Source organism: Myxocyprinus asiaticus, chromosome 17, assembly GCF_019703515.2.
Source record: "Myxocyprinus asiaticus isolate MX2 ecotype Aquarium Trade chromosome 17, UBuf_Myxa_2, whole genome shotgun sequence".
In the NCBI taxonomy this organism is placed as follows: Eukaryota; Metazoa; Chordata; class Actinopteri; order Cypriniformes; family Catostomidae; genus Myxocyprinus; species Myxocyprinus asiaticus.
Window position 1 is genome coordinate 3089554 of NC_059360.1, and position 62670 is coordinate 3152223.

The 62670-nt window shown below is 37.1% G+C and overlaps 1 protein-coding gene across 2 annotated transcripts; it reads left to right on the forward strand.

Annotated features, from left to right (window-relative positions):
- The first annotated feature begins 25568 nt into the window (after positions 1-25568).
- Positions 25569-58806, forward strand: ddhd1a (DDHD domain containing 1a). 2 transcript variants are annotated; one of them, XM_051723192.1, is made up of 14 exons: positions 25569-27035; positions 33646-33822; positions 39977-40075; positions 41682-41810; positions 45886-46033; positions 48579-48688; positions 48987-49093; positions 51985-52247; positions 54605-54680; positions 54775-54924; positions 55027-55091; positions 55283-55455; positions 56040-56210; positions 56893-58806. In XM_051723192.1, the coding sequence occupies exons 1-14, from the start codon at positions 26252-26254 to the stop codon at positions 57036-57038; spliced, it is 2598 nt and encodes an 865-aa protein (XP_051579152.1). In that variant the 5' UTR covers positions 25569-26251; the 3' UTR covers positions 57039-58806. The 2 variants fall into 2 exon arrangements, with proteins under 2 accessions (XP_051579152.1, XP_051579153.1); XM_051723193.1 differs by lacking the exon at positions 39977-40075.
- The last annotated feature ends 3864 nt before the right edge of the window (positions 58807-62670 follow it).

Sequence of the window (62670 nt, forward strand, 5' to 3'; positions counted from 1 at the left end):
TATATATATATATATATATATATATATATATATATATATATACATATATATATATAATTTATTGCATTTTACAAGTGGATTTTACAGACATGAGAGACAAATAAACAATACTGTAAAATGTGAACTGCTTTTTTAAAGAATTGTATTGTTTTATTATTTATGAAATATTTAATCGCAGATAGTCCATTTAGAATTGTTTTTCAGATTATTCACTTATTACAACAAAACTAAATTTGTATTTTAAACTACATGTTGTCATATGAATGACCAGTAAGTAACTCTCATGAGCCTTAAGTACACATGACACAGTAACATTTCTTGGTTTATTTAGAGTGTCAATTAATTCAGTCAGATCCAACTACTTCATAAGTCTTTTTGATTCACTTAAAAGAGCTGGCTCATAGATTTACTGCTAACTAGGGATGTCCTCATACCATTTTTTGGGGGAAAACGTGTAACGATACTTCCTTTTCATTGCTCGCCGATATAGATACCTGTTTTTTTTGTATTTATTATTTTTTTTCTGAAATCCATAGCGACAGTTTATTTCAACTGTATCATCAAATTTGTGTCTAAATAAATGAATATAGTTAAAAATTTAATCAAATGAAAATAAAACAATTAATTGTAAACATAATATTGCATTATTTTTATTGTATTTTTATTCAGAATTGCTTAAATATTATACAATTACTATTGATTTATTATTAGTAGTAGTAGTAGTATTACAGTGATATTACTTAACTATACAGTAGTGATATATTTCTGTGGTACATTTATCCATTTAAATCGAGCTTTTATTTTAAATATGTAGTTTGTATGAAGTGAATTAGTGCACTGCTCACGGTCATTTGCTTCAAACAGAGTGCGTGAGTGTGAGCAAGGACCTCACAACACCGGCTCCACACATAGAAGTACATGAGTGTGGTATCCCTACTGCTAACTGAGACTTTCGATGAGCAGCCGGACTAGCTAATGAGAGCTGTTCCTGCACCTGACTGAAGACCTACAGAACCCCTTTGATGACAAAACTGGAACATGTTATATTATTTTACAAGCTGACACAAACTGACAAAAAAGCGCCCGCCAAAGTGCCATATGACACCGCAAAATTCACCAGCCAAATAGAAAATGTACCTGCATTTGGCCCTTGGCGGGTGTTAACTTCGGACCCTGTCTGTGATCATATTTTCAAAAGACATGGCAAGGTGTGCAGTCCACCAATAATGTTAAAGCGACAGCAGTAGGAACGCCCAGTGCCTTGAACAACTAAAAAAAAGCACTTCCGTTGCATTTGCAAAAATCGTTCAGTCGCTGTAGCAGGCTCTTGTGGTCTCGTCAAGTGACTAAATGAGTTTGTTCTCACACAGAAGAACTGTCATGCTCTGATCTGAATGTTTTCATCAGCGAACGCACTTGGAAACATATCACAAATGCAGATTGTAATCCATGGTGATTGTCAGCAACTGTTTTGGGGTTCCCATACACCAAAATGACTAATAACATCAGAAAGTGATGGCAGAACAGTCTGTGTTTATTGGACATAAAATCTTTTCACACTGAAGCTGCGTATGGACATAGGGCAGTCCCCGTATGGATAAATACACAATCACACACATTTACAGGGTGAAGTTACTCTATGAATCGCAATCTTATTCAGTCGACTAAAAGTTTTGTGTTCACGTGGTACTCCTGTTGTTATTTCGATGTGCTTCACGTGACAGGAAATCAGAGAAAAAGTCAGAAATGAAATTACCATAATTTTCATTGTCTTTAATCGTACTGTACATTTGATTAGGCTCTGTTTTCTCAGCTCTGAGAACTAAATTGAAGCCCTTTGGAGAGGTGAAAGAAGAACAGTTGACAATAACCTGTGGACAACACTTTGATATGGTAATAACACACAACATATACTGAGACTGTACACAATCATGCATACAGTGCATCCATGACTATATAAAAAGGAACATCTAAGTATTTGTTTTGTAATTTCCAGAGTTCTCGTCCTGTTTACTATGTTAGTACACAGAAAAAAATGATTTGATATCATAAACAGGCCCAGTGTTTGCTTTCATAATGTGTTTGATATGTTTCTCCAGTCAACACAGAAGAATATTGTGCAACACAAAGTCGAAAAAATGTAAGGTGAAGAGACAGGGGACCCTCAATGTCCTGCCAGCTTTAGACAAGTGATGTTTTACTCTGATATGTTGAATGCCAGAGTTTTTTTGTACACAGCGTGTGGGCCAGACAATTTCTAAAGAAAAACTGGATTTCAAGGCCAGGTGCAGTACTGACTCTGTGTAGGGAAATATTTCCTGTTGTTGTAACTTTATGCCCTTCCATCGCAGATTAGCAACAGCTGGAAATAGGTACATCAAACCTTGGTGCTGGAGACAGACTTAAAATATGAATACTAAAGCTTTAGTTAAGAGGAAATGTCTTCTACATTACAAGATGCAGTGCTGTGAAAAAGTATTTGATTTCTTCTGTTTTTGTGTATATCTCAAACTAAACTGTTTCAAATATTCAAACAAAATCTAACATAAAAAAGGGAAACTGAGTAAACACAAAATACAGTTTTTAAATGATAATGTTATTTATTGAAGCAAAAAAGTTATCTAATACCAACTTTAGTTACTAAATCTCCAAATCTATGAAACTGCATTCATAATGGGGTTCAGTTGGACTAGACACACCCAGACCTGATTACTGCCAGCCCTGTTCAATCAAATCAACACCAAAATAGAACTTTTTCAGCAGCATGAATTTGGCTAAAAGGTCTCACCCAGTAGCACACTAAACCAAGGGCGAAAGAAATTCCAGAAATGATGAGGAAAAAGGTGATTGAAATACATCAGTCTGGGAAGGGTTAAAAAGCTATTTCAAAGGCTCTGGGACTCCAAAGAACCACAGCGAGAGCCATTATCTCCAAATGGAGAACACTTGGCACAGTAGTGAACCTTCCCAGAAGTTCCTCCAAGAGCACAGCGACGACTCATCCAGGAAGTCACAAAAAAGCCAAGGACAACATCCAAGGAACTGCAGGGAATAAAGGTCACTGTTCATGACTCCACTATCAGAAAGACACTGGCCAAAAATGCCATCCATGGAAGAGTGGTGAGGCGGAAACCACTGCTAACCCAGAAGAACATTAAGGCTCATCTGAATTTTGCCAAAACACACCTTGATGATCCTCAAACCTTTTGGGAGAATGTTCTATGGACTGATGAGTTTGGAAGACAGGAGTCCCATTACATCTGGTGTAAATCAAACACAGAATTACACAAGAAGAACATCATAACTACGGTCAAGCATGGTGGTGGTAGTGTGATGGTGTGGGGATGCTTTTCTGCTTCAGGGCCAGGGTGACTTGCAATAATTGAGGGAAACATGAACTCTGCTGTCTACCAGAAAAACCTAAAGTCAAGTCATTTTTATTTGTATAGCGCTTTTCACAACACACATCATTTCAAAGCAGCTTTACAGAAGATCATGCATTAACAGAAAGTCTTAGAGTTATCATTATGTAGATCATCACTCATCACTCAGCGACACGTAGCAGTGGAGTCCAACACCAAGCAGGAACGGAGCTAGATCTGGCCGGCTCTGGTAACCTAGGGATATGAATGGTTGAGACAAGGAAACAAATAGAAAAATATTAGCATAGATGCCATTAAATTTATTGCAGAGTTATAAAAAAAAATTCCGGCAGACCTAACTAAAGCAGCCTAATTGTGAGTTGAATGGATAAATTAGGTGTATGCCTGGCTAAATAGATGAGTCTTTAGTCTAGACTTAAACTGAGTGAGTGTGTCTGCATCTCGAACAGTGTTAGGGAGACTATTCCATAGTTTAGGAGCCAAATAGGAAAAGGATCTACCTCCTTTTGTGGATTTTGATATTCTAGGATCTATTAACAGGCCAGAGTTTTGAGATCGTAATGAACGTGATGGAATATAGCGTGGTAGAAGGTCACTTAAATACTGCGGAGCTAGACCATTCAAAGCTTTGTACGTAGTTAAATTTTTTTTAAATGAATACAAAATTTAAGAGGTAGCCAATGTAACAATGATAAAATTGGGCTAATATGATCATATTTCTTGGTTCTAATCAGCGCTCTGTCAGCTGCATTTTGAACCAGTTGAAGTTTATTTATTGAACTTGCAGTAATGCATTACAATAATCTAGTCTTGAGATCATGAACGCATGAATTACTTTTTCGGCATCAGCAACAGAGAGCATGTGTTGTAATTTAGCAATATTTCTTAGGTGGAAGAATGCTGTTCTACAAACATTGGAAATTTGATTTTCAAAGGACAGATTGGTATCAGATATAACACCTAAGTTCTTCACTGTTGAAGACAATGTAACAGTACATTCATCAGGAGTCAAATGATATATTATAGCGGCTTATTTTTAGAGGTTTTTGGTCCAATAGTTAGTACCTCTGTTTTGTCGGAATTGAGTAGAAGGAAATTTCTGGCCATCCAATCTTTGATTTCATTGATACACTAATTTGGAGAATTGTGAAATTTCATCAGGTTTAGAAGAAATATAAAAATGGGTATCGTCTGCATAACAGTGGAAACAGTGTATTTTATTGTATACAGTCTTCTTATTTTGTGTATACTGTATATTGTATATTATTTTTATTGTATACAGTCTTATTTTGTGTATACTGTATATTGTATATTATTTTTATTGTATACAGTCTTCTTATTTTGTGTATACTGTATATTGTGTTGTGTAACAAGATGTGTAAACTGTGTTATGTGTAAATCAGATGTTTATTGTAATTGTCATACTGCTATGTTGCTTGGAACTGCACACAAGTCTTTCACCCACTGTTGCACTTGTGTATATGCTTGAGTGAAAATAAAGGGATTTGATTTGGTTTGATCTGATTTGAAACTAATTCCACGATTCTGATAATATCTCCCAGGGGAAGCATATATAAAGAGAAAAGCAGAGGCCCTAAAAACTGATCCCTGTGGCACTCCATACTTAACTTTTGTTTGGTTTGACAATTCCTCATTTACATAGACAAAGTAGTAGCGGTCTGCTAAATAGGACCTAAACCATTCTAATGCAAGTCCACTAATACCAACATAATTCTCCAGCCTATTCAAGAGAATGTCGTGATCTATCGTGTTGAATGCAGCATTAAGATCTAAAAGCACTAGAAGTGAAATGCAGCCGCGATCAGATGATAAGAGCAAGTCATTTGTAACTCTGATAAGTGCAGTCTCTGTACTGTGATGGGGCCTAAATCCTGACTGAAATTGTTCATATATACCATTTCTCTGTAGAAATTAACATAATTGGGAGGATACTCCATTTTCTAGTATTTTCTACATAAATGGGAGATTTGAAATCGGTCTATAATTAGTCAATTCTCCAGGATCAAGTTGTGGCTTTTTAATAAGCGGTTTGATAACTGCCATTTTAAAGTTTCTTGGGACATGTCCTAAGGATAGCGAGGAGTTAATAATATTAAGAAGAGGTTCTGAGATTACAGGGAATACCTCTTTTAAGAGCTTAGTTGGTATTGGATCTAACATACATGTTGTGGCTTTTGATTTTTTTATAAGTTTTGTTAGCTCTTCATGACCTATGACAGCGAAGGATTGAAGTTGCTCGTGAGGAAAATTACGAGACACTGTTTTCTGAGGTGCTGTGACAGATGATTGCATAATTCCAATTTTATTTCTGATTATTTCAATTTTATCAGTAAAGAAATTCATGAAGTTATAACTCTTGTGCTGTGATGGAATATCTGGTTCAGTCAAGGCTTTATTCCTAACTAATTTAGTCACTGTACTGAATAAACACCTAGGATTGTTGTGGTTATTTTCTGGGAGTTTGCTAAAATATGCAGACCTGGTAGCTTTTAGTGCCTGTCTGTAGCTACAGACACTATCCTTCCATGCAGTTAATTTTTTCTAATTTTGTATTCTTCCACTTGCGCTCCATTTTCCGAGCTGTTCTCTTGAGATCATGAGTGTGATCACTGTCCCATGGTGTGGGGCTTTTTTCTTTAATTTTATTTAATCGAAGGGGGGCAACACTATCAAGAGTGCTAGAGAGACTTTTTGGCTTACGGAGTATGTGAGACAATTCTGGAAGATTATTAGTGAAGCTATCTTTAGTGGCCGAAAAAATAGTTCTACCTGAATGATAGCATGGTGTAGATTGAGTGACATTAGCTAATCGCAGCATACAAGAGACGAGGTAATGATCTGAAATGTCATCGCTCTGCTTCAGAATTTCTATAGTATCAACATCACCTCCATATGACAGAATTAAATCTAGCGTATGATTATGGTGATGAGTTGGTCCTGTCACATTTTGTCTGACTCCAAGTGAGTTGAGAATATCAATAAATGATAATCCCAGTGTGTCATTTTCATTATCTATGTGAATGTTTAAGTCACCAACAATTAAAGCTCTATCTACAGTAACTACTAGATCTGATAGAAAATGTGCAAATTCACTAAGAAAATCAGAATACGGCCCGGGTGATCTATATACTGTAGCAAGGACAAAAGAAGACACAGATTTTTTATTTGTATCTGACGGTGTCACATTAAGCATTATTACTTCAAAAGACTTAAACTTATATCCTGTCCTCTGAGTAACACCAAAAACATTACTGTAAATTGTAGCAACACCTCTTCCTCGACCCTTCAGACGAGGCTCATGCTTATAACAATAACCTGGGGGAGTAGATTCATTTAAACTAATATATTCATCCGGTTTAAGCCAGGTTTCAGTCAAACAGAGCGCATCCACACTATGATCTGTAATAATTTTATTTACAATTAGTGCTTTGTTTAAAAGAGATTTAATGTTTAGTAGCCCTACCTTTATGTGATGTTTATCTTCAATTATTTATTTTTTTCAAGTTTGACCTTAATCAGATTTTTTCTAAATGATTTAGTAAGGGGTTTGTGTTTGGTGTTCGGGAAACAGACACAGTCTCTATATTATATATAGGTGATACAGTCTCTATGTGTTGTAGTTTATGTGAGCTGTGTGACATCTCAAGGCAGCTGGCAAATGTTCGGATTAAACAGTTTGTCTGCTTCCTGACCTGGGCCCCAGTTAGTCCAATACTATCACTATTAAGACTATGAGCCAAATTACTAAAGAGAAGAGCGACACCTTACCTGGAGGGATGGAGTCCGTCTCTCTTTAGCAGGTCAAGTCTACCCCAAAACTCTTCCAATTGTCTATAAATTCTATGCTATTCTTCGGACATCACTCAGACACTCAGCCATTCAGTGACACTAATCTACTATAAGCCTCGTCACCACGACAAGCAGGGAGTGGGCCATAGTATATTACAGTGTCTGACATTGTTTTTGCAAGTTCACACACCTCTTTAACATTATCTTTAGTGATCTCCAACTGGCGAAGCCGGACATCGTTAGTGCCAACATGAATAACAATTTTAGAAAATTTACATTTGACATTAGCCTGCACTTGTAATTTTGATCTGATGTCAGACACCCGAGCCCCCGAAATGCATTTAACAATAGTGGCTTGAGTCTCTATTTCTACGTTCCTTACAATAGAATCCCCTATAGCCAGGGCTCTTTCAACATGATTCTCAGTGGGTGCATCATTGAGTGGGGAGAATCGATTGGAAACTCTAACAGGAATGGGAGAGTGGTGTCGCTTTGCCCTACGAGTATGCTGCCGAGACGTCACCCAAACGCCCTGCTGCGGGGGCTCTACAGCCGGAACCAAAATGTGTGTTTTGCTCGCTGTACTACCCGCATCCGATACAGTATCTACCGGCTTCTCTTTCTCACTGACCTCCACTAGCATTCAGATGCATGTCTGTAACTCATTAACCTTCTCCGTCAGCCTGACTAATTCCTTACATTTATCACATGTGAATCCCTCACTGCTGATGGAAGAAGCTATAGTAAAAATGTGGCATGCAATGCAGGAAGAAATAACATGAGCTGATGCCATGACTTACCGCTATTGTTTGTTGTTGTTGTTGTTATGGTTGTTCTTGAGTGGCAAGAGTTTGAGATCGATGTGGTTCGATGTGGTTCCTGATCAGCAGATGTTTGAGACTGATGCAATAATCCATTTAAAACACAGAGGAGAAAACGTATACACGCAGCTGAGATGCAAGATTTAGACAAGCAGAAAAAAGAAAAGAAGAAAGAGAGAAACGGGTGCGCGCGGCAAAATACACGCAGTTGAAACAGTAGAAAAGCTAAAAAAACTAAACACGCAGTAAAATGGCAAAGGATAAAACAATGAACGGATAAGAAAGGAGAACGTCCGGTCATCAGTCCGTGAGTTGAAGCTCAAGTGCAACTAGATTATGCAGCAAGACAATGATCCAAAGCATAGGAGTAAGTCCCCCTCTGAATGGCTCAAAAGAAGCAAAATTTAAGTTTTTGAGTGGCCTAATCAAAGTCCTGACTTGAACCCAATTGAGATGCCGTGGAAGGACCTTAAACGGGCAGTTCATGCTCGAAAACCCTCCAATGTGGCTGAACTAAAGTAGTTCTGCAAAGAAAAGTGGGCCACAATTCCCCCACAGCATTGTGAAAGACGGATCTCCAGTTATCGGAAGCATTTGATTGCAGTTGTTGCTGCTAAAGGTGGCACAACCAGCTATTAAGTTTAAGGGGTCAGTTCGTTTTTCACATGGGTGATATACACTGGCGGTCAAAAGTTTGGAATAATGTACAGATTTTGCTCTTATGGAAAGAAATTGGTACTTTTATTCACCAAAGTGGTATTCAACTGATCACAATGTATAGTCAGGACATTAATAACATGAAAAATTACAATTTCAATTTGAAAGAAATGTTCAGAACTTCTTAAACTACTTCAAAGTGTTCTCATCAAAAAATCCTCCACGTGCAACAATGACATCTTTGCAGATTCTTGACATTCTAGCTGTCAGTTTGTCCAGATACTCAGGTGACATTTCACCCCACACTTCCTGTAGCACTTGCCATAGATGTGGCTGTCTTGTCGGGCACTTCTCACGCACCTTACAGTCTAGCTGATCCCACAAAAGCTCAACGGGGCTAAGATCCATAACACTCTTTTCCAATTATCTGTTGTCCAATGTCTGTGATTCTTTGCCCACTCTAACCTTTTCTTTTTGTTTTTCTGTTTCAAAAGTGGCTTTTTCTTTGCAATTCTTCCCATAAGGCCTGCACCCCTGAGTCTTCTCTTTACTGTTGTACATGAAACTGGTGTTGAGCAGGTAGAATTCAATGAAGCTGTCAGCTGAGGACATGTGAGGTGTCTATTTATCAAACTAGAGACTCTGATGCACTTATCCTCTTGTTTAGTTGTACATCTGGTCTTCCACATCTCTTTCTGTTCTTGTTAGAGACAGTTGTCCTTTGTCTTTGAAGACTGTAGTGTACACCTTTGTATGAAATCTTCAGTTTTTTGGCAATTTCAAGCATTGTATAGCCTTCATTCCTCAAAGCAATGATTGACTGGCATGTTTCTAGAGAAAGCTGTTTCTTTTTTGCCATTGTTGACCTAACATTGACCTTAAGACATGCCAGTCTATTGCATACTGTGGCAACTCAAATAGAACCAAATAGCTTTCAGCTGTGTTTGATATAATGGCAAGTGATTTTCTAGTCCCAAATTAGCAATTTAGTGTAATTACTCAAGGATAAGGTGTTGGAGTGATGGCTGCTGGAAATGGGGCCTGTCTAGATTTAATCAAAAATGACTTGTTTGATGATTTTGTTTGAAGAAAAATAATGGTAGGAAAAATACACAAAACAGAAGAAATCAGGATGGGGCAAATACATTTCCACAGCACTGTATATTGAATTGAATTTTTACTAGGTCTGTCAATTTAACATGTTAATTTATTGCAGTTAATAAAACTGTTAATAAAGCAATTTATGCATTTAGTTAATTTTGCACTTTGTTAAAACACTAGCAAACACTAATTAGCAAACACAAACAACAGTATTACATTCAAAGGTGTTCAGAATCCTTTTGACTTTCCTCTTTGGCTAACTCTTTCAAAATGAGGTCATATTCTGTAAACGACACATAATCTTTACATCTGTACACAAACATCTGAAGGAATGTTACTAATTCCAAGACAAATGTGAGGATTGCTTTAAGCGAGTCTCATCACATCGAATGGACTTGGACAAAGAGAGTCTAAGGTGAACGTCTCAACACAAGAACAGCTTTCTTTCTCCTCTGTTGAGCCAGTGAAATCTCCTCTGGACATATGAGGACAGAGTGAATCAATTGTAAATCAATTTCAGAATATCAGAGTCAAGGCGTCTGGGGCCTTATAAATATAGAGAAAAAAATAGAATCCAGTCTAAGAGAAAGAAAGTAAGAGAGAGAGGGCGAATAGGGATCAAAGTTAACGTAAGAGTAAATTTCATTAGATTGATTGAATCAGAGGAGCGTCAGATTGGAGCGTCCATGTCAAAACAAATATGCATACCTTGCAATGTAGAACCCAAAATTATATCAGAACACAGGGTCACATGATGGCATAAAAATGCACAATCATTTTACAATGTAACTGGGAGTAAAAATAAAGTAGGACTGTGTTGAAACAAAACTGATGAATGCGTTTAACAGTTTAACAGCTGCAGTAATAGTAAGAGATCCGGAATGTGCTGCAACAAACTCTGTGCAAAAAGTAATCCATAAAGCGAGAGAAATGTTGATTATAAATAAAGCCTAATTAATTCAATACCGGAAACTATGAATCATCTACTACTTTACGCGATATTTGTGTGTGCTTTGTATTTTTATGCTAATTGGGACGTTGTGCAGATTCCAGAAAGGTGCTCAGTTTTGTACCTGACAGACTAATCGATAGTTTAGCAACATGCGAACACCTAAGTTCTTTTGGAATCAATTATGAACACTTATCGAATGCCTTATAATGTCTTAAGCCCAACGTATACCAGTCAAACGCTCACCTTTCAAAGTACACTTCATTTGACTTTGCGCGCATTCACAGGCAGTTGGCGCATGCACACTACGACTGCTATGAGTGACTGGACTATTCATCTTCAGGAGTTTAGACCCATTAAGATGTCTTTATATTCCTTCCGACTCGAGTTATACAAATGCAGGTACTGTATCTCCTGACCACCTTACACGAAAGCGTTCTTGATGTGCACATCCACTGTTGTTGTTTTCACGTTCGTCTCCTGTGTTTAGCAGCGATTACGTCTTCTTCTAGTGCTTCTTAGTGTAAGCAATGGCTCAATTGTGAGTGTTGCCACCTTGTGGAGCCACTAATTAGTGCAAATAATTACAGCATCCGCATACTGCGCATTCAGAGGTTAGAAAAATTGGGCTGCACGCATTCTGTGCTCGAGCACTCTGCTGAAGAATAAATTTGCGTTAAATGTCCTGTGCGCAAACGCCTAGTGTTCTCATCTAATCTATTTATACTTTGGGCTTTAGCAACCAGCCAGCACACCTTATTTTTTCATGACGAACTGTCGCATTCTAGTTAATAACTGAATGTGAAGTTGGATTTTGTCCTTTTGTTGTGGACCGCCATACTGTGTATGATTATGATATATAATTAAACAATATTAAATTGTTATAAATAATAAAATATATATCACAAGTGTCCAGTTATTCTAAGGTCATCGCTGTAGTATATTTTCCATCATCTGTCACTGTAAATTTTGGATGTAAGCTTCTCCATCTTCCCCCTCACACCTCTTACTGAGGGGCATTTCCTCACACCCCCTTGTCTACACACAACAACAAAAAAGCTTTTACTCAGTAGTGTTGACCTTTGACCTGCAGGGATTTATTTGACTCCCAAGCCAGTGTTCTCATGCGACTGCATTATTCATGTGTTTTGATGAGTCTATGACAGGCACCTAATGTGACACACACAGATTAAAGTTACAGGCCCAGATGGAATCTGCAGACTTTTTTACTCCCATGGATTTAAGGATGCTACAATGTGTTAAACTGAACTTGAACCACTACAGACTTACTGGTAGCTCAAAGTGTTAACAAATTAGCCAATGTTTTTAACAACTGAGCATGCAAGAGGTGGGGGATGCATGTTATGATTATGTTATTGATTACATGATTATGGTATTACTGCCCCTGCCTAAGTAAAACTTTTATTCTATTTTATTTTATTTTACAAGCTGTTGAACATGTTATTTCAGGCTTGTGTTGCACTCATTTGTAACTTCTTATTTTCCCATGATGAAATGTGTCCTTTTTGGTATAGTTTAGTAAAGAAAGGTTCGTATTTCAGAGAGAAGCACATGATTTTATTGGTAATGAAAAGGAGGAAGTTGATCGCTGTTAAAGGTTTGCGTGTGTGTGTGTGTGTTTGGTGATGAGGGAAGGTAATATCATACGGACTGTAGTATACGGGGGTCATGAGGGTCTCCAGACGGACCCCTGTCCTCACCTCTCCTCTATCTCTGTGTTTTCAGAAGGTTTCTTTTCAGTCCTTGTATAGAAGTTTAGCGGGAAACCCAACCCAGCAATAACCAAACACAAAGCCAACAAGGACATGTGGTGACCAGACCTGCAGACCCCCACAAACCACCTCCACAACTCACCCTCAACTCTCCTGTTGCCGGACCCCAGATGGGGGGAAAAAAGTGTGTGTGTGTGTGTGTGTGTGTGTGTTTGAAGAGGCCCAGTAACAACTGATGCTCTTTCAGAGTGTCTAACACTAACAAAACTTCATTTCTAAAGAACAGAACTGTAAAAAAAAAAAAAAAAAAAAAAAAAAAAAAAAAGGAAGCAGCCCAGAGTCGCAGCTTTTGTACTGTGCTGCCCTCATGTGGAGATGAGCGCGTATTTTTACAACACACCTGATCTCATGAGAACAACCACACACTGGAGAAAAAAAGAGCTAAATTTCTTCCTTTATTTCTTATTTTCTAATAGCCATTTTGTAGTGTGCTTTAAAATGTATTTTACACAACAACTTAGCTAACCCCAGAATAAAAAATTCTGTCATCTTTAATTCACCCTCGTTCCAAACCTGTTTGACTTTATTCCGTGAGGAAATCATTTAATGATGAATGTCCTGTTGGATGAATTCAGTACAACTTTAACACTAAATAAAAAAACACCCAAAAGTGTCATTAAAATAGTCCAATGCGTCATATTCTAAGGCACACAATCACTTTTCATCATGAACAGAAGTTGTTTTAAGTTGTTTTTTTCTCTCTGAAATTTAAATCACATCATTGATACGCTATGTAAACAGTGCTGAATCCAATATGATATCATGACGTTTGGTCATGAGACGCACAAGAACCAGTGAGGTTTGATGTTATTGCTTATTGGATTCAGCTTTTTGGTGCTTTATCGAGCTTCTCTATGTACTGCCATTGTACTGAATTCAGCCTATAAAGACTGGATTAAATTATCATTAAATGATCTCCTTTTGTGTTCCACAGAAGAAAGTAAGTCACATGGGTTTGGAACAAGATGAGGATAGGTAAATGATGACAGAATTAATTTTTTGGGTGAACTACTCCTTTAACATAAACACCTGGGACAAATATACCACAGTCTGTCTTTTTAAAACCTGGAAATATTTCCTAATGTTTCTATATCTTGTTCCTAACTTTGCTCCTAACACACACACACACACACACACACACACACATACACACCATAAATATCCTTCACAACAAACCACAGAGAGCAATACACAGAAATTAATAAACGTCTGAGTTTTTCTAGATTTCTCAAGCATGTCATAACTATGTCTGACAATGATATCCTGTTTAGATTGTCCAGCATGAGTGCTGATGATGTTGATTTGGGAATGTTTAGAGTTGCTCACGCTGTCTGGAACTTTTCAAATAATGTCTGACAACTTCCAACACCCACCAGACACACACATGCTTCTCTTGCCATCTGTTAGTGCCGGGAATCACAATCAGTCAGTCAGTGAGGTTTGTTCGGCACTATTCATTGAAAATCTACTTTGCAACTATATGTATTGTGAAAAGTGCTACTTAAGTAAATTTAATTGAATTTTTATCGTAATTTTTCCCCCCGCTATATGCGGACAGTCAGAACGGACTGTGCTGATGACAAAATTTACGTTGTGTGCGCTGTGTGAAAACCGAAGCCTTTACACATCCCATGAAGCACTGCAAATGACGTAATCGAATCAAAAACAACGTCCAAATTAAACCTTTAACTTTAACTTAGGAGGTCACGTGACGCCATGCAAGAGGCAGACGTGTGAGTGACGAGCTCTGTGCACTTTGCTAAATTTTTAATTATTCTCATGTTATAATCTGGTGAATTTTAATACACCCAGTTACACATTTGCTCTTTGATGCAAAACATGGCAAAGAAGTCAAAATCCTCGGACTCTGGAGACATTAAAAGACACTTACATGTTCAGGATGAAAGCCCCGACAGACCTACAGACCGGGGACTCGATTTGGATGGTGCAGCGGGAGAGGAGATCCAGCGTCAGTTGTCCAATATGTCGGTGATGTTGACGAAGATTCTTGATGACTTGGAGGATCTCACTGTAATACGTCGATCGATTACGCCGATGGAAATAAAATTCTCTGAGCTAGTTACAAAAGTGACTGATGTTGAGAGATGAAGCGATTTTTTGGAATCTTCGGAGAGGGAATCATCCGCTAATCCACCCGCGACCAAAGCTGATTTGGAACATCTCCTTGAAAAGCTTGAAGATCTTGAGAATAGAAGCCGCAGGAATAATGTTCGAATTGTTGGAATTCCTGAGCATGAGGAGGGCAGAGATATAGTGAAATTCCTAGACGAGCTTTTCCCGAGTCTGCTCGACATAACAGGCCACAAGCTGGAAATCGAGTGAGCTCACAGAGACCCTGCTCGGAGATCTGCTGAGGGAGATAGGCCCCGATCGATTCTGGCCAGATTTCTGAGATCATCTGCTAAAGATCTTGTGTTGCACCAGGCAAGGAGCAAAGGGAAGCTTTCTTGGAAGAATCATAATATTTTCTTGTTCCCGGACTTTGCGAGTTCAACAAGAGAGAAACGCGATCGGTTCAAGGAATGTGAGAAACTCTTACATCGACGCAAGATTTCATTTGCTCTGATGTTTCCAGCCAAACTGAGAATAGAAACAAAGGTCGGTCGCAAAGTATTTACATGTCCCAATCAGGCAATGTCTTTTATTGAATCAATGGAGTAAACCATTGGATGTTTCTCATGTGAGTGGGTCAACTCACTGTACTTACGCTTGAGGAAGCTGGGCGACATTTTGGGTTTTTTGCATTGGCTCCGCTGTGTGGCTGGAGCTTGTTTTGTGAATAACACTTTCCTCAAAGAAACTTTTGCATTGATGAAAGATTACTTTTGCATTGAAGTTCCCGGCCAGTTTGAGAGTGGACACTACGGATGACCGCAAAATATCTACATGCTCACACAAAGGATGTCTTTTATAAAGTTGACGGATTGTGTAAGTCATGGTATATACTTTTATGCGGCCTCCGAGTGAATTGACTCGACCATCTGGGGAACCGGGATGCCGGTTTTGCTTCTTTTTGTGTTGGCTCCGCCTAGCGGCTGGAGCTTGTTCTATTGAATAACACTCCTTTGGAACAGCTGTGGATTAATCCGTTCGTAATTCGTTCGCACAAATTTGTGAGGCAAAATTGAGCAATCCGATGGCAAAGCTGTCGTGGGGGCTCGACGGCGTTCATGGACCTTTTGAGTTTAGAGGGATTGACGCCAGTTGGCGCTTTCGTGCGTGGGGTTAATGCGCACGTTTTTCTTTTTCTGTTTGTTTTGTTCGGGGGGAAGTTCGGGGTTTGATTGTTTCACTAATGGGGAATGTGGTCTGTATAATTTTGTTTTTGACACACAATTTATTTTTTCTACTATATCAAAATGTCAAATGTTAATATGAGTGTACTGTCTCTCTCCACATGGAATGTGAATGGGTTGGGGCACCCCATAAAAAGAAGGAAGGTTATTACTTTTCTTAAACGTAAGAAATATGATACAGTGTTTCTTCAAGAAACACATCTCTCCCCGCAGGAAGCTGAAAAATTTGGGAAGATATGGGGTGGACATGTTTTTTTTAGTGCTAGCTCAAGTAAGAGCAAGGGAGTCATTATATTGATTAATAAACATCTATAATTCAAATGTCTCAAACAGACTAAAGATAAATTAGGGAGAGTCATTATTGTTTTAGCTGAAATTCAGGGGCAAAGTTTGATTTTGGCTAATATTTACACACCTTACGTTGATGATCAGGGCTTTTTTATAGATCTTGAAGGGATGTTGCAAGCTGCTGGCACCCCTCATAATATAATATTGGGAGGAGACTTTAATCTTTTGATGGACTCAGTCCTTGATCACAGTGAAGCAAAAGTGTGTAAACCCCCTAGAGCAACATTGACGCTTCACGGGATGTGTAAAAATCTTGGTCTTATGGATATTTGGAGACTTTTGAACCCATCTGGTAGAGACTATACATTTTTTTCACCAGTCCATAAGATTTATTCTAGAATAGATTTTTTTTTTTTTGATATCCAAATCCCTCATTTCATCTGTTGTTGATTGCTCAATTGGAAATATCTTAGTCTCAGATCATGCCCTGGTGAGTTTAGAGGTGTTGCTATATACAGAGAAAAAGAAATCATATAGTTGGCACCTTAATGTGTCCCTTTTACAAAATCCTGATTTCCAACAAATGTTAAAGACTGAAATCAATGTTTATATGGAGACCAACTGGTCCTCAGTATCCTCTGTGGGCTTGGGAGGCACTTAAGGTGGTTCTTAGGGGTCGGATCATACAGTATGTCTCATTCATCAAAAAATCCAAAGCACGAGAACTCGTGGAGTTGTAAGGGAATATTAAAAGTGCAGAGGCAGAGCTGAAGCGACGTATGTCAGCTGATGGCCTCAGAGAATTGACCTGATTGAAATATAGATATAAAACTATTTTGTCGCGGAAAGTGGAGTTTTGGTTATTCAGGGCAAGACAGTCATACTTTGAGTCGTGTGACAAAGCAGGGAAGCTTTTGGCTAGATATATAAAGCAGAGAGAGTCTCTTTATATCATTCCCTCAGTGAAATCTGCTGGTGGTGAAATTTTTACCTCAGCCATTGATATTAATAATGCTTTTAAAGAATTCTATCTTGATCTCTATAGTTCCACATCTTTGTCTACTGATGAAGATATTAGAAACTTTGTGGAACCATTAGAACTCCCAAAATTGATGACTGAGCAAAAAAACTCTCTTGATACTGAGATAACCTTGGAGGAGATTGACGAGGTAATTAAGTCCCTTCCTACTGGCAAGGCTCCGGGGCCAGATGGTTTTGCCGCAGAATTTTTTAGATCCTATGCTACAGAACTGGCTCCACTTTTGTTAGAGGTTTATACTGAATCATTAAAGAATGGAAAGCTTCCTCCAACCATGACACAAGCCCGGATCAGTCTGATTCTTAAAAAGGACAAAGATCCAAGCGAGTGTAAAAGTTACCATCCAATCTCCATGATCCAACTAGATGTAAAAATATTGTCAAAAACATTGACTTACCGATTAAGTAAGGTTATGACATCTCTTATACATATAGAACAGGTAGGATACGTACTGTCCAGTAACGGCTTTCCAGCCGGGTGCCTTCTAATGGCCCAAACAGGGCATTAAGTATTTGGGGATTTTATTCCCAGCAAATTTGTCTGATTTAGTTAGTGTCAATTTTGACCATTTAATAAAAAGATTTTCGAGCAATGTGGGCAGGTGGGCTTCATTACATTTATCGATGATTGGGAAAGTTAATGTTATTAAAATTAATTGTATTCCAAAATTTAACTACCTGCTACAGTCTCTCCTTATAGATGTCCCCCTCTCTTATTTCAAGCAATTTGATAGTATAGCGAAGTCCTTCATTTGGAATGGTAAACGTCCCAGATTGCATTTTAATAAGTTATATAGGCCGACAGACAAAGGTGGGCTAGGCCTACCCAAGATTCTGTTTTACAACTATGCGTTCAGTCTCAGACATTTGGCTCATTGGTCACTTCCACCTGAGAGAGCCCCTCCCTGGTTTGTTATTGAACAGGCGGTTCTTGCCCCTATTTCGCCATTACAAAGCATCTCTATCAAACTAATCGGAAAAGTTAAGTTACACCCCGTTATTTCGCATTTACACTCGGTATGGACTAAAGTGTCCAGATTGTTTAAATTGGACACTTATTTAAATGTTGCCTCGAGCATATGGCAGAACCCATGATTATGTATTGGCAAGTCCCCTTTCTGCTGGCCAGAGTGGATTGTGAGGGGGGTTGCTATACTCGGTGACCTATATGAAAGTGGAGTGTTGAGATCGTTTGAAAACTTGGTCCAACATTTTGGGATCCCCAGGCCTCAGTTTTATAGGTATTTACAATTGCGCCACCTGCTTTGTACTATTTTTGGGAGTAGCACACACCCCCCTAAGCAGGCAGATGCTTTGGGAGAGGTGATTGCGGCATTTGGAAAAGGTCATGAGGCATCAGTGTATTACTCCCTGTTAATTCAGAGTATGGGGGATGGAGCTTTAACTTCTATTAAGAGATTATGGGAGAAAGATTTGAATTTGGTATTGGAGGATGGAGTGTGGACTAAGATTCTGAAAAATGTCAAGTCTGCATCTAGAGATGCAAGGGTTCGCCTTATGCAATTTAAGATTTTACGAAGATTTTATTGGACCCCCTCTAGATTATATAGGCTTGGTTTAAAGACACACCCACCTGCTGGCAATGCCAATCAGAAGTTGGAGACACAGCCCATGTTTTTTGGGGATGCGTTAAGATCCAAGATTTTTGGTTAAAGATTCAGAATTATTTGCATGACATTCTGGACACTCAAATTTTACTTTGCCCCAGACTTTGCATTTTGGGCGATGGGGAAGTTATAAATTTGGGCGACAAATATATAAAAAATTTGGTTCTGACTGGTGTGATGATCGGTAGACAAATTATTTTAAGGGGATGGAAGTAAGACGGAGCGCCACCATTTCCGGAGTGGTGTGCGGAGATGGGGAGGGTGGCGGCTTATGAGAAGATGATAGATGGAAGGCTGGGACTGGAGGACTTATTTTTCAGGAAGTGGGGTAGGTATTTGGCAGTTTTGGAAGACTCTAGGGGAAGGGATGAGGAGGGAGATGTTTAGTTTAACTATGTATATTTATTATATATTTTTTTTAATTTTTTTTATTTTATTTTATTGTTTGTGTGTGTGTGTGTATTATTTTATGTGACCACAGGGGTGTTCTTTGAGGTAGTGTGGGGTTGGTGTTTGGGGAGGGATGTTAATGAGTGTTAAAAGTTAAATGTTGATTCGGCGTGTATATGTTGTGTTTTTCTCTGTTGTGTTTTCTCTTTGAATCAATAAAAAATGTTAATTACAAAAAAAAAAAAAAAAAAAAACTTAAATGAACATTTATTGCAAAATATTAAAAAATATACAAACATATAACTTATTTGAGAGTGTAGTGTAGAGAGACTGACTAGATTACGTAATTCACAACCCTTACAAAAAATCTAAACTAACCGCAAACTTGACACAAATTTGCAGCAAATTTGCCGATTTTGATTCACCGCATATGTTTGCCAGAAGTTTGCAGCTCTTCGCCGGTAGTGGTGAACCTCCAGTAAACCTTTGACGACAATGGACAATTTGCCATAAGTTTGCCACAAAGCTCATTTGCATGTGAAAATGATGAACTCTCGATTTTTGTAAGGGGATGCAAATGAGTGGGCAACACTGCTTTTGCCTGTTTCATTTCCATTTTCGTTTCAGGATTATGGGTAGCGTAATACTTCACTAGGAATTGACCCTTCGTTAAGCTCCGCCCCCATTTGTTACCATATAGCTTTTCAGCTGTAACGTCAATTTGCAGGCAAACCCAGAAGGCTAATTCGCCATGGGTTCCTTCAGGGTTCTTATAATCAGGTTTTTCAATTTATGAGTAAAATAAGGTCTGTGGTAAACATTACATGAAGATACTTGTAAATTTTTCTACAACATAAATTACACACAGTCATACCCTAAATGTGAATTTTTAAGCCGCCGTGTTTAAAAAAAATGTATGATGCTAACAAGTTACTAAATAAGGAATACAACTACTACAAGCATGTGTGTGTACGTGCCTGATGAAACGGAAAACCTCTGTAGTCCTTATATAGCAACTTGTTAGCAACATAGAACAAAACGCCCAAGTACAGTTGAAGTCAGAAGTTTATATACACTTAAGTCATTAAAACTCATTTTTTAACCACTTCACAGATTTAATATTAGCAAACTATAGTTTTGGCAAGTCGTTTAGGACATCTACTTTGTGCATGACACAAGTCATTTTTCCAACAATTGTTTACAGACAGATTTATTCACTTTTAATACCACTGCTACGCTGATGATACGCAACTCTACTTGTCTTTCCAGCCCAACGACACCACAGTGACTGCTCGAATATCTGCCTGCCTGGCAGACATCTCGGCCTGGATGAAGGAGCACCATCTGCAACTCAACCCAGCCAAGACTGAACTCCTTGTCTTTCCAGCCAACCCTGCTGTTGAACACAACATCACCGTGCAGCTGGGTGCAACTACAGTAACGCCTTCCAATTCGGTCAGAAATCTAGGGGTAACCATCGATAACAGAATACATTTCACAGACCGCATCTCAAAGACTGCAAGATCATGTAGATTTACACTCTACAATATCAGGAAGATAAGACCCTTCCTCTCTGAACATGCCACACAACTGCTTGTCCAGTCACTTGTCATAACTAGACTAGACTACTGTAACGCTCTCATTGCAGGCCTCCCTGCATGTGCAATTAGACCCTTGCAAATGATCCAGAATGCAGCAGCACATCTGGTCTTTAATGAACCAAAGAGAGCACGTTACACCACTCCTTGTCTCTCTCCACTGGCTGCCAGTTGATGCACGTATCAAATTCAAGGCTCTGATGCTGGCATACAGAACAGTCACTGGGTCTGCTCCAGCATACCTAAAATCATTTATGCAGAGCAACGCGCCCACTAGAAGCCTGCGGTCGGCTAAGGAACGTCGCCTTGTTGTACCAACACAAAGAGTTTCCCGAAACACTTTCCCAGACCTTCGGCTTCATCATACCACGTTGTTGGAACGACCTTCCCAACTCCATCCGTGAAGCTGACTCACTCTCTGTCTTCATAAAATGACCAAAAACACATCTTTTCTATGAGCACTTAACCAGTCATTAAAAAAAAAAAAAAAGAAAAAAAAATTCCTGTTGCACTTTAATCTGTTTTGAATACTATTCTAATGCTAGTGAAACTTTGTAATATGGCACTTTTCGTACCACTGTCTCCTTAAGATGATTCGCTTATGTTTTCCTCTTTTGTAAGTCGCTTGGGATAAAAGCATCTGCCAAATGAATAAATGTAAATGTAATTGACTATATCACAATTCCAGTGGGTCAGAAATTTACATACACTAAGTTAACTTGGAAAATTCCAGAAAATGATGTCAAGCCTTTAGACAGTTAGCCAATTAGCTTCTGATAGGAGGTGTACTGAACTGGAGGTGTACCTGTGGATGTATTTTAAGGCCTACCTTCAAACTCAGTGCCTCTTTGCTTGACATCATGGGAAAATCAAAAGAAATCAGCCAAGACTTCAGAAAAAAACATTGTGGACCTCCACAAGTCTGGTTCACCCTTAGGAGCAATTTCCAAACACCTGAAGGTACTACGTTCATCTGTACAAACAATAGTACACAAGCATAAACACCATGGGACCACGCAGCCATCATACCACTCAGGAAGGAGACGCATTCTGTCTCCAAAAGATGAACGTAGTTTGTGTTGTGTGAAAAGTGCAAATCAATCCCAGAACAACAGCAAAGGACCTTGTGAAGATGCTGGAGGAAACAGGTAGACAAGTATCTATATCCACAGTAAAACGAGTCCTATATCGACATAACCCTATCGACAATTTGGAATGCCCAATTCCCAATAGGCTCTAAGTCTAAGTGTGGAGGCCTACGCTATTCTCCACATCTCCGCATCCATGCACAACTCACCACGCACCCCACTGAGAGCGAGAACCACATTATTGCGACCACGAGGAGGTTATCCCATGTGACTCTACCCTCCCTAGCAACCGGGCCAATTTGGTTGCTTAGGAGACCTGGCTGGAGTCACTCAGCATGCCCTGGATTCAAACTGGCGACTCTAGGGGTGGTAGTCAGCGTCAATACTTGCTGAGCTACCCACGCCCCTGTTTTCAATGCTTTTTACGTATTTTTTGGATAATTTCTGTAATATTCCACTTAAAACTACTCAAACACATGACTCCCATAGACTTGTTAGAAAAAGCTTGTCAGATGAAAATGGCGGATGGCAACAGTTGCTAAGATAGCATTGGACAGTAACAGTTTGAAGGCAGGGCTTAGTGAAGGGTTGATTTGGCTATTAAAAAGGCCTACCCAATTTTTCTAGAGTTAAAATCACTCTGCATAGATCATCAGAGCTCACAGTAAGTCCGTCTTGAAAAAATACGCTATGGCTAAAATCGATTTCGTTCTGGAGATAATTAATAAGAATTCTACTTCATGAACCAGACTGTTGTGCTCTATTGGATATCTGGAATCTAAAGAGTTAAAGATGTCTGACCACATCTGTAACTGCATTGTGAGCTTGTATATTCACAGGGAAGCTCTCTGACTTTACATGTGGACTCAATGATGCTGTCCAGAGCGTGCTATGTTTCTATGAAATATGAAATCTGCTGCCAGAACCCAAGATTCAACAGACCACCTGCAAGCACTGAATGTGCAGAGCAACATCACATACGTAAAACAACACTCATTTTATATATACAATACATATACACACACACACACAGGAAATGTTATTGCTCAGATGTTGGTCTTTCATAGCTCTGGAGACTTAAAGGAATAGTTCACCAAAAAATTAAAATTCTCTCATCATTTACACCCTCAAGCCATCCCAGATGTGTATGACTTTCTTTCTTCTGCAGAACACAAATGAAGATTTTAAGAAGAATATCTCAGCCCTGTAGGTCCTTAAAATGCAAGTGAATGGGGTGCAAAACTTTGAAGCTCCAAAAAGCACATAAAGGCAGCATAACATTTATCCATATGACTCCAGTGGTTTAATCCATGTCTTCAGAAGTGATATGATAGGTGTGGGTGAGAAACAGATCAATATTTAAGACCTTTTTTACTATAAATCTCCACTTTCACTTTCTTCTTTTGTTTTTGGTGATTCTCATTCTTCGTACATATCGCCACCTACTGGGCAGGGAAGAGAATTTATAGTAAATGATGAGAGAATGAAATTTTTTTGGGTGAACTATCCCTTTTAACTCTATTTTACTCTTATATTTTAGTAGAAGCTGGCCCATTTTTTGTTGTTATAATAAACCTTATTCACAGCAGTGTCATATTTGACTTTTGACAGGAATGACAACAGGCTGTGAGTGATATACATACAGTCTCTTCAATGGGTTGTACAGTTGTTTGAAATGTTGTTGAATCGTTCCACTGATGAAACATTTGAAAAATATCTTTCCAAGAAATTTCAGTTGACAAAAACCTCCGCACAACATGAGTACTGAAAAATTAGATGTAATCTAGGAGCTTTAGATAGCTTTATACAGTGCATGTCATTGAAGAGTCTGTCCTTCACATCCTCAAAAATGGCACTTCTGTGAATAAGGTCTATCGTGTATGTGCATAAACACCTCAGACAGTCTGGCTGTATAGTAGTAGAACATTAGCTGTACTGATTCCCTGTTGAACTGAAGTCAAGCTCTCACAACGTAAACAATACAAGCAGACACATCCATCCATACTCACAAGCTGAACTTCAGCTTCCTTGGAAACATGGCTTGAAAATGGGGTTTAGCGGCCTGTGCTGCGTTTACTCATTGCGAGAACCCCTTGACATTTCCACATGGGCTTGTTTTGTTCAAATGTGTTGCTGTTTTTGTCTATTAGCGCATAGTAGCAGCAGTGGGGGTGCGTTCACTCTGTTAGCACAGTAAAACTGCCCTAACACATTAGTGTTGAGAGGGATCAGAAATTGAGAGACATAACTCATAAACAACAATTAAAATATTTAAAAACAACAACAATATCAAAGACATTAGTTACATGAATTAGAGTGCCTTTAATTACAAAGATTAATGCATATGAGTGAACAGAAGTCTCACTTCATCAAAGACAACAGCGGCATCTTGTGGGCAATTTTGTTACTATATTGTCAAGAGTGTGGACGAAATCCAATCCATGCGCTGAAATTGAGCTAGTTTTTTTTGTTTTGCAATAGTAAACAAAAATAAGAAGTGAAAGGTTGAAAGCTACACATAAAAAACAGAGTTATTAACATAGCATTGATAATTATTTAGCATTTCCCCATTTTTAAAAGATAATTTTGGATTTTATTTTGAATAGCTTAATTTATTCAAGAATTTATTAATGCATTTTCAGATTTCTCTCTAATAAATGAACATTCAGAACTATAAAACACCATGGGACAATGTTTGCATTGAAAGTTACTTCAGTTGTGTACTTAAATAATAATTTATAATAGCACTAAATATTCTTAAATAATTTAAGAATACGTTAATAATAATAGTTCTTTATACAAATGTTGTCATAGATTAAAACTTTTACTGTATTGATTACAAACATAGTGTACTGTATACACTGTCTTTTAATAACAGAGTACAGTGGAAATACAAAAAGCTTTATTACCAGCTTTATTGCTTTTTTATTTTGTATTATTATTATTATTATTATTATTATTATTATTATATTATATATTATATCTCCCATACATTATCCCATGCATATCTCATATTATATATAAAATCCCCACGCCACAGGACCATTTAAATAAACTATTAAAAAACGGCAGCCAACTGTCAACGGGTATAGAAAGTAAGTCCCGCCTTACAAGTACAAGAGCCAATCACCTTTCAGATACAGACATCGCCTGTCAATCAACTCGAGAACGCGCATGCGCATTAGCTATTCAATCTGGGGGAAAAAAATGTTTTTAGCGTAAATTAAGGTAAAGCCATAAGGAACCATTTATGATTCCAATGTTGTCATATTTTACTACTGATTTTAAATATGTTCTTTGATCGTAATCTTGACCAACTGTTTTTAAGATTTCGATGTTTCCCCATTCAAGTAGATAGGAGCTGCACTGTCATGACTGGAGATAGCCTGCCGAGAGCGTTCCAAAAATGGCCGGCAGTGGACTGACTTGCTAGAAAGACTTTGTTCAATCGTTCATATAATTTTAACATTGATAGAGAAAATGATGTTAAATAAATACGCGTCAGCAAAATGAGGACGAGGATATTTTTCATATTTTCTTTCTTTCTCAGACAGCAGGTCATTTGACATGACACTTTCATCACATACTGTATCATGTGCGAGCTTTGGCTGGCTTTGGAATATTCCACCCAAACAGCCCGGTTGCCTAGTAAGAAGTGCGTGATGTTGCGCCCTGACGTAGAAGGATACGTACTGCGTACTGACGTCGGAGCGTCTTACGCCAGCAGGTCATTCAATCCACGTACCTGCGGTAAACTGTCTAAATATTGAACAGAAAACAGAGTTATATTTTGTTTGGGACACGGACATATTTATGGATAAACAGACGGCGGAGGAATATCATTCTGTGACATGACGCGCTCCGGTCGGTTGAGTGACAGCAGACCGGTTTGCCTGCGCGTGTAAATCCAGTAGTACAGATTTAAGTGCAGAGAGAATCTTCAGAAGCTTTCAGACCGGGTCTTGTTCTTAGTCTAGTAGCAACTGTCAAGTATAAAGCGATAAACAACCTAATAACATGACATAGTGCCGTTTATTGTATGCATAAAAAAGGGTAAGCTGCATTTTTAGCACTTTTTGTTTTGATATGACGTCATAACGTCAGGGTGTATGGCTTCTCACCGGTCACTTGGCCTGTTGTACAGCAATATATAACATGACAATGTCATTTATTTAATGAATAATTGGGGTTAAGTCGCTTTTTTGTTCTTTTTGATTTGATATGATGTTTTTATGAATTCAGAGCAGTCAGACAGTCATTAAATGCTTTCAGACCAGTTATAATGCAGTACACAACTGAATAACATTACAGTGTCATATCATTTACATACATATTTTTATGCATAAGTAGATTTCTAGCACTTTTTCTTTTGATATGATGCCATTAGCTTATGTATATGACATCACGGCAGCCAGTTATGAGCAGTCTTACCAAGAAGACACGCTTAAATACAGGAAATAGACTGTCTTTTGGCAATAGAGACTGGGGTGATGGTACCTTCATCGGTTTCTATAATGAGTCAGTTGACAGAGGGATGTACACAGTGCAGTCAGACATGGACAGACACCGTTCACCACAGGACGGTATGACGCTGAGACCCGGGGACCCTTTCAATCACAAAAGTCCTGCTTTGGACCACCTTCCTACCAGCCATGTGGACCCCAGCAAGACTCCCTTCTCAAACTACCTCCATGACAGCAATATAGATTACAGCACAAGCCCTGCCTCAAACTACCTCCATAGGAGCTATCTAGACCACAGCGAGAGTCCTCCACCCGAATTCCAGAAAGGGAACCGGTCCAGCACTCCCAGACACAGTTTTGAGGTGGTTACCGAGCTGGGGCCAGAGGAAGTCAGGTGGTTTTACAAGGAGGACAAAAAGACATGGAAGCCGTTTATGGGGCACGATTCACTCAGAATAGAAATGATGTATCGCAGGTTCTGTGAGGTAAACCCAGAGAGGAGTGTAAACCAGGAGAGCCGTGGTGGAGAGGAGATGCTTAGAGACGGGGTTGATGCGGATGAAGCGGTGCCAGCTGTGCCTACATCCTCACTGGAGACCGGCGAGGAGACATATGAAAGTGTGGACATCACCATAGAAGCAGTGTGTGTCAGAGGAGGACTCTATGAAGTGGATGTGAGAAACAAAGAGTGCTATCCAGTGTACTGGAATCGTAAGTATTGCTCCTCGGTGGGTTTTAGTCCTGATTGACTGAATTACAAGTGCCAAAATTCTCAACCTGAGGTTTATTGCATGTGTTACACCTCAGTGAAATGAGTTATGATGATTGTTGCTGTCTGTGATTTCCTAGTTAAAAGCATTTTGAGTGGTTGGCTCCCACCTAACCTTTCCGGGAACGTGTCCAGGTTATATTTCAGCCCAAAATCAAAAGAAAGAAATGTTATATTGTGCTTTGTGTCATTATTTTCATACAATTTAAGAAATCTTCTGGGTTCAGTACAAGTTAAAGTGATAGTTCATCCAAAAATGAAAATTCTCTCATCATTTACTCACCCTGATGCCATCCCAGATGTGTATGACTTTCTTCTGCAGAACACAAATGAAGATTTTTAGAATAAGATAGAGCTCTGTCAGGTCCTTATAATGAAAGTACACGGGTAAATTTAGGGTTTACGGCATTGCTTTGTCATGTTGGCTATAACTTTACACAGATGCAGTTAGTAAGTGATTTTATCACACTAAAATCATGTTAACACGCATATTGTTTATGTCTTGTGGCTATACTTTTGAAACCGTAAGTATTTTAACATTAACAGATTGGCCCTATTCACTTCCATTGTAAGTGTCTCACTGGAACACACATTTATGCTTTTTTTCTAAGAAAAGGAGGAACGAGTCAAAATTGGTTTATTGTACTGCCTTTAATTAATGCTTATTTTAAACACTAAAAATCAGTATTACTGTAGTTTTTTTATTTATTAATAACAAATGTATTTGAAACAAAATCATTCCATTAAAGGGATAGTTCACCCAAAAAGGAAAATTCTCTCATCATTTAAGCCCCGAATACACATTCAGCGTACTTTATCGCTTGATGTCACTAGTCTCTGTACTGTGAAGTCGCCAGTGGGCGTTTCTACTGCTGTCGCTCTAACGTTATTAGTGGACTTCACATCTGGCCATATTTTTTGAAAATATGATCACACATGATATTAGTTTTCCAGTAAACCTATGATATCACTCTAATGTGACAAGTAATTCGTTTTTTTTAATTTTTTTTGGCGGTAAAAATGCACATTCTGCAGTGCAGAGTGTTGTTACATAAACTTCAGCAGTGCTCATTGCATTAAATCATTCATCCAATGATGAACGATCTACAGTTGAAGTCAGAAATTTACATACACCTTAGCCAAATACATTTAAACCCAGGTTTTCACAATTCCTGACATTTAATCGTAGAAAACATTCCCTGTCTTAGGTCAGTTAGGATCACTACTTTAAGAATGTGAAATGTCAGAATAATAGTAGAGATAATTATTTCTTTCAGCTTTTATTTCTTTCATCACATTCGCAGTGGGTCAGAGGTTTACGAACACTATGTTAGTATTTGGTAGCATTGCCTTTAAATTGTTTAACTTGGGTCAAATGTTTTGGATAGCCTTCCACAAGCTTCTCACAATAAGTTGCTGGAATTTTGGCCCATTCCTCCAGACAGAACTGGTGTAACTGAGTCAGGTTTGTAGGCCTCTTTGCTCACATGCTTTTTCAGTTCTGCCCACAAAATTTTTATCAGATTGAGGTCAGGGCTTTGTGATGGCCACTCCAATACCTTGACTTTGTTGTCCTTAAGCCATTTTGCCACAACTTTGGAGGTATGCTTTGGGTCATTGTCCATTTGGAAGATCCATTTGCGACCGAGCTTTAACTTCATGGCTGACGTCTTGAGATGTTGCTTCAATATATCCACATAATTTTCCTTCCTCATAATGCCATCTATTTTGCAAAGCACCCCCACAACATGATGCTGCCACCCCCATGCTTTACGGTTGGTATGGTGTTCTTCGGCTTGCAAGCATCAACCTTTTTCCTCCAAACATAACGATGGTCATTATGGCCAAACAGTTCAATTTTTGTTTCTTCAGACCAGAGGCTATTTCTCCAAAAAGTAAGATCTTTGTCCCCATATGCACTTGCAAACTGTAGTCTGGCTTTTTTATGGCAGTTTTGGAGCAGTAGCTTCTTCCTTGCTGAGCATCCTTTCAGGTTGTGTCGATATAGGACTCGTTTTACTGTGGATATAGATACTTGTCTACCTGGTTCCTCCAGGATCTTCACAAAGTCCTTTGCTGTTGTTCTGGGATTGATTTGCACTTTTCACACCAAACTAGGTTCATCTCTAGGATGCGTCTCCTTCCTGAGTGGTATGATGGCTGCGTGGTCCCATGGTGTTTATACTTGCGTAGTATTGTTTGTACAGATGAACGTAGTACCTTCAGTTGTTTGGAAATTGCTCCTAAGGGTGAACCAAACTTGTGGAGGTCCACAAAGTTTTTTCTGAGGTCTTGGCTGATTTCTTTTGATTTTCCCATGATGTCAAGCAAAGAGGCACTGAGTTTGAAGGTAGGCCTTAAAATACATCCACAGGTACACCTCCAGTTCAGTACACCTCCTATCAGAAGCTAATTGGCTAACTGTCTAAAGGCTTGACATCATTTTCTGGAATTTTCCAAGTTAACTTAGTGTATGTAAATTTCTGACCCACTGGAATTGTGATATAGTCAATTACATTTACATTTATTCATTTGGCAGATGCTTTTATCCCAAGCGACTTACAAAAGAGGAAAACATAAGCGAATCATCTTAAGGAGACAGTGGTACGAAAAGTGCCGTATTACAAAGTTTCACCGAGTTTGAAGGTAGGCCTTAAAATACATCCACAGGTACACCTCCAATTCAGTTCACCTCCTATCAGAAGCTAATTGTCTAAAGGCTTGACATCATTTTCTGGAATTTTCCAAGCTGCTTAAAGGCACAGTTAACTTAGTGTATGTAAACTTCTGACCCACTGGAGTTGTAATATAGTCAATTAAAAGTGAAACAATCTGTCTGTAAACAATTGTTGGAAAAATGACTCGTGCCATGCACAAAGTAGATGTCCTAAACAACTTGCCAAAACTATAGTTTGCTAATATGAAATCTGTGGAGTGGTCAAAAAATGAGTTTTAATGACTTCAACCTAAATGTACGTTAACTTCTGACTTCAACTGTATAAATGTATGAATTAAACTCACTCAAAACTGCCAACAGTTTCTTTTCCACGCATAATTTTTATAATATCTATATGATTACAGACAAATCATATAGAACAGTGCAAACACTCACAAAAACTTCTCCTCTGTGTTGCCTGCACTCGACGAGGAGATGGTTGACTTGAGCTCCACTGACACGTCGTCTTTCCTATTGGTTGTCCCTGCCAAAGTCGCACCTAATTTGAGACCTCAACTTTGTCTTGTCGCTCGCCACATCTAGTCGCCAGAGTTCGCTCTTGTCGCTGGAAGTCACCAGATCTCATTGAAAATGAATGAGATTAGGTCGCTTTGTTGCTAAAATTCGCTGCATGTGTGTACGGGGCTTTACTCACCCTGATGACTTTCTTCTGCAGAACACAAACGAAGATTTTTAGAAGAATATCTCAGCTCTTTTTCAGACTCCAGTGGTTTAATCCATGTCTTCTGAAGCGATATCTAGCGCTCTGTGCATGGATCGAGCTCTAGGAAGTGTAATCGAGCATGAAATCATGATCGTGCCTAGAGACTGCAATGGCAAGATGTACAATGAAAAAGGAGTTTCATTTTGGTCTGTTCTCACCCAAAATCAATTAGATTAAGAAGACATAGATTTAACCACTGGAGTCGTATGGATTACTTTTATGTGCTTTTTTGAGCTTCAAAGTTCTGATCATTATTCACTTGCATTGTATGGACCTACAGAGCTGAAATATTCTTCTAAAAATCTTTGTTTATGTTAAGCAGAAGAAAGAAAGAAAACACATCTGAGATGGTATGAGGGTGAGTATATGATGAGAGCAAATTTGCTTCTAAAATGTAAATTTCTTAGACCGTCTGTACAAAGGAGTTAACATGGTTGACAGACAGTGCCACAGATTTGCTTACATTTGATTAGTGACGTTGAAATAGTGCAGATCTTAAATATTTCTTCTTTTTTAAATTGTTCAAAATACCAAAACTTTATTTATTTCTAGGGTTTGAATTCAAATTTTAACCCCAGATTGTGAATGATTTTCAATTAATATCCTAATGCAAAAAACATTAATGGTTCTTTATGTAAAATGTAACTTCATTTGACGTGTTTTTTTTTTTAATTATTATTATTTATTTATTTATTTATTTTTTGAAAATATTAGCATATAGTTCTTTGCTCGTGTACTTGAAAACACCAAGACCAAGAAGTAGCAGTTATTGTCAATGAATTATTAACATGGCATTGGTGTCTGTGACACCTGGAATATTGTTCTCAAGATGTCAGGTGTGAAAACATCAACAGCTCAGGTAAAGCTGGTATCACATTGGAACCACAGGTGTAACAGAAGGCAGGTAAGATTAGTTGCTAGTTATTTCAGTATGTGACCTGCCTAACTTTTAACCCAGGGTTAAAGGAATAGTCCTAACAGAAATGAAAATTCTGTCATCATTTACCCACCCTTATGTCGTTCCAAAACCAACCAACATTCTAAACTGCAGTGATGAGGTAAAAGGAAAACTTTGTGCCATTCACAAGCTTTTCACACATCAGCACTCTTATAGAAATTGACCTTGCAGTTACTATACTAACACTAACTGTAGAAACTATGGTGTGTTACCAGATATGTTGTTATTCTTAGAATTATATTAATATTGTATATTAGGGCAATATACAATACTGTGCAGAAGTCTTAGGCACATAAGATGTTTCCCAAAAACATTTGTCTTAAGATGGTTATTTATATCTGCTACTTTAGTGTGTCAATAGGAAAAATACATTTTATACTCACAAACATTACTTTTGCAAATAGAAAAGATTAGAATAGAAGAACAGGGAGCCCTGCAACAGATGGCTTGGCCCTCACAGAGCGCCCCACTGAACATCGGGTCAGACTGGGATTACACGAAGAGAGAAGTAATTGAGACAGCCTAAATAAATAAAAGAACTGTGGATAATTCTCCAAGAAGTTTGGAACATCCTATCTGCCAACAACCAAGAAAAACTGTGTCCAGGTGTAAGTAGGAGAATTGGTGCTGTTTTTAAGGCAAAAGTGTTCACACCAAATATTGATTTAGCTCTTTTTCTGTTTACTAACTTTGTATTACATTAATTGATCAATGAAAACTATTTATGGCATTATTTTTTTAAGAAATCCTCACTTTGAAGGTTTTTCACAAGTGCCTAAAACTTTTGTACAGTACTGTATGTCACTTTTATCAAGGTTGTTTTTATAGTTTCTATGTGTGGTTAGGATATTGTTTTTTATAACAAATTCAAATTGTTTTTTTTTTTTTAATTATGCTACATCTAACCATGGTAATGAGGAGCATGGTTTTAGCTGTGATTACCATGATCTTACAAATACCACAGTTAAACTCAAAAAAGTTAAACTTAAAGACAACTTCAAAGTTGGGGGAAAAGCACTTTTAATACAACATCGCAAAAGAAGCCGATCGACAACAAAAGGACAGATTTCTGACATGCGGTACCGCTTCAAGTGCCGCCTCGATCAGCTGCTGCCTGCCGTCTCTCTCTCCTATTGAAAATGAACTGGGAACCTCATGTGTAGGCTACCCCATGTAAAAGATCCTTTCATTAGGCTACTTCATGTACAGAACTTAAACCTTGATTGGTAAAGAAAGGATTCACACTAACATAACTGACTGTTATTTATCTGCTGTTTTCTTTAAGAAGGAAGAGAAGAGTGTGTAAAGATGGTGTAAAACCAATGCATCCAAATCAGCACCAAAGGAAATGAACAGCGACCAATCAAACAAAAACATAGACATAGCTATATATTAGACTATAAAAAGAAAACTATTTGACTGTTCCACAGAGATCAGATATAGCTGGCAAACGTTAACTGCACATACGTTGATACAATTAATGATCTATTAATAATATAACACGTGTTCAAATAATCCATTCAAAATACACTTGGCTCAAAAATCTGAGAGGGCAAATGCATATGAATGGGCATAACACCTCTGGATATAATATAGGGAAGCTAATCGGCCTATAGGTATCATATAGAAAAGCTCAAATAAAAGTCCTATAGTCATTCCGCTCTAAACAGTTCAACATGACAGTCGACACTGTCATTTTCACTTGGTTATGCTTCAACACATTTAAAGCACGTGCACAATGGCTAATGCAAGAGTGCATATGATAAATGATAATCATTAAAAAAAAAAAACAATTTACGGTAATGTTTTAATAGGCTAATAATTTCTGGTGTCCATCTACAGCAACCTAATAAATCTTTGTGATTTGGGTTGCACTAAATAAAAAAAGCATTTAGAAAAACACCAAAGAAAAGTGACAGAAAAAATTGGACAGAAAATCTAAATGAGTTAGAAAAGACACTAATTTAATTTAGTTGACAAAGTTGTCAAGTTATCACCTGAAATATGAAATATACGGCATCAGATTGCTGGAAGCAATGTGTATGTCAACTTTCGCTGTAAACAATACATAATACATTGAAAAAATGAAGCAGTTTTCTGTTTTGTTTTTTCTGCAATTTTCTTTGTGTGATTTTCGTTGTGTCTCTCTTTCAGAACAGGACCATATCCCCGTCATGAGAGGCCAGTGGTTCATTGACGGCACATGGACTCCTGTGGAGGAGGATGAGAGTGACCTCATTGAGAAAGAACACCTGGCCTGTTTCCAAGGGCAACAGATACAGAACGCTTTTGAGACTGATGCGCTGGCCAAGACTGTGGACAGGAAAGATGGTGAGAGATTGTGATCATAACACAACATTTTTTGATTTACAGAAATTCGTTGTACAGAGACAGATCTCTCTTGAACTGTGTGTGAGGCTGTGTTATACAGAGGGCTTCAAAAATTTGGGATTTTTCAAATGTATTTAAACCTGAAAATAAACATTAATAAGCAAAATTGAAGCATTTTCACTAGTGATCTCAGATGTTTGGACCCCACTGTATGTTTAGTTAGTTCAGAAATTGGAGGTTGGTAAAATAATGAAGGTATAGAACAGTTGTTTACGTCATGCAGGTGATCATATCTGTTGTAGGCTGTCAGATGAATGATTGTATCCTTCAGTGAAAGCTTTTGTTCAAGGTCACACCTGCCCTTATTGTCACTCTGTGTTGATAGGTCTGTTTGTGTGTGTCAGTGTGTGTGACATCTCTCTCAGGGCCTAATACTCATTACATAGTGTCAGAAATGACTTTTTATTAAGGAGAAATATTAGCCTTTTAATTGATTTTAAGGGGTGTTTTTGCCTGTCATTTTTTGTTTCCAAACATAAAAAACAGTATTATTTATTTTTACAGTATGTCATTAATTTATGTCAGATACTTTAACCCTTTAAGCTCTGAAAGTGTTAAAGGCTTGTAGCTTGACAAAAAACAAGGAGAGTCAAGTGTTTGGTATCATTGTAAAGAAAACGTTTCAAATTTTGGAATGTTTTAATGTTATAGATTATGATATATTCTGAGACTCACAGCCTAAGAAACTGCAGAAAAATTTAAAAACAAATTAGCACAAAACATACTTTTATACGAATATTTACTGTACATTATCCCACTTATTACTCTGCTGTTATTTAGTAAATAATCGTGTAGTAAGGCCGAGTGTACACGGTGCGAGTTCTGACACTCGGGAGATTTCTTTTGTCTTATTTGACATTATATATCTCTGGGTGTAAACAAGGTGGCACTGAAAACTTCTTTTGTTTTGTTCCCAATCATGTCAACTGTATCTGAAAAAATGTTTGTGTTGATATGACAAAGCAATCAAAAGTTATATCATTACAACAATAATTTATCATAGTGTTCAAAAGCCTCTCCAAACAAATAAAACATAATAATTGTTCATAAGAACTAATTACAGATGCAAACACAACAATGACTAAAGGTTTGTATAGCATGCAGACATGATTTTAGTAATGAGATTTCACAGAATGAGTTTCATTCTGTGCCTTTTGAGTCATCGAGTCTGTGTCATGTAATTGGCGCCATCTCCTGGTAGACATATGTAACATTGTGCTTCATGAGGATTATCTAATGATCTATTCATCTGATTACCTTGTGTGTGGGCTCGTTTGAAAGACAATCACCTCTTCTAAGTAATGGTATGTGCTATTTTATGTTCTGTTTATTTTAGTTATAAGTGAAAATGTAGCATACAAGCAACACCAACATAATTCTTAAAGACATATACTTAGATATTACTCACTATATTTTTGTCTGTGAGTAAAACAAACCAGAATTTGGTTGTTTTCTACTCTTTGAGAGCTTTCCAACGACATATGACACATGGCTATTTGATCAGTTTGATGTTATTACTGATTGCAATAATATGTACAGTGAATTATTTATATATATACATTTATATTAAATTTATATATATATATTTTAAATATATATTTATCTGCAAATTTCAAAGCACTTGTTCAGTTTTGGTCATAATGTCTGCATGCATTGTAAAGTAGAGCTTCTAAGCTTTCAAAAAATACCTATTATGTGTTGGTCAATACTGTAGTTGTTAATATATATATATATATTTTTCTCCCTTTTTCTCACCAATTTGGATTGCCCAATTCCCAATGCGCTCTAAGTCCTCGTGGTGTCGTAGTGACGCCTTATCCGGGTGGCGGAGGACGAATCTCAGTTGCCTCCACATCTGAGACCGTCAATCCACGCATTTTATCACGTGGCTTGTTGAGCGTGTTACCGCGGAGACATAGTGCGTGTGGAGGCTTCACGCTATTCTCCGCGGCATCCACGCACAACTCGCCACGTGCCCCACTGAGAGCAAGAACCACATTATAGCGAACACGAGGAGGTTACCCCATGTGACTCTACCCTCACTAGCAACCGGGCCAATTTGGTTGCTTAGGAGACCTGGCTGGAGTCACTCAGCTTGCTCTGGATTCGAACTCGCGAACTCCAGGGGTGGTAGTCAGTGTCTTTACTCGCTGAGATACCCAGGCCCCCAGTTGTTAATATTTTGACTGTTATTTATTTTTTTCTCGCTGGCCCATCTAAGCTTAAAGGGTTAATTGAATCGTTTAATTAAAGTAATTTTTGAATGTGAATAAATATGGCTGTTTATTAAAAAATCAAATCAACATCAAATACTAAAGTAGCTGTATATAATACACAAGATAAGATGTTAGATTATACCGCTCTAATGTCAACCGTCACAGTAGATTTTAACGTTATCGCTGTTTCAAGTTTTAAAGATGGTGGGAATGTTTTCTTCATGTCCAGTTTTTTCAGAGCTGATTTGATCAGCCTGATCTCATTTTTTACAAAACAGTATTAATTGGTTCATTACACACATTGCTGCAGTTCTGAGGTGATATGTCCACTGTGTGGCGCTAAAAGTGAGTTAAATATTCTCTCAAACAGATGAGGTTTTTAAGGTTAATGATCTATTGAGTTTTAAATCAACAAAACCGACTTCTACCCTAAACCTTAAACCTAAACCTAACCAATAGTGTCAGAAAAAGCAAATGTGAGATGAGAAACACGTCATTTTTTGGTGCTTCTATGACATTTTGGGCTCATGTGCTCTTCAGGGCTCATACCTCAGAAGAGGGCGAAAAGCAAGTGTTTATGAACTGATAATCTGCCGTTTTACTCATGATTTGTGTGAAACTGAATAAAGGTAGTTTTACATACAGTACTGTGCAAATGTTTTAGGCACTTGTGAAAAACTTTCAAAGTGAGGATTTCTTAAAAAAATAAATAGTTTTCATTAATCATTTAACGTCATACAAAGTCCAGTAAACAGAAAAAAGCTAAATCAATATTTGGTGTGGCCACCTTTGCCTTCAAAACAGCACCAATTCTCCTAGATACACCTGGACACAGTTTTTCTTGGTTGTTAACAGTAGTTTACTGTTAAGCTTTTAAGGATTATTACACTGTAATTACTCTTTCAAAATAAGTCTCGCTTCGTATTTGCACTGTAGGGAACTCAGAGTTCTCATGAGGAGCTGAATGTAGTTCAGGCTTGATCATTACAGTCGCTTTATTTAAACATCAGGAGTCTCCTGCAGACTGCAGAGCACTTGAAATTTCACTTCAGGCTACATCAATGGCAGTAACTGTTTTTCATGTCTCTGGTAGTGTTGAAAGGGCTGAAGATAGAGTCCAGCTGGAATCTGTGTTGACCTTGTTGACTCTGATCAGTGTGTGGCAGCAGGTGATGTGATGAGAGTGTAACAGAGAGATAAAGGTTTGTGTTTGTGAGAGAGAAAAGAAAAGATAATAAATAACACAGCCTCACAGTAAGGGATTTCTCACTGTTAACCAACTGTTCAAACTTCTGTTTTCCTGAATAACGTCCTGAATACAACATAATAACTGAATGATTGGAAGTATAGCCTATAGCCTACTGTAGTTAACACAGCAGCTCTTTTAAACAGTTAAATGGCAAAATAATGTATATCAATATTCATTTGATTTATACATAAAGGAATTAAGGTTTATACATTTGGATGATTACCACGAAACCTGTCAAGAAGATGTCCTGATCATATTTAACCCCAAATCAATACAGAAAAATTCTTATTTTTTTTGCATAAAGAAGATGAAGCCTATTTTAGGGCCATAAAGATTGTATGAATTGTTGTGAGTTGTGACATTATTTTCAGGACACTTGCATTATACTTCCCAATTCTCATCACCGTAATGCATCCGGACATTTTACTTTTACTATTCCCATTGTTTTCAATGATGATTCTCAATATTTTACAGTTTAAATAATAAATGTTTGTTTTGTTTTTGTTTAGTTTTTTTTCCCACATTGCAGTAATGAGAATATCATAATCACCATCTTGGACCCACTTTATATTAGGTGTCTTTAACTACTGTGTACTTAAGAATTTAATAGAATGTACTAATTATGTACATACAGTATGTGTTGTTGCTTTGTATTTACATTTAAAGAACCTGCATTTAATTAAATCTGTAGTTACATTGTTAACTTTAACCCTATTCCTAAACCTAGTCGTACCTCAACTTCAGTAGCAGCTAATGTGAATTTTGAGAATTTTCCAGAACAATATGTAGTTACACGATAAATACATTGTATTGTATGTATTTTAATGTTAGGACATAGTAGTTAAAGACGCCTAATTTAAAGTGGGACAATCATCTTTTTTCGCATTGTGGTAATAAGAATTGGGTGGTAAAATTTGCGTAACTGTCATGAAAATAGTGTCACAATGTAAAAAAAAAAAAATCTTAATGACCCTAAAGATATTTTTTTTTTTTTTTTTTTTTATCTATATGCAAAATAACATTTATTGGTTTCTTTTGATTTAAGTGTAAAATAAAAAAAATTCTGGACAGGTTTCATGAGAATCACCCATTTATCATGAATTGCATTACCAGTCAAAAGTTTGGACACACCGACTCTTTCTTTGTAATTGTTTCCTACATTTTAACATCATCAGAACTATGAAATAACACTAATTGATATTTTGGAATTATGTAGTGACAAAATATATATATATAATTTATTTATTTTTAAATTTTATCCCCTTTTCTCCCAATTTGGAATGCCCAGTTCCCACTACTTAGTAGGTCCTCGTGTTGGCGTGGTTACCTCAATCCGGGTGGCGGAGGAAAAGTCTCAGTTGCCTCCGCTTCTGAGACAGTCAATCCGCGCGTCTTATCACGTGACTCATTGTGCATGACACCGCGGAGACTCGCAGCATGTGGAGGCTCATGCTACTCTCCGCGATCCACGCACAACTTACCACACGCCTCATTGAGAGCGAGAACCACTAATCACAACCATGAGGAGGTTATCCCATGTGACTCTACCCTCCCTAGCAACCGGGCCAATTTGGTTGCTTAGGAGACCTGGCTGGAGTCACTCGGCACACCCTGGATTCAAACTCGTGACTCCAGGGGTGATAGTCAGCGTCAATACTCGCTGAGATACACAGGACCCCAAATATTTAGTTTTTACTAAAACTACTAACTAAAGTTTGAGCTTGTTCAATGCTGCTACTCTTTGTGTAGATTAAAACCTGAAATAAATTACATGAGTAGAATGACACAAGATATTGAAAGAAATGTAACAACATTTTTTTTGGATTTATGCTTATAAAAAGACGAAGCTATTTGCCAATGGGGAAGAAAAATAAACTGGATTTCCCTTTGAATCGAATTTATTTAATTGTTTTTTCTGACCCCATTGGAAAATTGTTTTTTCTTGTTATAAGCATCAACATTACAAAATTTTGTTAGATTTCTCTGAAAACAAGTAATTTTGCTTCTGAAGTAAATGTATCTCCTTTTAAGAATGTTTAGATATTTTTACTGGAAAACAAGACAAAAATACTTTTTTGCAGTGTATCCTCTCCAACTCACCCGTTCTGTTTTAGTTTTTGGTTTTTTATTAAAATATTGTTTTGTAAACAAATTTATGCTTGGAAACAATTTATACTTGTCTACAAAACTAATTTCATTTAAGCTTTTATATAAAAAAGATAATGAGAAACATAAATTAATTCAAGTGTGTCCAAACTTTAACTGCAGATAGTCTGATATTTGTGTTGTCACTGTGTCTTTGCTTCTGCAACCTTTACTGATATGAGACGTGCTGTAACATGCTGATATGATAGTGTGAAAAGTACACAGATCATATGATAGCTTTCACATTGAAACTCTAATAATGGACCTATCATATGAGTAGCACAATGGTTTTCTGGGGTGATATATTACTGCCTTTAACTGCCCAAAATATGCTGCTGAATAACACAGTATGAGCACTGTTAACAGCTGAATATAAAACATTCAAACAAAGTAATAATGCTGTGAGTCTACCTGTACACATTGAGTAGGGTGACACAGACAGGTGATATTTGTCAATAACACTGACTGTGTTTTGGTTTGTTAGTTCTTTCCCATTTGCCCCCATTCTACCTCCCCTTTCTGTTCAAATGGAGCGGATATCATCAGACGAGCACTAAAAGTCACAAGAGAAAGCGATGTCAAGGTACTGAAGCCCATAGATTCATGATCAACTCCTTATAGATGCTCAGTTGCCCCCCCCCCCCCCCCATGCTCATTAGAAATACTCCTCATTAGCTTTCATCTTATTTTCTACATGTTACTAATTCTTCAACCCAAAAGGGTTCTTCAAGATATGGTTCTAAGTAAAACTATTAAGGTCAGAACCTTTGAAGAACCATCTTTCTTTAGATTGTACACTGAGAATAGAAGGGTGAATCTCACGAAACCTGTCAAGAACATGTCCAGGACATATTTCACCTCAAAATAAGAAGGAAGAAGCCTTTTTGTGTTTTCATGACTATTAAAGACCCAATTCTCAGTACTCTAAATATAATGTATTAATTAATAATATGTACTGTAAGGGATACAGGTCATTCACAAAATAAACCCTGACAGGGTGATTATGACCCCAATGCAGAGCAGGCTTTGTCCCACTTATTCATGGCTGCTTACCAAATAAACTGTTAAATGGACATGAAATAATGATTTGCGTTGAAATGACGTTATTATGTGAGACCAAAGGCCGCGGAGTCTCTAGAAACGCCATCAGAGATCTGATGATGTTTATTTTGCACAAATGACTGGTTAACTGCTCATTACCCAGCTTATTGCACGACTGTTTGCCAAATAAATAAATAAATACATGGACATGAAATAATGATTTGACTTGAAATTACATTATTATGTGAGAAAAAGAGACAGCTGAGTCTCCAGAAACACCCATAATTCCACCTCCGGTTTGCGTCAGAGATCTGATGGTGTTTATTTAGCAAAAAATACCGGCTGACTGCTCATTATACTGCTTATTTCACGACTGCTTGCAGTCCATAAATGGACATGAAATTATGAATTGAGTTGAAATTACGTTAATGAAAGAAGAAAGAGACTGCAGAGTATCCAGAAAAACCCATAATGCCAGTGGTATTCCAATAGTATTCACTGTGATGCCTTTAATTTCCCCTGAATTATATTGCAGTATTACATTACTGTAATACAGTAAAAAATTTCAGTATTACGCTAATGAGAATTTGCAGGGGAAAATTAGTTCAACTGTATAGAAATCAGTTGTACAAAAATAATGTCAGAATAAAAAAAAATAAACAAATGGGCTGCTTCTTTATGCAAAACAATCTTTATGCAGTTTTGTGTGTGTGTGTGTGTGAGAGAGAGAAATGTGACCTGACCATGTTTTCATGAGATTCACTCAGAAACATTAGATCTTTTTATTTATTTTCTGTACATTTAATCTCATTTGTTGGTGAGATGTGACCCAGAGCTGCTCTTGAGAACAGGTGAGTGGTTGCTGATGTGATTAACTCCTCCATTTCTTGTTCATGTCTCTCTTTATTGTAAGAGAGAATGACAGGTGGCTTTTCAGTGCGTTCGCTTTAAGGATATTTCATCACCAAGATTCTGTGCTGTGGCACTCTTAACATCTGAAAAAGGATCCTTAGGGCAAACTGAATGTCTGTGCACTGAAAAGACATTATTTGCTTTGTGTAGTTGTGTGACTTGTGTCCTAGCCATGCCTGTGATGTGAATGTATTGCCAACATACACTTCCTGTTCATGTCATGTTCATCCATGCAGCCATTCACAGTGTGCAGCTGAGTCGCAGTCATGTTGACTGGTACAGTGATGATGAGGTCTATCTGTATAGTGATGCCACCACATCTAAGATTGCACGTACTGTCTCACAGAAGCTGGGATTTTCTAAAGGTAAGTGAATCCACTGGAGCTGAAACACTGTGTATACTGTACATGCAGTTGTGTATCTGCTTATCAATTCACATCTGTCCAACAGGGCTGTGTGCCATGGAGCGCAACATTGCTCGCACACTTTTTCAGACATTTTGGTTCTGGAAGTGTCGTTCCCATTCATACTGAGCTGTTACATTATAAAAACGTTCTAAGCCATGGACCAAACCAACCAGCTGCGAGGTGACACAACTTTGCAAGCTTTGATTTAAAACAAAAAAGTATATGAAAATCTGGCAAAAAGACAAAGATACAAGACTGTATACTTAACTTCTGCAATGAGGGAATCGAGTACAATCCAATGAAGCATTGCAAATGATGTAAACAAATAAAAAACGGTAAAAAAAAAAACCCAGAATAAAACCATTTTTTTAAGTTGTTGATTATAAGTACAGAAACTAGACGTGGACCAATAAATAGGTGCTAATAGTTGTAATAGTTTAAAAAATCTATATTATTATCGAATCGTGGCCAGTGCTGGAGGGTTCTACAGTTAGAAGGCCTTGGTTAAACAGTATAACAACGGCCTCTAGAGGTGAAATAAAACAATCACTGACTCGTTTGGAGTTTACCATGTGACTATTTAATGCACAGAGACAGACACTTAAGAAGCTGATTTAAAATATAGAGAAAAAGCCAAGGTATGTATATAGTATACATTACTATTACATATAGTCATGATTCAATAAATCTATCACACTGATTGTGTGAAGCAGTGCAAACTTATTCATTACGCGAGACGCATGTCCCGAGCATAATAAATATGGGAGCAAATTTACTGTACGGGGAATAGAGACTTCACCCGCAAGTGGTGAACCAGGTGTGGGTGAGATACGGGCAAGCTGCCGTATCTCTTCGCATCACCCGAAAACGCTCGCACACTGTCATCTGAACCAGTGTCCAAAATGAAATTGCATGAGAGAGACCCAGCGTGTGCTCTCAAAAATAATAGTTTTGAAATTTTTAATTGCAGCAAATTAAACTTCAGCATTCGATATGTTTAATATCTGTATGAATAGTGTCTATTAATGCATTGGCAATGTACACTTAAGTTTCTTTTGTCAATAAAGCTTGATATAAATTGAATCTGCCCATTTGATCCTATTATTAAAAACGTCCACTGGAAAATGGCAGAAGAAGAATTTTGCCCAACTTTAATAACAGCATGTCCACTGATTTTATGGCATGTGAACATATACTTGTCTCAAAGATCTGTACCTGTAAAATATGTATCTAATTAACTCTAGAAGCAAAAAACTGAACATTTTAATATGTTTTATATCAATAATGAAAAATAAATGATGACTAACCAATTTCTTTGCAAGTTTTTTTTAGACAAAGTACAATGTAAATATATTTATGATGATATTTTAATGTTTGTTTTAATGTACTATGATTAATTGTGATTTAATCACAGAAAACTGTTCGATTAATTAGTTGAAATGTTTTAATCGATTAAAAGCCCTAGTTCATAACTAATTGCTATTGGAGAACTGCATGTTTGCTGACAAGGTGGAGAGGATGCTAACATTTGCAGTTAGAATGTTACAGTAAGGAAAGACTTAATGTTTTAATATTGGATAAATCAATTTTAAAAATTATCGGCCGATTAATCGGGTATTGGCCTTTTCCAGCAGCTTAGATATCGGTATCTGCAAAATCCACTATCGGCCGTCCAAGGTTGTTACAAACTTTTCAGATATATACAAAAATATAATTAGTTTGAGAGTGTAGGAAGAGCGACTCAATTACGTCATTCAGAGTCGTGTTTTGTTCGCCTCGATTCTCTGATTGGTAGATTTCCCCTCAGGATCATGGGTAGTTTAGTTCTTCACCAAAAATTTTGCGATTAAATATGAGTTTTTAACAGTTAAGTTGAAATAAGTTTGACTGATTTATTCAACAGAAGCATATACCTTTGATTCACAACCTCAGTGCTCGCGGTAAGTCTATCTTTAAAGGTTTATACATTTTATCGTTTAAAGCAATTTGCGATGGGTTGACTTGTCCTTCCCAGTGTTCACGTGAAAGTTATGCCACTGAAGGTAATGCAAGTTTTCAAGAGTTTTGCGCACTTTAAAAAATGGCCAAGAGAACAGTTCTAGAATTTCCTTTGTCTTTCTTTAAAAAGAAGAGAACAAAAGGTAAGATATTGCTATGATGAGTGTACAGTTACAACGTGTACATGTTTTTAACTCAAACAGTTTTCAGGGTTTCGCCCCTTATGAAGGTAAAATAGTGTCTAAATGATTTGCATGCGCAGAGTAAGATTTGTGAAAGCGTAAATCAAGTTGCAAGCCTAAGAAAAAATATTAGCAATACTTTAATGCTTTGCATAAGTGTAATTCATGTGTTGTGAATCTGTAATTGCATATTAACACAGTAAATTTGGTGTGTATTCTTCTGACTTCCTTTTTTTCGAGCTTACACTTTTGGCACTTTTTTTGTGCCTAAACATGGCCAAAAACAGCGTTGAATCAGTCTGTATGTGTAAAATAACTACTGCTAAAATGTAAATGACTTGTGTTTGTGGCATAAATATTGTCCAGAAGTAATCTGATATACACTGTTCCGTTTTCCCTTTGTTGTGCTCACTTTTGGCATAAATTTCTCACTGAAAAGAGTTTTGCAAGCACGAGGAGGAAGGTGGGTCTACCTGCTTCTACTAACCAATCAAATGAGGTTTTCCTTGATCAGTTTACTCTGATCTGATTGGTTTCATAACATGATAGACCTCTTGTTCTTCATACGGCTCAGCGTCGTTCCTCTGGGTATCTCTCCTCACTTAAATATTAAACTGAACTTCATTTACGCTTTTACAAATCTTACTCTGTGCATGCAAACTTTTCTATCACACTTGTAACTTCATTTACACTTTTATAAATCTTACTCTGTGCATGCGAATCATTTAGGCACTATTTTACCTTCATAGCCCATAAAACGCTTTTGTGAGTAGAACAACTTTTTTACAGCACTGTTTAAGCATCTTTCATAGAAACAGCCCAAACTTCCTTTACTAGTTCAGTTATTGGAGTAGAAAAAATTTGTGTCTGTGACAGTGGACGACCGATCTAGAAAAAAACCTTTTTCATGATCATAACGTGGATTCTTTACACAAGATTCATAATAAAATACAATAACAGAGGGTAACAGGTGCATATTATGGCCATGTGTCCTAAGAGTCAACGATGAAGTGATCTATTACATTAAAAATACATTAAACAAAATGCTATTCACACAAACCATTTACCTGAATACACCTCTTCTATGATGAGCATATTTTCCATTTCTGAGTTCAAAGTCATATTGATATTTTTCTGGGGCTTAAAAGTGAAAAATGTCTTGTGGTGTCCAGAGACACAGTCTCATTAAAAGCTGAAATTCCTGAAAAATAAAATGTTGGCATGACTAGTGCAGAATAATCTTTTATTATTATTTCTTACAAAAATAAGCAGTGAAACAATTGTTTTAAAATATGATTCATATTTAAAAATGCTTTTGTCCACCAAATCAAAGTCATGGTGTAACCAACATGTAGGTAGCCATTTTGTTGTTTATGTTGGCCATAAAAAACATAAAACAGAGAGGACACCTTTAGACCTTCAAGACTGAGCATGAAGTTTTAAAAACATCTGATATTTATTTTAACATTTTTTGAAAAGGAACTTTTTGTTCAAGTCATGTGGTGGAACCCTGTGAAAAATTCATAATATTTATATACTGCTTAAAAAAATTACCTTGACAAACGTGTTTGAAAACATTTGTAATTAATGATTAAGTTGTTTAAACGCTCATATATTCATGGTGCAAAAAAAGTTTTATTACTTATACTTAATGGTTACACCACATGACAGTTTGAAAGTTTAAAGAAAATGTGTAGAAAATGCTATAAATTGGACACAGGTTTCTCATTTTAACACCTTGGACAACCTTATTTGTCAATGACAACACCATCCCCCTTGAATCTTTTTTACAAATGGACCACTGGTAATAATATAATGTACAGTAACATGTTTTATTGTCATTGGCGCATCAGTCTCCAGCAGTGGCACAAAGCTTCATCGTGGGTTTGTAGAAGAGGCTTCGCTGGATGATAAACCCCCTCAGACCACTCACATTGTGTTTGTGGTTCACGGCATCGGACAGAAGATGGACAAAGATCGCATCATCAAGAACACTGGCATGTGAGTACTCAAGAGCGCTGTTATTAATCATCAGGAAATCACTTACAGGTGAATCAAACTATAGGACAGCGGTTGATTTGTGTGAAGTCATTGAATTTCCAATCCTTCTTTCCTGAACAGTTGTGTTATTATTAACCAATATCTGCTCTTCACATGTGACTACTGTAGCTTTGATCAAAACCATATGAAATACCACATGCATACACTGTTCATTAGCACATTTTTAGTGCATTATTAATATTGCTCAGATTATAATGCTCACAGGCACAATTCACAAAGCAGATTTCTTTCATGTCGTGATACATGCACACACACACATATATATATATATATATATATATATATATATATATATATATATATATATATATATATATATATATATATATACAGTATATGTATTATCTATATTACATATAGCCTCTTCTATCCATATGATGTCATATTACATGTGTAATAATGATATGACTTGCTTGAAATTTCTTGTTAGCTACACATTTTTACACAAAATTTGCAACATTGAAACTTAAAAGTTAAAATACATTTCCACATTTAAGTGCTTGTACTATTTATATTATATATATATATATATATATATATATATATATATATATATATATATATATAGCTGTATGAATATGACCTGCAATCTCTTATTTAACACTGTGGCCATGGGAAAGTGAACATTTACAGTGACAGCAAAACATTTCAATTCCATTTTTACATGTTGTGCAAAGAATTAGATCGGCTTCTTTCAGCTTGTTGAACATGCATTTTCATTTGGGCGTTTCTAATTTTGTGTTGGATGATGACAGAGAGCAGCAGAGTGTGCCAAGCGCATGAGTCGTTGTCATGGTAACCAGTTAGATTATGAGCAGATTGCTGCAGATTGATAGAATGAAAATATCGTCAAATCATCATGCAACGCAATAAAATATCTTCCCTTCCCTGCAATCGATACCAGACACGATATCAAGAAGGACGTTGACGATATTTAATTTCAAAGAAAAAGAAATCAGTGAGCCTAACAGATGAAACCGGGACATTATTACATTTTTTAGAGAAATGACAGGACACTGGGACACACCTCGTTAAACCAGGACTGACTTCTGGTCACCCTAGTTTTCTACCTGCTTTGCTTCTCTCCATGATGTACTGTAGTGATTCCCTCCTGCTCTGTCTTGCTAATGTAATGAGGGCAATAGACCATCTGCTAGTGCAGTCGCCACCTAGTGGCATCTTAATGTTAATGTGATAGCGGGTTTAAAAATCTATCGCAACAATAACAAAAACTAAATATTTTTAAAGATTCTTTTTATTTTAGTTTAGTTTTTTCAGAGCCATGAAAATTTATTTTAGTTTCAGTTTTGCAATTATGTTGATTTTTATTTTATTTCAGTTTTCGAAAATGTTTTTTTACTTTTCGTTTTCATTTTAGTTTACGATAATAACTTTGGTCTACTGACAATGTCACAGGAGATTTATGTAATTTGTGTGTCATTTCCAACATAAAAATTCTGTGTTGTGTTTTATAGAATTAAATGACGCTGATGGAAATGACATTTTTAACATTTTTGAAATTAAATGGGCGACTCATTTGACTGAAATTTCACAGCTAACATTTTATGTATCCTAAATACACACAATTAAATAATGTTTTTGTGTAATTTGGCAAAATTACAGCTTGATTGGAAATTACAGCCATTAAAAATATTCTGCTCACAAGTGATATTTCTCTTGATTTTTCTTTGCTTTGTCTCATATTTCAAGCGTGCTCTTCACTGACACTTTTGTCCACTTGATTAACATGTACACTAACTTTTGATAAAACTTTATTAGGAGCAAAATGATGCCACAACTGTGGGCCAGTCGTAATTTTTGAAAAAAATGTACACAATAAATATTGAGATGGTTTGTTTATTTCACTCCTTGTTTAGATGATCATTGTTTTAAACATGTAATTATTGATATTTTATGATGCATTTTCATCATTTCATATTAAAGTCTGGGTGTGGGACAAGACTAAAACAATAAAATCTGTAAAGAAAAGGTAAATGATGCAGACCTGGTAAAGAGTTTCTAAGTCAGTTTTAATGTGATCTTCATTTAACAAAAAGAAAACAAATCTGTTTGTTATAATTCAAATCAGCCGTTGACACATGAAATTGCCCAAAGGTGAAGAATCACCCGTGTGTGTGTGTGTGTGTGTGTGTGTGTGTGTGTGTGTGTGTGTGTGTGTGTGTGTGTGTGTGTGTGAGTTGGTTTTTGTGGTTTGAGGAAATTTGTTTAGGTTACACACTAGTAATTATGAGGGTATTACTCTATAAAGGTGGTTTACGAGGACACCCCTAGTGTCACTATAATTCAAACGGCTTAAGAAAAACATACTAAACAATGTTTTTTTTTTTTTTATATATATATAAAAATGTTAAGTTTAGGGGTAGGGAATAAAATATATAGTTTGTACAGTATAAAACTCAATGTCTGTGGAGAGTCCTCGTAATGATAGGAGTACCAACGTGTGTGTTTGTGTTTGTGTGTTCAGGCTGCGTGAAGCTGTGAGGAAGATGGAGGAGAAGCACTTTACACAACAAACACAGGAGCATGTGGAGTTTCTGCCCGTTGAGTGGCGATCTAAACTTGCTTTAGATGGCGGTAAGACATTCACCACAACACTGCAACTGCTGTCTGTCTGTCTGCATTCACTCAGAGCAGCTGCTGTCAACACACACACACACACACACACACACTCTTTTAATGGACAACATTAACAAAAACATGTCACTCGTTTGTCATCTTCTAGTCCTCGATCAGCTGTGTAAACAAAACAGCACAAACAATGAAATGCACTAATATTTATAAAGTAATGCTGAGCGAAAAATACATTAGCTGTTTAATTCATGTTTTGACATGAGTGTGATTACAAGAGTTCTCTTCTTCATACTGTTTACAGACACAGTTGAGTCCATCACACCAGATAAAGTGAGAGGATTGAGAGATTTACTCAACAGCAGTGCCATGGACATCATGTACTACACCAGCCCGCTCTACAGAGATGAGGTAACACACATTTTACATTGAAAATCAAATCCTGTCATTATTTAATCACCCTCATGTTGTTCCAAACCTGTATGACTTTCTGTCTTTGGTGTAATATAAAAGGAAAATAGCAGAATGTTCAAGCTGTTTGCACCAGCTGTGTGTAAGGTCTTGCTTAAACTGGGATGTAAAGTTTAAACTAAGGCTCTAGTAACTACTACGTGCTTAATTTGGTTGCACCGCCAGTTCTTAGGGCAAGACATCTCTTGTAGTTCCTTAGCTCTCCGTAAAGCAATGTGTTGTCATTAATATAACGTTTACCTTTATTGATCCAATAAGCAGCCTTCAAATTTGTAAACAGAAGTGTTATCTTGTTACGGTTGATGTTCAAACCTTTTTTGTATCATGTAACTGTCAGTGGTTATTACAGTTATTACATTTCCATTGAAATTTGAAGCTTAAAAAATAAGTAGGCTAAATATAATGAATAGTATATTTAAATATGTCAATAATAATGTTAAGGAAATGTATCTAAAATTAACTGGGGCAGTAAATAAATGCTAATACAGCAGACTGGAAGAATTTATATTTCTTCATTTTAATATCCTACAATGGCAAGAAAAAGTATGTGAACATTTTGGAATTAGCTGGTTTTCTGCATTAATTGGTCATAAAATGTGATCTTATCTTCATCAAAGTCACAAGTATAGACAAACACAATGTGCTTAAGCTAACAACACACAAACAATTATAATATTTAATGTCTTTATCCCATTAAACATTCACAGTGCTTTGGAATAAGTAAGTAAACCCCTAGACTAAAGATGTCACCAAAAGATAAGGATTTGGCAAACCTGGCATCCAATTAATGAAACTAGATTGAAGGTGTGGGTCAGAGCTATTTTGACTTATAAAAAGCACTAAAACATTTTGAGTTTGCTATTCACAAGAAGCATCTGCTGACATGAACCATGACTTGCAAAAAAATAGATTTCAGAAGACCTACGATCAAGAATTGTTGCTTTATATAAAGCTGGAAAGGGTTACAAATTTATCTCAAAGAGCTTATTTATTCATCTGTCCACAGTTAGACAAACTGTCTATAAATGGAGATGATTTAGTACTGTGGCTACTCTCACTAGAAGTGACCGTCTAGTCAAGATGACTCAAAGGGCACATTGTAGAATGCCCAATGAGGTAAAAGAAGAACCCTAGATCGACAGCTAAAGACTTGAAGGAATCACTGGAACTGGTTAACATCTCTGTTCATGAGTCTACTATACGGAAAACATTAAACAGGCATGTGTTCATGGCAGAACACCACAAAGAAAGCCGCTGTTTTCCAACAAAAATATTGCTGCACACCTAAAGTTTGCCAAAGACCACCTTGACGTGGACTGATGAAACTAAGGTCGAATTGTTTGGGAAGAACACGGAGCTCTACGCATGCAGTAAAAAGGGCACCGCATACCAAAATGAAAACATCATCCCAACGGTGAAGTATGGTGGAGGGAGCATCATGATTTGGGGCTGCTTTGCTGCTTCGGGGCCTGGACCACTTGCCATCATTGAGGGAAAATGAATACCCAAGTTTATCAAGATATCCAACAGGATAATGTCAGGGTGGCTGTGCGCCAGCTGAAGCTCAGTAAAAGTTGGGTGCTGCAGCAGGACAATGACCCTAAACATTGAAGTAAATCCACTACAGAATGGCTTAAAAACAAGAGATGCAGTAGAATGACCTGAAGAGAGTCGTTCACACCAGACATCCTAAGAATATATCTGAGCTGAAGCAGTTCTGTAAGGAAGAATGATCCAAAATTCCTTCTGAACGTTGTGCAGGTCTAATCCGCAGCTACCGGAAACGCTTGGTTGAGGTTATTGCTGCCGAAGGAGGATTGACCAATTATTAAATCAAAGGGTTCACTTACTTTTTCCACAGCACTGTGAATGTTTAATGGGATGTGTTCAATAAAGACATGAAAGATTATAATTGGTTGTATGTTGTTAGCTTAAGCACATTGTGTTGGTCTAAACTTGTGAAGATGAGATTAGTTCTGATGTTTAATGAAGATGAGATCACATTCTGTAATCAATTAATGCAGAAAACCAGATAATTCCAAAGGGTTCGCATACTTTTTCTTGCCACTGTATATGTTTTGTATGTGAAACTTGGCATGCCAGTTACACTGGCTGATGTGCAAAGGATTGTACACATTTAACCAGTTTCATCTAGAAGAGCTGCTAAGAAGTATTTAAAATAATGTTCTCTCTTAGAAATGAGTGCAAATGTCAACATCATCATACAGTATATGTCTTAAGTCTGTCACTCAAAACATGAGCTCATTGATGTTATTCAATAAGTTCGATTTTTTTTTTTTTTTTATTACGATCGTTACTTCTGGACAGAGATGTCGGTAAATATTTAGTTTATACATAGGATTACATTTCACCTAGGTTTATTGGTGCAACACTTGAATATTTAGTAGTGTGTAAATTGTAACTTTGTGCCCATGTACGCAATAACGAGTCTTAAGTTGTAAAGCTTCAAAAAGGACAAAAGTTATCATGAAAGTATTATAGAATAGTCCATATGACTTGTGCGCTATGTTCGTAGTCTTCTGAAGTCACACGATAGCTTTGTGAGGAACAGACTGAGTTTTAAGTTGTCAGTCATTGAAAATCTTCCCCTCTGCTGCAGCTTTCTAATCTCATTCTCTATTCTGCATACGGCACACACAAGAACAGTAACATCAGTGATATAAATGAAACCTGGAGCAATGTGTGTTTCATGGGAAAAATAACTGCATAAAGATTTGGAATAACTTGACCAAACATTTGGGGGAGGGGGAATTTACAGCTTACTATTCCATTATGTGGTTAATAAGACACTCTGACTTTCTTCCTCTCAGATCACTAAAGGTTTGACACAAGAGCTGAACCGCCTGTACTCTCTCTTCTGCTCACGTAACCCTGGATTTGAGAGGAGAGGAGGTAAAGTATCAATAATCTCTCACTCACTGGGCTGTGTGATCACCTTTGACATCTTGACAGGATGGGATCCGGTCCGCTTCTGTCTGCAAGAACATCAGGAACAGCTGGAGGGAGAAGATCTGCCTTGGACAAGTTATGAAGAACGCCACCTGCTGGAGGAGGTGCAGCTTACCAGACAGAGGTGCCACTGTCTCATATTCACATCCGTTTAAAAGAATACCACAATGTTGATTACCATGGGAAATTATTTTGAAAAAATTACAGTAATATATTTTCAGCAGAAGTTGACTGGGCCAATGTTCTGGAGGGTTTGAAAGCAGAAATGTTAAGCTTGTATGTTTTTAAAAAGTACTTAATTAGCCATTAAAAAAACGTTTTAGCTGTGAAGTAAATCAACCTACTTTTCTAGGTGGACAAATGTCATGTGAATGGAGTTTGTTCTATGCAGAAAAGTGCTTGACTAATAGTTACATCACATCCCATTGTGGTTTTCTTGAGTGTATCAGGGTAATTCTCATGAATCTAAGCTTGAACCACGGCAGTAGGAATTTATATAAAATTCTGTTCTGAAACTTGAACACAATAGATACACTCAGTAGATGTGCTCCATCTTGCACAAAGAGATTACAACAGATTTCATTTTATTCATTTTATTTTAGATTTGTAAAGAATTTTCTAGTTCAGATCTCTCCATTAACCATAGTTTTAGTTTTTTGACTAAATCGTTCATTAAATTTCGTCAATATTTCATCATGTCAAATTCATTAATTTTTGTCAGTTTTACTTGGACTAAAATGGCATATACATTTGTCAACAAAAATAACAATTTATTTTATAATAACATGCAAAATGGCAAAAAGTGTCAAACTGTAACAGACCAAACTTTAATCAAATGTTCAAATATTTAGAAAAAAGTATAAACATTTCAACATATAGCATATATAACTGTCCTGATGAATAGCATCTGATGAATATACTGAAGTATTAGCTACTTTAAGTTACTGTATTCTGATTTCTTCATGCTTTAGAGACTGTTATTCATTTTCAGTGTTTCTTCTGCTGTTTGTGCACTGTTAATGTCTTGCAGTATTATTTTTTTCTCTTCATATTTTTGTCAACAGTATTCACGTAATCAAAAAACCCTTTGTCAACAAACATGTTCTTAATGGATGAATTTCGATACATCGTGAACCAAAAAGATGAAGAACCATATCGAAGCAAATCTCGATATTTCAGCATTTGCAACATTGTTTTTGGTCAATGTGTTCATAAATGAAATGACCAGTCAAACATCATAATCTCTCTATCGCTTGATTTTACCACTACTGCGCTTTTTTCTACAGTGTTTACAGGGTTCACAAAAGGTCCTTAAAGTGCTTGAATTTAGCTTTTAGAAATGTAAGCACTGGAATACCTGTAAAATTGCCTTGTTTTGATGAAAAGTGCTTGAGATTAAAGCGGATCGTTTCCTCTGTGTAATGTGTGTCCATCAAAGACGAGGCGACTCCACTTTCATTGAATAATGTTTCTTAATATCCTTTCTGTTCTGTCGCAGTCAGATAAAAATGTCAAAATAAGTAATAATTTTAATCACAAATAGCACAGATGCGCAAAAAAACAAAAAAGAGAGAGAATTATATAGTTAATAACCAGAACTCAGATGCACGTTGAATGCTTAAAGTGACAGTAACCTTTTTAGTGCTTTTAATACAAATGAATGTAAACTGTTATTACTTGTACATTTCTAACAGTGATAGCTCATATCATTATTATATATACAATTTCATGATATAATATTAAATGATGAAATTTGTATATATAAAAAATGTGATTATAATAATGATGACAAACAAATTATTAAAATATAAATATTCAGTTTCACATATTTTTCAGGACAGGTTCTATTCAGTTCTGTTGCTTGTTCTGCACCTGATCAGCCTGAATGTAGCTCACTATTTTAGAAGGTTCATTTGTTTGTGATCTTTTCTTACAGAGAAATGTAAATGAGCAACTCTTATTATTTAAACTTTGAGCATTTATATTGTGTATTAAAGAACTTTATTTTGATTAGAAATTATAAAATCGTCATACTTTGTCATTTTTTATTTTATTTTTTTATAATAAGCTTTTAGTATTTTTGGCCCAGGTTTTTTGTTTTGCGGTAATGAGAATTTATTTCATACATATTACAGAAAATGTCAATAAAAATTTGGAACATTTTTTCGAATACATCTTGATAATGTTATTTTAAACCTCCCTTTTTAAGTTCCAAAAAAAAAAAAAAAAAAATTAACTTGAAATAAATTCTTGTGTGATGTGAATGAAATCAGTTTTTCATGTGAATAACCCATCATGCGAAAGTTACTGGTTTTATGTGATCATGACTTTGCAGTTGAAAGATTGTATATTTTACACAACTTTACACAGACAAACTCAGACAAACTAACCTTGTATTGAACCTGGAAGATTTCTTTTCATTTCAGATCAAAACATCATCCTGCCATTGTTAATCTTTTTTTTTATTTGTGTCTGTGACAGATTACAAGAACTGCAGGATCAACTTCAGGGTCTTAAGGCTTCAAAACTCGGACCTTCCCCTACATTAAAGTTTAAGGTGATATATTGAAGTTCACATGGTGATCAGTTCACCTACATAAATAACACTTCTTAGACATCTTTAATTGAGAAGCACCATCATTGAATTGCAGGTGGAGAATTTCTTCTGCATGGGATCTCCTCTGGCTGTGTTCCTGGCTTTGAGAGGGATCCGACCAGGAAACACAGGATTCCAGGACCACATCATGCCCAAATCCATCTGCCAGCGCTTCTTCAACATCTTCCACCCTACAGATCCTGTGGTTAGAGGACTGTTCAGTCTGTTTTCTCAGTACACTGTGACCTATCAACTGATTTAGTATTTTTGTGTGTGTTTTTGTAACATATATTTTACTGTCTGTCAGGCCTATCGACTGGAGCCTCTTGTTTTAAAACACTACAGTAATATTGCTCCTGTTCAAATACACTGGTAAGTCTTCATATGGCATTTTATGGATCTTAGAATTATCTTACCTGGCTGAAATGTGCACATCCAGATGTTTTGACAAAAACAAAAAAGTCACTATCATATCAACATTGAAATGTTGTTTACCAAATGTCATACATAATAAATTGAGTATTTGTGTATGTTTTTAATAACCTGATGAACTTTCCGTGTAGGTGTAACACCATCAGCCCCACTCCATATGATGAGATCAGACCTACATATTTAAACTTGAGTAAAGACTCCATGTCAGACGCAGAGAGCAGTCCAAGCCCCAGCACCTCACCTGTACTAACCAGGAGACACTACGGAGAGTCCATCACCAACCTGGGCAAAGCCAGCATACTAGGTACTGATAGTGAAATATACCTCCATGTACCTCCATGTTGCAATTAAGCACCACCTGAGGATCTTAGCTTTTCATGGACACCTAGATTGAGCTTCTAGTCCGCTCAGAGGACGAGATATTCAACGAAACAATGGGGAAGATGTGTGCAGGCACAAAATAGACTGAATGTCTATGGACGAGCCCATGGCGAGTGCTCAGCTGCCTTAGAGCACCACCTGCATTTCAGACCTGTTTATTGTGATGGACAGTGATGGAAGAATAAAATCCCTAGTACTTGCTGCCATCTAGTGGAATGAACACTTTTTGTAAGGAGAAAGAGCAAACAGAGCCTGAATCACAGACTTATAAAGACAGGATAAAAACAAAATAAATGTGTGTTTATCATAAGATTGTAAACATATACAATATTATTTATGAATAATCTGGGGGGGTCTGTAAAATTAGACCAATATTTTGCAATTAGTCCACTGGTGAACTTTTAAATTTGGGTGTGAAAAATGCAGGTGGCAGCCAACCTGTAGGGTTAAAACAACAGTCATATTGAATGGGACATTCACTTGCTGTTCTCTGCTGTGTTTTTGCAGGTGCTGCAAGTATTGGTAAAGGCATTGGAGGGATTTTATTTTCTCGATTCTCTCGCTCGCCCAGTCTGCCATCAGCACTGGATTCTGGGATTGGTGAAAGTGAAGAAACTCAAAGCCCTTACACATTTTCATCCATATCTCCATCCTCTTCATCTTTGTTTGATACATCAGGTGTGTGTGTACACTCAGTGGTTTGTATTTTCTTAAAGCTGGAGTGTGTCATTTCTGCGCCACCTAACGAAATTGCAAATGTAAACATCGTTTCGAAACAACTTTGTGAATACACCTTTCATCTGCCATTGGTCAAACTAACTGATAGTCCCGCCCCAAACTCACGCCGTTGGTTGAGCCAGTGTTGTTGTGTCGGAGTGGACGGTTTGCTCAAAACAAACAGAGGAATGCTAAAAGTGCCACAGTGCCATCATCCTACCAATGGTTTATTAATAAGCGTTTCTGCAAAAAAAAAACTTACATCAGCTTTAATGCAGTGAGATTATCAAGTATGTTTGACCTTATAGGAATAGTTCCACCACAAGTGAACATTCTGTCATTATTTACTGGCACTTATGTTTTTCTAAACCCGTATGACTTTCTTTCTTCTGTGAAACACAAAATTAGATTAAATGTAAGGAAACAAAAAAAGCAGCATAAAAGTATCATAAAAGTAGTCCTGTGCCCTATTTTCCAAGTCTTATCATACATTTTGTGTTCTTTGGATTTAAGGTGTTATTCACTGGTAATCTTTCCCTCTGCCGGTGCTCTCAAATCTCATTCGTGCAAACGCATTTTCACCAGGTTTATATCAATGATACCAAATGCCACTGGTTCTAACTGGTTGTTTTATATCTTCTAGTTGAGATGGAGCATCGCATTGACTATGAACTGCGGGAGGGTCTGGTGGAGAGCCGTTATTGGTCAGCAGTAACCTCCCACACGGCCTATTGGACCTCTCATGACGTCGCTCTTTTCTTGCTGACCTTCATATACAAACCTGTGTAGCAAAAACGGCACTTCCACAAGCCCTCTTAAAGAGACACACATGCACAAAGACCCCCATCCTGTCCAATCCCTTCACTTTGGCTCCCTACGTCACTTAAGTACACTTGGTGCCTCACACTTGGAGTTTGTTCCCTAAACCTTCCCATACTGATAAAAGGGAGGCTGGACTATGCAAAACCTGTGCGGATTTAAATTGCAACTCCTAAACTTTGATTTAGTGACAGTAACACAGAATATAGAGCTCAAGTCCAAAGAACTAGTATACAGTAGTATAGTAAAGAACATATAGTACATACTGTATATGCACTAGACAGGCTTGCACAATTTTGAATTATAGAGTAGAAATGTATTTCACATACTTCAAACACCTCTAGCGGTCAAAGATGAATTTCTGTACTTAGACTGTAATACTTCCCCTAATAAATGCTGGCACTTATTTTGATGTGTACATATATGAATATATTTTTAGATCGATTGTGTTTCATTGTTTAAAAAAAAATCTGTTTTTGGTTTGTCCTGAGGGATCAGTGTCTATTTATTGCAATAACATATGCAACATATATAGATAAGGTGAAGCAATAAACAATGATTATTTTTATGCAAGAGGGTACTGAAACATTCATCATTGCATCCTATACTGTGATGTCATTGAACCTTATTGATTGTTTTGACACAATACACATGATTATGGATGGTCGGGCAGATATATCAACTTTCTGCTGTAATTATTTTTGTAGACAAATTTGTACATTTTTAGCTGTGACCAATAGAAAATAATAATAATATAAAGATGCTAAATCATAAAAAGGGATTCTATGGCCTACATTCAAGAAAAATGATATGCCTCATGTCTTTAAAAAAGTACTTTTATGTTTCTTTATGTTTCCGTGGGTTTAATACTGATCATATGTAGACTTTGTAGGGCTCAAGACTGTTTCTTGTGTAGTTTGATGTCCCTGTTTCTCTGTAACCAGCTTCTCAGGATGCATTTGACCTTCAGCCATTATTTGTTTACATGACAAGCCAATGTAATTTATAGGTCACATGTGGTGTTGATGCTACTGATACTTTTGTTTTAGCTGTCTGTTCACTTTCTGCACTTTAAGAAGTTTTAGGAATTAGTCTCAACATTTAAAGCAGATATGTTTTGCTATTAAAGGAACAATTTTAATTTTAAATGATTAACAGTTAGTCCAATTAAACTAGACCGATTACACACAGATGACATTGTGATAGGAATATTTTTTTTTTCTATTATGCTGGACATCTCTATAGAGCCATTGCTTTTGCAAAAGTGCACATATATAGTTGTTTAACTGTTGTCATAGCTGCATTGCTCTTACCTGTATGATAATTATCAGTACATGTTTTTAAATATGCATCTCAATGTGTTTCATTACATTGTCTTGTCTTGGGTCTATATATGTTGTTAAAGGATGCTTGTTTCAGCATATATACTGTAGTGCTATCTTGTAAATGTCAAAAAATGATTAATGCCATTATCCAGATTTGTCTATATAAACCAGCAAACATCAAAATAATATCCAAAATGACTCTTATGTAAATTTATTTGAATCAATATCTTGACAAGCTGAGAGGTGAGGTTACATACTGTACTGTTACAACTTACAACACAAATGCAATTTTTCTGTTTTAGGTACAAACTGTATTAACTTAGAACATCATACAGTGTCAACATTGCTCTGTATTTTATCAACATTCTTCTTTCCAGTGGTCAAATAAAGAAGTAAAGTGGGTCAGTGTGAAATATGATGAAATGTGTGAGATAAGTAAAAGGTATTTTAAAATGATCTGAAAATAATTATTTTAGTAGATTGAAATATGGATTAAATACACACCATAATAATAGGCACAATGCATTCAGAGAGCATTCAGACCCTTTCATTTTTTTCACATTTTGTTATGTTGCGGCCTTATGCTAAAATGCTTAAAATTAATATTATTATTTTGTGACAAAGCAAAAACCAGATTTTTGATAACTTTGCAAATTTTTTGGGGGGGGGGGTGAGGTCTGGAAAGCTCAGCAAGTATTGACACTGACTACCACCCCTGGAGTCTCCAGTTCCAATCCAGCGCATGCTGAGTGACTCCAGCCAGGTCTCCTAAGCAACCAAATTGGCCTGGTTGCTAGGGAGGGTAGAGTCACATGGGGTAACCTCCTCGTGGTTGCTATAATGTGGTTCTCACTCTCGGTGGGGCGTGTAGTGAGTTGTGCGTGGATGCCGCAGAGAATAGCGTGGGCCTCCACACGCGCTACGTCTCCGCAGTAACGCGCTCAACAAATCACGTGATAAGATGCGCAGATTGACGGTCTCAGATGCGGAGGCAACTGAGATTCATCCTCCGCCACCCGGACTGAGGCGAGTCACTACGACACCACGAGGACTTAGAGCACATTGGGAATTGGGCATTCCAAATTCCAAATTGTTTTCTACAAATCACATTGACATAAGTATTCAGACTCTTTGCTATGACACTTGAAATTTTGCTCAGGTGCATCCCATTTTTCTGGATCAACTCTGAGATGTTTCTACACTTTGATTGGAGTCCACCGGTGGCAAATTCAACTGATTGGACATGATTTGGAAAGGCACACATCTGTTTATATAAGGTATCACAGCTGAAAATGCATATCAGAGCAAAAACCAAGCCATGAGGTCAAAGGAACTGCCTGCAGAGCTCAGAGACAGGATTGTGTCGAGACACAGATCTGGGGAAGACTACAAAAAAATGTTGGCTGCATTGAAGCTTCCCAAGAGCACAGTGGCCTCCATAAATCTTAAATGGAAGAAGTTTGGAACAACCAGGACTCTTCCTAGAGCTGGCCGCACGGCCAAACTGAGCAATCGGGGGAGAAGGGCCTTGGTAAGAGAGGTGACCAAGAACCTGATGGTCACTGTTTGAGCTCCAGAGATCATGTGTGGAGATAAGAGAAACTTGCAGAAGGACAACCATCACTGCAACACTCCACTGATCTAGGCTCAGACTGGGTCGAAGGTTCACCTTCCAACAGGACAGTAACCCTAAGCACACAGCCAAGACAATGCTAGAGTGGCTTAGGAACAACTCTGTGAATGTCCGTGAGTGCCCCAGCCAGAGACCGTATTTGAACCTAATTGAACATCTCTGGAGAGACCTGAAAATGGCTGTCCACTGACGGTCCCCATCCAACCTGACAGAGCTTGAGAGGATCTGCAGAGAAGAATGGCAGAAAATCCCCAAATCCAGGTGGGCAAAGCTTGTCGCATCATACCCAAAAAGATTTGAGGCTGTAATCGCTGCCAAAGGTGCTTCAACTAAGTACTGAGTTAAGGGTCTGAATACTTACGTCAGTGGGATTTCAGTTTTTTCTTTTTTAATAAATTTGCAAAGTTACCAAAAATCTGGTTTTTGTTTTGTCATTAGTGGGTATGGAGTGTAGATTGATGTGAAAAAAATAAAGCATTTTAGCATAAGGCTGCAACATAACGCACTGTATATCACACTAGATTATGGATGTTCATTCAAGTAAGTAGTTCACAAAAAAGCACATAAAGACAGCATAAAAGTAATCCCCACCTACTGGGCAGGAAGGAGAACTGATAGTAAAAACACTAGTCATATCACTTCTGAAGACATGGATGTAACCACTGGAGTCATATGGATTACTTTTATGCTGCATTTATGTGCTTTTTTGAGCTTCAAAATTTTAGTACCCATTCACTTGCATTGTGAGGACCTACAGAGCTGAAATATTCTTCTAAAAATCTTTGTGTTCTGCAGAAGAAAGAAAGTCCTACACATTTTTGGGTGAACTTTCACTTTAAGTTCTACCCAAAAACTCCAAAAGAAGCTACAATGAGTCCTGGATGATGAACAGTCCTGTAACTAGACAAACTATGGCCACTAGATGGCAGACATCTTCATGGTTTTCTTTTGCACCAAAATTCATTTCATCACAGTCTCCCATCCCTGCTTCAGTCCATCTCCTTTTACACATCTATCCAAACAAGTAGATTTGCATTTACTTTGCATAAACTAAGGAGATCACAGGAGCAAGTAAACACTCTTACATTTGTTCTTTTTATGCATTGAGATAGGTTTAACGTTGGGTTCTTATGTTTAAATGACTACCGTAAGTTTAAATGCTTTTACAATGTTTTGATCTTTAGGGTGGACAAATGGTTGTCTCTTCATTGGACTGGTAGGGGAGTGTCAGAAGTTTCTAGGGGGGACCAGGAAAATCTAAGGGGGCAATGGCACCTTTAGGCCCGACCATGTTTTCTTGGGACATTTTAAAGTGTAAAACAATTCTAAAGTCTTCTAGTAAAGTAATGTTACCCGAATGAGCTGTGTGGAACATCATACTCCTCACAAAAACACCTCTTCTTATGAGCCTCTCGCCATCCACTTCATTTCCCTGCACTCTGTCTTGCAGGCTGTTTACATGGTAATTAAATCACAGCCTAAAAAGGCAATGGCTCCCTTGCCAGACACAGAGGAGGAGGTCAGAGAAGAGGGGTTATAAATTCCTCTGATGCAGTCCACGGCTGCAGCATAAAGTCCTGCAACAGAGTGCCCTAAAACAGCATGTATGCAGGAGAATTAGTGCCAAACCATTTAATGTTAAGGGGAAAAAATTACATTTAAAATGCTGGAATGCATTTTGAAGAAAGAGTGATATCCTTAACTGTTTCATTTGAAAAAGTATTTTGTGTTTTTATGTGAGTGGGACTGTGGTTAAATAACTTTTTAATGTCAGCACCTTTCATTTTCTCATAAGCAATTTACACATCACTATAATCACTTTTCATGATAGTGAAAAGGTTTATGGAAATTAAAACCACCTTGTTGTAGCTGTTTATTTGGGACTTTTTAAAAAGAAAAACAGGGCAGAAAACAGGCTTTAACAATACTTTGTTTTGCAGAATATTGATAAATTCTTAAAAACAAATAATGCTGAATATTCTCACTTGTTTATAGTGGTAAATTAAGTTATATTCAACCATATGGTGCAACATATTTTTGCCTTAAAAGGTAGTATTGATTATTGTGCCACTCAGTAGTGAACTAATGTCCCAAATGTGCCGTTAACTTAGGGATTTACTAAAGTTTTTGAAACACTTACACTACATTATACATCACTGTCAAAAGGAATTGTTGAGCAAAGTTAAAAAATCAAGGCAACATGATGTATTCAGATTTTTGCATTCTCTCTGCAACTTCCTTAATAATTGTCATCAGTAAAATTGCTTTGTTTAGCCAGTTTGAATTTGTTTGTTCACTTAAATACTTTGTTCAGCCAATATAGTCTTGTCGAGACAACTATTTCTTTTTCAGTAAATTATCAATACAAGAACTTTTATCCCATCACCATTTCATTCTTATAAATGCTTTTATATCACTTTTATATGAAGTAAATTACAATCTTTGCCTCTGTCAATATGTAAGGCAGCATATTCGTGCAAAACTTTAGTTCAGACACAGTTAGACCTCAACCCACAAAACCTCAATAACAATGACAAACCTCATTACATAAAAAGATGAGCTCTGAACATCACCGCACAACAATTTAACAAGCAGCCATATTAAATAAAAAAATAAGCCTATAATTAATTCATATTGCAGTGCA

Excerpts from the sequence above, each read along its gene's own strand:
- ddhd1a (XM_051723192.1), top strand. The coding sequence starts at position 26,252 with ATGTATATGACATCACGGCAGCCAGTTATGAGCAGTCTTACCAAGAAG. Across the intron at positions 40,076-41,681 it reads CAAGAGAAAGCGATGTCAAG|CCATTCACAGTGTGCAGCTG; the intron begins GTACTGAAGCCC and ends TCATCCATGCAG. Across the intron at positions 46,034-48,578 it reads ATCATCAAGAACACTGGCAT|GCTGCGTGAAGCTGTGAGGA; the intron begins GTGAGTACTCAA and ends TTGTGTGTTCAG.